At 38.7% G+C, this 72,089-nt stretch overlaps 1 protein-coding gene across 1 annotated transcript; it reads left to right on the top strand.

The window, feature by feature from the left end:
• Positions 1-33,525: 33,525 nt before the first annotated feature.
• LOC124136729 lies at positions 33,526-33,975 on the top strand. Its single transcript, XM_046502725.2, has one exon. The coding sequence runs from the start codon at positions 33,526-33,528 to the stop codon at positions 33,973-33,975; it is 450 nt and encodes a 149-aa protein (XP_046358681.1).
• The last annotated feature ends 38,114 nt before the right edge of the window (positions 33,976-72,089 follow it).

The raw sequence follows: 72,089 nt of genomic DNA, 5'->3' as shown, positions 1-72,089 counted from the left end.
TTGAACATGGCTATCAAACTTCATCTTGCTGACACTTCTCTGTTCTTTGATAAACATAGTAAATGGTGCACTTTCAGTCCAGTTGCCAGAGGCGAGTTGTCTCTGAAGAACTTGAACAATACCTGATAACCAAATCCCATGCTATACAACGTAAACGTAATTCCAGGTGCCCAAGGACAAATGGTCACTATGTTCTGTTCCGATGGCTGCTGGAGTCTTCGTATTGGTGGCTGAGGACAGATAGATCTTTCCGCCGGATGATGTCATTGTTTTTGAAGCACCCGGCATAATCGATCACAATAAACGGAAAAGTTTGTTATTTGTAATTTCTTGTTCATTCTTGTTACAGTAACGGTACGGAAATATCTATCTATCTTTTTTTCTGTCTATCTATCTATCTATCTATCTATCTATCTATCTATCTATCGAGAGAGAGAGAGAGAGAGAGAGAGAGAGAGAGAGAGAGACAGAGAGAGAGGGGGGGTATTGTTATACCTAACACTATATGACTTTTTTGTTCAGTATATAAAAAAGTTCTGTACATAGTCAATTTATTTATTGAGGTGAAATTAGAGTGTTATAACCAAAGACGAAAAACATTGTCGAACAAGAGACCGATTCCTATATCTGACATTGGTTGCACACACACACACACACGCACGCACACACACACACACACACACACACACACACACACACACACACACACACACACACACACACACACACACACACACACACACACACACACACACACACACACACATGTAAAAATGACAGTGGTTTATGTGTTACAGGGCACACACGTAGACATGCCCACAGCATATTTCACTTTGCCATTTGTTTCAAGCGAAACAAAGATTTTAAATTGGGACACTCGAAAACTATGGTGTATTATTTCCAAGTATTGAAAGCATCAGGACGGCTATAACTTCCTACGTTGTGGGGAACTCTCATAGCCATGTACTGAGCCGCGACCTGATGCGGTACCGATGATAGCTGAGCAATCGTAGAACAGGAGTGTTCCATCTACATAGTGATTCCTATCATTAACAAGCTAGTTGGAGACAAGTCATTCATTTACTGTGCTGTCTGGCTGTCTATCGCTTCAAGTTATATGGTTTCTTGTGGGATTACTTTCTTCTCATCCTGTTATTAAACAACACCAACCTCTGACAGCTCGACAAATTGACCGTCTGCTATCATCCGTCTGAACATGGCTACATTTAATATGAAACAAAGCTGTAGAGTGACATTCGCTTGTTCACTTCGGCGTGATTTCGCATTTCTAATACTATCAGTCTTTACAGAACATGACCTGCCGTCTTATAATTATTATGTCACCCTTTTCCAGTATTAGAAACATGGGTAGCGCGCACGTGTGTGTGTGTGTGTGTGTGTGTGTGTGCGTGCGTGTATGCGTGTGCGTGTGTGTGTGTGTGTGTGCGTGCGCTCGAGCGAGCGTGCGTGTGTTTGTGGGCTCATACTAGTCCGGACTAATGCCAGCCTTTCAATACTATCCAACAGAGATACAATGCCGTAGTTTAACATAGACACCCCACTAAGACACAGTATACTGACTCCCCACACACCAGTCCTTGTTTTAGTCCTTTAATGCCTGGCGCCAGGCGGCGTACGTACAAGTAGCATTTGTTAACGTCTCTTGGTATGACGCGGCCAGGGGATCGAACAACCGACCTTCCCTTCTCCAGTTAGGCGCTCTATCCACTGGATCACAGAGGCAGCTTCCTGGGTAGAAATAGTCCATAGCTACCAAAACTTGTGAGCAGTGACAAAAAAAGCATCGTGTGGTCAGGATCAGAGACCTGCTTGATTGGTGCAATCGCGCAAAGGCAATGCTGGGCCTTGTTCACAATATCGACCCCTAGTTTATCTGGTTCAAAAACGATAATTTCAGACCTACGTGATATAGCTGGAATATTGCTGACAGCAACGTCAAACATTCATTCAATCACTCATTCCAAACTGAGTGAGTATTAGCATCATATCTCGTCTAAACGTTAGTGCTGCGTTTTGACGAAATAATAATTCTTTCGGGAAATCTTTAACATTTAAACCTGGCATGTGAAAACACAGGAGTAATCTTATCCAATTTTTACTCTGAATTACTAGTTCTGACTTTGTCCTCCTGACATGAGCTGTTTTCTTGTTAAAGCACAGTGTCGCATGTATGGTGGTAAGATGAAACAAAAGTTATACGTTTTTCACAAGTATTAATACACTTCACTCAGCTGGACTGACTTCCTCTTTAAAAATATCTGCTTTTGTGCGTCTTTGGTGGATCAAAGTCGTTGATCCGATTACCCTGTTGTCTTTGAAAACATTGTTTTGGCGAGATGCAACGAGATAGGATACACCGAAGCAATATACGTCACCTATATTAGGTTCAAGTATTACAGAACACCGGGAAACATGAACGACCATTTAATCTTAAGAGAGAATGGGGATCGTAATTTCGTTCCAGACAAGTGGATTTTTCATGTTTCTGTAAAAGCATTTATTTATTTCCAGCGTGAATAAAGCACTCATTTATCTGGGATTTGGTATTTTATTCAAACCTAGAGTAAAATAGATCAGGAACTGCAGACAGGTCTATCCTCAAAACATTAAATGGACGATGTGTCATGATGGTTCAAATACACCCTATCTCACTTTAGCCTAACTTGAGTGTTCAATCAGATTGAGTCTGTGTAGGAATGTGCAGTCTCAAAGGGGTTCCTGGCATTCGCGGTACAAACCTGACATTTTAATAGTTATAATTAATTCCTTTTCTGTAGGCTATTCGAATTTTGATAGCGCGAAATCACATGGTAAGGTTTTATTTGTAATTATATGTGAAAGTGCAGCAATAGATAGTTATTTGCAGACAGCAGACGATGTTTGTTTTCTTCTCACCGTTTGTTTGAACATTACATTGCCACTTTAATGTTTTTGAAAAAAAGGACGTGTGGGTTAAAAATACCAGAACAGTCGTTGACGAAGATGCATTAACTGAAGCAATTACTCTCTGGATGAACACCTCACTCCATAATAATCCTTTTCTTCATCGCTGCGAGGAGTTTGGTTCCTCGGGCTTAAACGTTAACTGTGCTTCCTGAAGATTCTTACTGTCACTCTGATACTCAGTGGCTGAGAGTTTAAGATAAGAACTATGGTGACCTTTCTTATGCGCAAGAATGTTGAATTCACTTTCTATGACAAAAAGTATAGTTTCCCCTCACAAGGATTATAGGCAGTAAGAACGCACTGGTATGACTGATTGTCTAAGACAGATATGAAATGTTACATTCACAAAAAATAAGTTTTTCAGTGTTTTTCAGTGTTCAGGGTCTGAAAAGTACCACCTGTACCCTGTCTCAAAGATTTAACGTAATCCTTAATACATTCAAGGAATTACTTTTTGTATATTCACAGCAAGTATTTGAGAGAGGTGGATTTAATATCATGTGGATTCTCAAAAACTCTAAGGACTTTGCACAGTCTCAGAAAAAGATCAAGTTCAGTTCTATACAGTTTTTCAACTTTTTAAAACATGACAAACTTTAGAAAAAACTTTATTCCTTGATCCATGGGGATTTTGTTACAAAATTTGGTCACCATAGATACAGTTACATATCTATCTTCAGAGGTTTTGGGCAATTTGCCTGAAATGAAAGCAAATGATATCTGAAGATTATTAAAAAAAAATATATGGAATGCTGGACTTTCTCATTGATAGCAAGTATGTTAAATTTAATTACATTTAGGCAAGAAGTAGGCATTCCCATGGACACCAGTTGTGCTTCCCTTCTTGCTGACCTTTTTCTCTATGCATATGGTTCGGAATTTCTGCTCGGATTGACCAAGTCAACAGAAGGTAATCTGGCCTAGAAGTTTTACTTAAGCTCCAGGTTTATCGATGATCAGATATCGTTTAATAACAGTAAATAAGCCAATTCCCCTCCACTGATTTACCGATCTGAACTAGAAATAAAGGAGACCAGTGAGACCGTCTCATCTGTTTCATTCTTACATCTATCCATAAAGATTCAGAATGACAAAACACTCTCCACAAGACTGTATGACAAGAGTGATGACTTCAACTTTCCAATAGTCAACTTTACCTTTGTGTCGAGCAATATTCTAGCAGTTCCGGCCATTAATAGTTTACATTTCACAACTTTTGAGATACAATCGAGCATGCTCTTTCTACCAAGACTTAAATGAGGTTACAAGGTTGAAGGCCTCAGCAAAGCTTTAAAAACACGACGGCCGTTTCTGAAGAGAAGTTATTCTCTGCTGAACAGACATTATACATTCTTATATGAAGACAAAGCAAACGGTAACAAATTGAATAGCAATACTGGGTCACGACCAAATTATGTTGTGTGAGATATAAGTAACACGAAACTAGTGCCAATATGATTTCAGTCAAAGAGGAATAAACGCGTGTTAATAAAGACAAGGCTACCTCCTCCAATAATATGAGTGAGTGAGTATGGTTTTACACAGCCTTTACCAATATTCCAGCAATATCACGGCGGTGGACACCAGAAATAGGCCTCACACATTGTAACAGGCAACAAGCAATGTAGCTTCACTCCTCAACCAGAAATGTGCTCCACACATATTGGGAATCGAACCCAGGACTTCGGCGGAACTGGAAAACGCTTTAACCACGAGGCTATCCCATTGCCTCCTATAATATAAGTAAATATGTTTTTACACCGAAATGGTGTTTCAAACTGTCATTGCCCGACGCCCGTTTACAGTAATATTTAATGTCAAACAAGACAGTTCGCTTCTTGAACTTAAACGTGGCCCAACTGTCTGCAAAATGATATCAATAATAGTTTTCAAGAACACTGAGAACGAAATCTTTCTTTACCTACAAATGTCATAACGTCCACCTTTAACGTTAAGGCATTTAGTACATATTGATCTCCAAGCAGTATAAACAAACATTAATGTACGATACACAGAACCTAGGAGATTTTAAAATCATGAATGCAAGTGCCTATTGATGCAGACAAGCCAAAGGTCAGTGTACACTCGCGTTGGTTCAATATTTTTTCTAAATATGTTCAATCCGAGACCACAACTACATACATGACAGGACAACTAATTACATTCTTTGGCGTGAGGCTTAGGTCACCGGAACGTTCCTCTCATATATATTTTTTTAGGTGTCGGCAAATATAGAAGTGATACTGTAGCATCTACATATATTACGCGTATATTTTACAAATAATGATCTGGGTACCCGGGTTGGGTGATCTGAGGCCCCTTTTATGTTTGGTTAGTGCTGTGTCTTTCAACTGGTGTTTTACAGTCTCACATCCGCCTTGAAGATGAACCTTAATCTGTCAGCTCCATACTCGTGTTCAGAGGTTTTCCCAAAAGTCGCTAAAATCTTGGATATGTGTCAGGTTCCTCCACATTAAGCAGACAAAGACGTAACGGCATTCAAACCAACAATAAACATCAACTAACTCACTCACTCGTGAAGCAGGCCTCTTTGAGATGGGGCCGGGGAGCCAGGCTCCATTGTAAATTAAACGATATCCGTTTCGTTCCACAGGAACTGAACCTATTCGTAGCAAAACAGTTAGTAATGACTTTTGGTTTGGATATGGAGGGAATCACTAAAGCTAAAGTCGAAAAAGGTGCTTTTAACCAAATTGACACTCAATTCTTGTCTATCTATTTGAACAGAAACTTGCAAAGTACATTAAACTGCAATATATACGGCTGTCTCATGACAGTACGTCCACCACAATGGGTTGTGATTACAACGGGATGACGAAGAACAAGAATGTTTGACGTATACTCAGATGATTTCAATTGTGAGACCTATGGCGCGCAACTCACAACCGAGAAGGATAATAATATTAAGGTCGCTTTGTCGACCTAGCTTCATGGCAGATATATCGACCCTCATTCCTATCACATGGCCAACAGTGAGAGCTTTGGATGTATACAGAATCAGATCCATCTTGTCAAATGTTGATAAGAGATAATAAGTTTGTTATTGTTTCTATTTAACACTTTATATTCATTTATCAATTTAACATTTACCGGCTCTATTTTCGTATTACAGTCGTCGCTGAAATACTTTCTATTTGATGATTGATCTTATTTACTCGACAAAAGAGTCACAATTTAGATATTTACCTTACGAAAGATGAACCAGTTAAATATTTACACTACAAAAGAACAAGCAGTTGCATATTTACCCTCACAGGAGGAAACAGTTAAATATTTACCCTATAAAAGACTAACATGTTACATATTTACTCTTCAAAAGAGTAAACAGTTACATATTTACCCTACAAAAGGGTAACCACTTAATTATTAACTCTAGAAAAGAGTTACATCTTGTATGAAGAAGTAGCACGACACAGGTACTTAGCTAATTGGCATCCATACGTTTAGACTTACCTGACAAGTATCTCCTTTAAATCGCATCTTATATTATTGTTGGTTTTGATCATTCGAAGATTTTTTCTGCACGTGTAGCCGTATGTATTTACATCCATATGACGACAGCCAGTAAATAATCGAGTCTTGACCAGACAATCCAGTGGTTGATATTGTGAACACCGATCCACGCCGTCCAGGTACGATGACACCCCATCAACCAAGCCTGGCCATCCGATCCAATACTCCGCCGGAATCCTCACATGGATAAATAAGTAGTGTAGTGTCGCATAAGGCTATAGAAATCAGGTAGAGAAGGTAGAGTGTACATGCATTTCAACAATGATGAGATGTGACAGGTGACTACATAACTGGAATAGTTCAGTGATAATGCTGTATTTACACACATCGAATGAAATCAATATCACAAAGGGGATACTAACTATCTATACGGGGGATTTGTATTTTGAAATGGGAATTTAGCCAAGAAGCTTAACATGAGCTTCAGTTATATCGATGATCTGATATCGTTCAATAACAGCCAATGAGCCAATATCGTTGCACTGATTTACCCCCCCCCCCCTCCAAACACACACACACACACACACACACACACACACACACACACACACACACACACACACACACACACACACACACACACACACACACACACACACACTAGAAAGGAGAACCGCCTCATCTGTTTCACATTCAGATCTATGCACAACGATTCTGAGTGACACTCTACAAGACTGTATGACAAGAGGGATAAAGGGATGACTACAACTTTCCAATAGTCAACTTTCCCTTGATGATGAGCAATATTCTAGCAGCTCAATCTTATGGTGTCCACATTTCACATTTTTTAGGCATAACCGGGCATGCTCTTTCTGCAACTCTTGCTAAAAGTTGTTTGACCAATGTTCAGACCTCAGCAAAGCTTTCATAAGGTTTTACATGTGGAGGATCTATCCAAATTAGACAAATCTATAATCAGTGACCAAAATGATGTTCGATACAATTCCCTTTTGACTTCTATCATGTGTTCCCGTGTTGGTTCAAGGGAACAATTGACTTGCCATTGCATGTATTAGTGACAGGTGACACCATGGGACAGGATAGCTTACGCTCACCTCATATGCGAACAGCTGTTATCAGTTTGATAGTATTCATTCAAAAACATATGGTTCATGATGCAGTCGGAATCGTACAACGGACTCTTAGTAGAGATTACTTTTGTTCATTGCAATGGGTTTTGTCGCTTTATATCATTTGTTCTTGAAACGATTCTATTAAACCTTGATACTACGGGGGTATTTAACTGCTTAATAACATTGCTAATGTCTAATAAACACCACGGAAAGAAAGTACGTGTACCTGAAAAAGGGGACAAATAGAAGGTTAAAAAACAGTTGTCAATAAAATATTTATGAAAACATTCGTTAAGGATTACTGGTTGAAACTGCCTGTTGCTTTAATATGCATAAGTAGTATTTCAGCGTTAAAAAATGCCATTACCACAGATTTTTATCGAATCAAGTTTGTTTGAGTGAATTTGAATGCTTTACACTGAGATACTTGAGAGCATCAAGAGCAGTTTATTGGACACTAACTTGTCGATAACAATATTCCCAGGTGGCTATAGAGTATGTCTGCCCTGGCATGGCAGCATTAATGTTCTTATGAGAAGGAACCATACGCCCGTATGTTCCACAAAGAGGGACGTCGATGTGTAAGCTTTCACAAAATCATCATATGTTTGAGTCAGCTATTATAACAAGTAGCTAAATTCTCATGATAATGATAATGCAGTAATATTTATCGATGAAGCATGTGTTTTAAGGAATGGAGGTAAGTGAGAGAGTTGGATTTGACGTCGCTTTGAGCAATATTTTAGATAGAATCAGCGGTAAGCTCACCGTTGGAGAAAAGCTGTAAAGCAGGTTGTAAACCTTCACGAGTTTGGTGAAACTTTGGAACCCCAATATTATGGTGAGAGAAGCCATGAAAAGGGAGATGTTATCTTGTGACAAAAGTGCCATTCTCCTATATGTTCATGTTTAGTCATTGTGTGTTGAACGTATGTCCGGAGTGCTGATAGTTGGTGGTTCGATCCCCTTGTCGTGTCATGCCAAGAGACGTTGAACTATATATTTATATTTGTGGAAATGTATGAACTGTCTCCCAGTAATTAACCAGATTAACATATTTATTGCCTTTCTGTTCGAAAAATTACATGTTTTCCGAATCAAAACATTAAATCGAACGATCTTGTTGACCAATTTACCAGTGTTTACACATCCAAATGATATAAGTTTAGCACAGGTATTGCATTTTGTTATGTGGAAGCTTGAAAATAGGACCATGCTGTAAATTTGGGCAAGAGTTACCTCCCCTGATTCATTATTTTAGGGGTATGCTGTGTTGATTGAAAATAATTTGAATATCCTATGGTAACATGTTGTTTTTATTTTATAAAATTTTTTTACAATGAATAAACATAAGAAATAAGCCACTTTGAAAAATATCTTGATTTTGTAAAATGCTTTTTTGACTGATGAATCATTTTTTTTCGGAAAATGTGCTTTTTTAAAAGTCAAATGATGTGTGAAATTAAAAATGTTTTGATTTGAATTTTCATTTTTCTGTTTTGTGTCATATCAATACTGTAATATGTTTATTTAAAAACACTTTTTTAAAATCAAACTTTAAAAAACCCATTTTATTGGCAAAATGATTTTATCATCCGGTGCCCATAGATGGCGCCACTTATTCAACAAAAGGCCGTGGTGACTTGGTTTTTTTATTGCGTAATTTGATTCAGGACATATTTTCCTACAAAATGATACCAAATATACCAATTTCTTGAATCTTTAAAGGACACCTCACATAACCTCACCTCACAACGCCTCACCTCACCGCTCCTGATAAAAGAGAACTTAGTGCAATGAACTGGTTGAGATGAAGACTTTGTAATGGGTTCCAGTTGCAACTGTGTCGTTTGAATGTTCACTCGTCACTGGTCAGAGTGATTTCTCTCAATGACTCGATTGTATTAACCATCAAGGGAAATCATTAAAGTAACTAAAACGTGTATAATGTTAAATGATTGACTGATAGCTTACTTCTTTCCCTGGGATGTTCCTGTCGTAGCTGTGACTTACATTTTTAGACATAGTTCGACAAGATTCATTTTCGCATTGAGACAATGTATGAATTCATTTGATTAAGGAGACTTGTTGTATTGCCTTGTTTGTCAAGAAAGGTCAATCTAACCTCTGATTGGGTCATTGCTATGATATACCGGTTTGAATCCATGACAGATGTACAATCATGTAGATACATGGGTTAACATGATTATTTCAAAATAGTTACGTGGCTATGGCGTGTATAGGTGGGCGACAAGGTTTCCTGTTTTGACATTTGGTAAAGATAATTGGTTTTGGAATGATACTCGTAATGGTATTTCATAAAGGTTGCCGACGTCATAAAAACATAACACTCATTAAAGTTTAAATATTGTATTAAGGAAATGTTTTGGACAAAGGAGTTCTCTGATGTATACAGAGATCGCAGTTTTGGACTCCCAAAGTCGATATCTGTTATTCTGCTTTTCACAAGTCGAAACTAAAAAATTTGTTTGCGTGATTGGCTAACATTATGTCTGGAACTCACGTCTGGGATGTTGTTGTGATCATGTTGTCTCATTTACATTTAAACTTTCAGCTCTTCGATATAATCCGAACTCCCACATAAACATATTACATAAACACATTACATTTCAACAATTGAAACAACTGTAAAGTACAGTCTGCTCAGACTATCATATTTATTGTTAAGAAAGGCTAAGTTTAGAGCTGTTGACTTTTGCATTAGTTTAGCAAGGAATAACAACAGTTTACTGCTTAGTCCTCCTTGAAGCAGTTATCAATAAAAGTAAATTGTGAGCTGGGTTTGTACTCATTTCTAAATATAATTATTTCAGATACATCCAAGGATGTCATCTTTCTGTGGAAGAAAAGCCAGAAGTGATGCGACTTGTGTACATTTACCACTGCTGAAACACGCGAGCATCCGTGTGGCGCGTAATACATGCATGTTTCTTATTCAGCACACTACCATACAGGGCTGCGTCTAAGTGTGTTTAATCATATGTTTAACTTCATATAGTTTCATATTTTGATGTGTGCGTGTGCTAAATGGACAGAAAAAGTGTATGTGTGTTTAGAGAAGTGCATAACAAAGCTGAGAAGGGTCACAACACATCCTACCGATATTCCAGTTTGCTTCATTTTCGTGCTGGGGATGCTGCTTTATTTGATACCCCATGGGACTGAAGAAATAAGAGAAAAATACATAGACCGTATAACGGAGAGTATTTATGTATGGGTATTATTATCTCACTCTGCAGGGACACGGTCTCGTCATGATGGTTAAAAGGTTATCAGGGAGCACATTATATCTGCGGGGTATTGCTTAGTCGGAATTGTCAAATGGACAGAAAATATATATTTTTTATTATTTGTAAAGGGTTTTTCTCTTTAGATGAGACACATTGTAAGAAAGACAAAACACATTGCTATTCCATTCTTTATTAAAGATTATTCCAAATCCAAATAAGCTTCTGTGATTGCGTCATCATACTTTCTAATATATAGTTATTTTCGTTTTAGACCTCCCCCGTTGTCTAGTGGTAGAGCGTTTGCCTGGAGAACGGACGGTCGGGGGTTCGATCCCTGGCCGTGTCATCCCAAAAGACGTTACAAGATGGCACTTGTTTTTACCCAGCCTGGCGCTCGCCATTACTGTTCTAAAAGAAGGAGTCAGTATAATGTGTCTGAATGGGGTATTCATGTTAAACTGCGCCATGGCATCTCAGTGGGCTAGACCTATAAAATCGGCATCAGTCCGGACTAGTACAACAGCGGACATGCACGTCGATATATTTTTGCAATAACCTTGATCGCGACGTTAAACCCACCTATTTGGTTTTATGCATTTGTCTACTTTATGTACTGCTGATAGCTGTCCACATACCGTCCATATAAAATATGTGTTCATTACTCTGAATTGATCATTTGTATAAGAAGTATCGACATCAGCAATAGCCAGTTGTCTTTTTATTTCGCTTCCCTGTAGAACATCGGTGACTCATATCTTATTATTATTATTATTATTTTAGAATATTGGTTTCCGTTCCGCACACAAAAGGTGTATCATTATATACTTGACTCTCCTGAGTGCGTTTAAAGTGATATTGTTACTCGGCAGAAACATTGACGTCATCAAAACATGCAGCCGTTTCTTGCGGTGGGCAATTAGCCAGCTAGTTTGGTAGTTTGTTATTTCCTTAAGTCGTTTTTTATCACAAAAGTCGTCAACATAACACAAACATATACCACGTTAGGCAACAATACTGTTCTGAAGATCATCTTGTCTGTTACAAATCATCGCAAATCTTCAAGAAACATTTATCATCAAAAACACAAGAGATATCGCAAGGGTGATATCAAGCGATATCTACATTGGCTAGATATCGCTGCAATGAAACTGTATCCCAATGCTTTACAGACCATTGTGACATCATTGTAACAATGACGTCACAATCAAATGACATCCCTAATGGCTCTGTGTACTGAAGATATTAGCAGTACTTTTTACACTTAAGTGAGTGAGTGAGTTGGGTTTAACGCCGCTTTTAACATTATTCCAGTTATATCACGGCGTGTCAGCTTAATGTGGGAGGAAAGCCCGAAGTGATGCAGGTCTCAGACGTTTACCACTTCGGTGAAACCCACGAGCACGGGTATGGTGCTGACAAACCTAGAAACATAATTGGGGCGAACCGGGATTCGAACCCACAATCATAGGTTTCTGGCGTGCCCAAGGGACGCAACTCTGCACAGCGAATCGCGGCGCCTTAGACGACTGGGCCACCCGTGCCCCCTTTACACTTAAGACACTGCTAATTACTATCTACAAACTGAAAAGGTAAGCCTCGGAGTTTTTCCACTTTTATCAACTCGTGTTGATATATTTGATATCAAAAGACACTCGGGTGAGATTGTCCATATACACATGCGGATATCTACAGTTAACGTTTTTCAATAAAATATTTTTCACAAAAATGAAACTAGCCACATGTTTTCTCTTATAATATCATTGTTGTTAACAAACTTGAGCAAGTATACATTAAGAACTGTACTATATTCCTGTAAACATGTATTTTCTATTGCTTTCTACATGTAGTGTTCGTATAAAAACATATGTGACGTCGGTCTGTAAATAATCGTGTCTGGACCAGAAAATCAATGATTGAGAGCATGAGTATCGATCTATGCAATTGAGATACGGTACGTCAGTGAGACTGACCGCCCGATCCTGTCAGTCGCTTCTTACGACACGCGTGTGTTGCTGAACAATTTTGACGTTTTTCACACCAAGAACATAAAGAACATTTGATTTGACGTGTTTGTATACAGAACATTTGAGTGGACGTGTTTGTATAAAGAAATTTGATTGGACGTGTTGTATAAAGAACATTTGATTGGACGTGTTCCTATAAATAACATTTGATTGGACGTGTTGTATGAAGAACACTTGATAGGACGTGTCTGTATAAAGAACATTTGATTGGACATGTTTGTATAAAGAAATTTGATTGGACGTGTTATATAAAGAACATTTGATTTGACGTGTTTGTATAAAGAACATTTGATTGGACGTGTTTGTATAAAGACCATTTGATTGGAAGTGTTTGTATAAAGAATATTTGATTGGACGTGATATATAAAGAACATTTGATTGGACGTGTTTGTATAAAGAATACTTGATTGGACATGTTTGTATACATGTAGCTGGGAGTGGATTCATCCTGCATATGACGTCCCTACCTTGTCAGCATGCTGACGGGAATAATCTCGTTGGTCATGTGAAACAAGGTGTCCTACCTCGGATCAGAAGGTCCGTGGTTTGGATCCTTCATTGGACCCGGAAATGATGAGGCCGCTACGTGAAGAACATTTAATCGGACGTGCTTGTATAGAGAACATTACATTGGATAAAGAGCATTAAATTGGACGTTTTTGGTTCCACGTTACGCTTTTGCAGGATAGAGAAACTTTTCCCGAGCACCGTCTCATTAACATCCATTAATTACAGAGGAAAAAGCAGGTACTCTGAAACAAATGACTGACGTTCCCTTAGAAGTCCTGGCGTTCTAATAGCTGTATTTAATTCTCAGTCAATTGCTAACCCTTCATAGCATTGCTTTTATACTAAAGAACAACAATGGGTATAGTTCTTGTAAGCAAAAGACCATGTGGGATTTTTCACATAGTGTGTTTGAAAATTACATTGCAACTTGAATGTTTTACTTAAAGTACTTATCGGTAAAAAAAATAATGAAAGTCCATGTACAAGATACATTTCCCGAACCTTATTATCTTTGTGATTACCACTGTACTCCATAACAACTGTGTAACCTTTTTCTTCGCCTACCGGAAAAGCGTGAATTCGCTTCCTAAGGATTGTCACTGTCAGAGTTTAAAATAAGAATTAGGCGTGGAATGATATAACTATTCACGTGTAACAATATGATCAGTGGGGTATGTTTTATCGCGTGTGTCCACCATGTTGGGCGATATAATGCTCGACATCTTGCAGACAAACTGTCAGTTGGCGATATATTGTCCTTGGAAAGTGCTTTCCGAAGATAATCGGCGTGGGAACGACGTGGTCTGGCGTTAATGTCTTCGAATTCGGAGTTCCTGCTGACATTTTGTGCGAAGGGGACAACAGGACGTAATATGTGGTCAACATTTCGCTGGCCACTCAGTGGTTCCGTTCAGGATAATCAGATCGGTTCTACTGTTGTGTGTGACCCCTCATAATTAGGCAAGCCAGGCACCATTGTAAATTACCCGAAACCGTTTCTTTCAACAGAAACTGAACCTATTCATAGAAAACGGTTGGACCCTTAATCTGTCAGCTCCATACTTCAGTTGTGTTCACGGGTTTTCCCCAAAGTCGCTAAAATCTTGGATATGTGTCAGGTTCCTCCACATCAAGCAGACAAGGACATAACGGCATTCAAACCAACAATAAACATCAACTAACTCACTCACTCGTGAAGCAGGCCTCTTAGAGCTGGCGCCGGGGAGCCAGGCTCAATTGTAAATTAAACGATATCCGTTTCTTTCCACAGAAACTGAGCCTATTCGTAGCAAAACAGTTAGTAATGTCTTTTGGTTTGGATATGGAGGGAATCACTAAAGCTCAAGTCGAAAAAGGTGCTCTTAACCAAATCGACACTCCATTCTTGTTTATCTATTTGAACAGAAACTTGTAAGGAACATTAAACTGATATATATATGGCTAGTCACATGAAAGTACGACCACCACAATGGGTTGTTATTGCAACGGGATGACGAGGAACAAGAATGCTTGATGTATACTCAGATGATTTCAATTGTGAGAACTATGGCACGCACTTCACCAGCTGAGGATAATACTGAGATCGCTTTGCGGAACTAACCTTATGGCAGATACATGTACATTGACCCTCATTCCTGTCATATGGCCAACAGTGAGAGCTTTGGATGTATACAGAATCAGATCTATCTTGTCAAATGTTTCGTGATAACAAGTTAGTTATTGTTTATCAATTTAACATTAACCAGCTCTCTTTTCGTATGACAGTCATCATTTGATGATTGATCTCATTTACTCTACAAAAGAGTCACAGTTTAGATATTTACTCTAGAAAAGATGAACCAGTTAAATATTTACACTACAAAAGAACAAGCAGTTGCATATTCACCCTCAAAAGTGTAAACAGTAGCATATTGACTCTATTAAAGACAAACATGTTACATATTTACTCTTCAAAAGAGTGAACAGTTACATATTTACCCTACAAAAGGGTAACCACTTAATAATTAACTCTATAAAAAGGTTACATCTTGTATGAAGAAGTAGCACGACACAGGTGCTTAGCAAATTGACATTCATACGTTAAAACTCACCTGACACGTATCTCCTTTAAATGGCATCTTATATTATTGTTGGTATTAATCATTCGAAGGAGTTTTCCACGTGTAGCCGTATGTATTTCCATCCATATGACGACAGCCCGTAAATAATCGAGTCTTGACCAGACAATCCAGTGGTTGGTATTGTGAACAACGACCCACGCCATCTAGGTACGATGACCAAGCCTGGCCATCCGATCCAATACTCCGCCTCTTACGACCAGCAGAGGTTGATGCAGACCAATTTGTAGTGAGGTGTCGAGTGCGCAGAAGGCTATAGAAATCATGTAGAGAAGGTACAGTGTGCATGCATTTCAACAATGATGAGCTGTTAAATACATAACTAGAATAGTTCAGTGATAATGCCGTATTTACACACATCGAATGATATCAATATCACAAAGGGGATACTAACTATCTATACCTTCAAAATACCATGGTCAATCTGGGTGATTTGTATTTTGAAATTGGAATTTGGCCAGGAAGCTCAACATGAGCTTCAGGTATATCGATGATATGATATCGTTCAATAATTGTCAATAAGCCAAATTTCCTTCCACTGATTTACCCACCTGAACTAGAATAAAGAAAGAACACTGAAACCGCCTCATCTCTTTCACATTTAGATCTATGCATAACGATTCTGAGTGACACTCCACAAGACTGTATGACAAAAGGGATGACTATAACTTTCCAATAGTCGACTTTCCCTTGATGATGAGCAATATTCTAGCAGCTCCAGCCTTTGGTGACTATTTTTCACAACTTTTGAGGCACAACCGGGCATGCTCTTTCTACAGCTCTTGCTAAAAGCTGTTTGACCAATGTTACAACAGGCCTCAGCAAGCTTTTAAAAGGTTTTACAGTAGACATGTGGAGGACCTTTCCAAATATGACAAATCCGAAATCAGTGACCGAAATTATGTCCGAATCAATTCCCTTTTGACTTGTATCATATGTTCCCGTATTGGTTAAGGTGAACAATTGACTTGCCTTTGCATGATTTTGTGACGGGTGACACCGTTTGGGCAGGATTACGCTCACCTTTTTGCGAACAGCTGGTATCAGTTTGATAGTAATCCTTCCACAACACATGCTTCATGGTATAGTCTGAACCGTACAACGGACTCTAAGTAGAGATTTCTTTTGATCATGGAAAGGGGTTTTGTTGCTTTTTATCATTTGTCCTTGAAAAGATTCTATTAAACCTTGACACTACGGGGGTATTTAAAAGCTTAAAAACATTGCTAATTTCTAATGTACACCACGGAAAGAAAGTATGTGTACCTGATAAATGTGTATGAAAAACATTCGTTAAGGATTACTGGTTGAAACTGCCTGTTGCTTTAATATGCATAAGAACTATTTCAGCGTTGAGAAATGCCATAACCGCAGGGTTTTATCGAATCAAATATGTTTGAGTGAATTTGTATGCTTTACACTGAGATACTTGAGAGCATCAAGAGCAGTTTATTGGACACTAACTTGTCGATAACAATATTCCCAGGTGGCTATAGAGTATGTCTGCACTGGCATGGCAGCATTAATGTTCTTATGAGAAGGAACCATACGCCCGTATGTTCCACAAAGAGGGGCGTCGATGTGTAAGCTATTATAACAAGTAGCTAAATGATAATGATAATGCAGTAATATTTATCGATGAAGCATGTGTTTATAAGGAATGGAGGTAAGTGAGAGAGTTGGATTTGACGTCGCTTTGAGCAATATTTTAGATAGAATCAGCGGTCAGCTCACCGTTGGAGAAAAGCTGTAAAGCAGGTTGTAAACCTTCACGAGTTTGGTGAAACTTTGGAACCCCAATATTATGGTGAGAGAAGCAATGAAAAGGGAGATGTTATCTTGTGACAGAAGTGCCATTCTCCTATATGTTCATGTTTAGTCATTGTGTGTTGAACGTCTGTCCGGAGTGCTGATAGTTGGTGGTTCGATCCCCTTTTCGTGTCATGCCAAGAGACGTTAAACAATGGTCCTTATTGCTGGCCTACCTGACGCTTGTCATTAAGGGGAAGAAAACAATGAGTGTAATCCGTATACTGTGTTTGAGCGGTTCACATTAAACTGCGGCACAATATCTCAGTGGGCTATTTAAGCTCGCATTAGTCCGGACTTGTACAGTCAGCGACACACACACATGCATGCACGTCGATATAAGGACTATAATATTGAACGCGAAGTTAAACCCCTTTTCACCTCGCCTCACCTCACCTCACCTCACCTCACCAAAGCCGTTTGCCGTGACACAAGAGAATTGAGTGCAATAAACTGTTTCAGATGAAGACTTTGTAATGTGTTCCAGTTGCAAATGTCGTTTGAATGTTCACTCGTCACTGGTCAGATGGACTTCCCTCAATGACTAGATTATATTAACGATCAAAGGGAAATCATTACGGTAACTAAACGTGTATAATGTTAAATGATTGACTGAAAGCCTTCTTCTTTGCAAAAACCCTGGGATATTCTTGTCAGAGAAGTGACAGAGTTTTTGTGACATAGTTCGATTCATGTGCGCATTGAGACAATGTATAATTGTTAAAAGGTAATTGTTTTGGGGGTGATACTCGTAATGGTATTTCATAACGGTTGCCGACGTCATTAACAACTTAATTTCGGATAATCCTTTCCAAAAACCCTTAACACTCAGTAAAATGTAAATATCCTATTGGAAAATGTTGCGGACAAAGGCGTTCTACGGCGTATACAAAGATCGCAGTTTTGGTCTCCCAATAAGTCGATATATCGATACATTTTCTGCCTGATTGGCTAACATTATGTCTCGAACTCACGTCTTGGATGTTGTAGTGATCATGTCGTCTCATTTACATTTAAACTTTCGGCTCTTCGATATAATCCGAACTCCCACACAACATATTACATCCGAACTCAGAAAGACAAGTGCGTACTTTTGTTTTCAAGAATTGAAACAACTGTAAAGTCCAGTAAAGTCTGCTCAGACTATAGTATTTACGGGGAAAGGCTAAATTTAGAGCTGTTGACTTTTGCATTAGTTTATCAAAGCACAATAACAGTTTACTGCTTTGTCCTCCTTGAAGCAGTTATTAATGAAAGTAAATTGTGAGCTGGATTTGAACCCATTTCGAAATCTCATTATTTCCAATACATTCCAGGGTGTCATCTTGCTGTGGAAGGAAAGCCAGAAGTGATGCCACTTGTGTACTCGCACCACTGCTGAAACACGCGAGCATCCGAATGGAGCTGTTAAGACCAAAACTCGGATCAAAATAATCTCGAATTCGAACACGCAATCAACTATTTTTACAGAAAGGCCGTAACTCTTTCCCCCTCTGTATCGCCTCGATGCTACAGATGTCGTGTGTAATACATACATTCATCATACTACCATACAGGGGTGTGTTTAATGTGTTTTATTATATGTTTAACTTTATTAAGCTTCATATTTTGATGTGAGGGTGCAAAATGGATAGGTACACAGCAAATCCTAACGACACTCCAGTTTGCTTCGTGTTTGTGCTGGGGATGCTGCTTAATTTGATACACCATGGGGCTTAAGAAATAAGAGAAAAATACATAGACCATATAATGGAGAGTATTTATGTATGGATATTATGATTTCACTCTGCAGGGACACGGTCTCGCCATGATGGTTAAAAGGTTATCAGCGAGCACATTTTATCTGCGGGTGGTGGCTTAGTCGGAATTGTAAAATGGAGTCTGCCCACAGAAACAATCTATTTTTTTATTATTATGTAAAGGATGTGTCTCTTTAAATGAAACACGACGTAAGAAAGACAAAACTCATTGCTATTCCATACTTTCTTAAAGATTATTCCAAATCCAAATAAGCATTTGTGTTTGCGTCATCATACTTTCTAATATATAGTGATTTTCGTTTTAGACCTCCTCCGTTGTCTAGTGGTAGAGCGTTTGCTCGGAGAACGGATGGTCGGGGGTTCGATCCCTGGCCGCATCATACCAAAAGACGTTACAAGATGGCACTTGTTGTTATCTTGCCAGGCGCTCGCCATTACGGTTCTAAAACAAGGACTGGTCGGCTCGGAGTCCGTATACTGTGTCTGAGTGGGGTATTCATGTTAAACTGCGCCATGGCATCTCAGTGGGCTAGAACTATATAATTGGCATCACTCCGCACTAGTACAAGCGGCGTACATGCACGTCGATATATTTTTGCAATAACCTTGAACGCGACGTTAAACCCACCTATTTGGTTTTATGCATTTGAAAGGACGTCCTCTTTTTCTACTTTATATACTGCTGATAGCTGTGACCTACACATAGTGTCCATATAAAATATGTGTTCATTACTCTGAATTGATCATTTGTATAAGAAGTATCAACATCAGCAAGAGCCAGTTGTCTTTTGATTTCGCTTCCCTGTAGAACATCGGTGACTCATATCTTATTATTATTATTATTATAATAATTATTATACAGTATTTGTTTCCGTTCCGCACACAACAGGTGTATCATTATATACTTGACTCTGCTGGGTGCGTTTAAACTGATATTGTTACTCGGCAGAAACATTGACGTCATCAAAACATGCAGCCGTTTCTTGCGATGGGCAATAAGCCAGCTAGTTTTGTAGTTTGTTATTTCCTTAAGTTTGTTTTTTTTATCACAAAAGTCGTCAACATAACACCAAAATAAACCAAGTGAGGCAACAATACTGTTCTGAAGATCATCTTGTCAGTTACAAATCATCGCAAGTCTACAACAAACATTTACATCTGCAGACATCTACAATAAACTTATTTTCACTTTTTACAATATTATATGTTTTACAAATTTTTGTCGTTTCTTTAGAATCTTTGCAGCAGAAGTCATTCGCAAATATCATGTTGTGCGAGAACGTTACTCTCTTTTGGATGATCTATTGTAACGAGAGCTTATTTTTTACTGCATGTTTATGTTTTTAACAGTTTTAACTGTAACGTTCAGTAGATTTCTTTGAACAGGTCACGCGTTTTTTTTACAAAACTAATACAGCAATTAACGTACTATCCTGCTTTGTCAATGCTTGTATCGTACGTTTACTGGAACTTAAAACGGCCCCTGCCAAACATTGTCCGATGTGGAGATTTACTTTATTTTGTCTTGTCCATTGTTCATCCATGACAAACATTTGTTGTATGTAATAGCTCGGTGCCATTGGGGTGACATGAAACTGGCCAATAATGAACAATAAACATTATTTCATTTTCTCTCTATTATATTGCGATTTCCTTTGCAATGGGCTTCACATATAATGGTATGTTTGTTGACAAACTTGAGCAAGTATACATTTAGAACAATACTAAGTGTATACATGTATTTTCTATTTCTGTGTACATGTTGTATAAACAAGTATGTGACTGCCGTCCAGACAATCCAGTAATTGAGACCATGAGTATCGATCTACGCAATTGGCATACGATACGTCAGTGAGACTGACCGTCCGATCCCGTTAGTCGCCTCTTACGCCACGCATGGGTTGATGAAGACCGACGGTCTTCACGTTTTTCACATCAAGAACATCATTGACGTGTTTAATTAAAGAACCTTAGATTGGAAGTATTTGTATAAATGTAGCTGGGCGTGGAGTCATCCCACATATGACATCCTTACCTTATCATGTGAAACAAGGCGTCCGACCTCGGATCAGAATCTCATAACGGGACTCGAAAATGTTGTGGCCGCTTCATTGGCGCCGACCGTGCGTTTGAGCACGTTCATATACAGTTTGGGCAAAATTAGTTTCGGTGTCCTACGGTGCCTACTGTCGGAGTATATGTAACAGGCAGTGAAGACATCCTTACTTAGTCAGTTTGCTGACGGGTTTAACCTCTTTCGTCATGTGGACAAGCCGTCCGACCGCGGATAAGAAGGTCCGTGGTTGGAATCCTTCATGTTATGGTCGCTACACGAAGAACATTAGATCGGACGTGCTTGTATAAAGACCATTACATTGGATAAAGAACATTAATATGGACGTGTTTGGTTTCACGTTTCCGTTTTGCAGGATAAACATAATTCTGCCGGGCACCGTCTCATTAACATCCATTTATTAGAGAGAAAACAGCAGGCACTTCGAAACAAATGACCGACGTTTCCTGGCATTCTAATAGCTGGATTTAATTCTCAGTCAATTGCTAACCCTTCATGGCATTGTTTTTATAGTAAAGAACAACAATGGATAGTTCTTGTAAGCAAAAGACCATGTTTGTTTTTTCTCATCGTATGTCTTTAATGCCTTTAATCTAAAACCTGAAGACATGTCCATTCCTCTTTTGTACTGGATTCCAAAGCTGCATAAAAATCCGTACCAAGAGAGATATATTGCTTGGTCCAGCAAATGAACCACCAAACCCCTGTCTCAAAGACTAACCATAATCCCTAATACAATCAAGGCAGGATTTTCTTTATATTCAGAAAACGTATTTGAGACAAGTGGAATTAACACCTCAGTGGTTGAGAGTTTGACATACGAACTAGGTCTTCATGTCATGGAATCATAGAACTGTCTATGAATGAACAAAAGAACTAGTTCTAAGAGTACATGTATACTGCACTATAAGACTGAACGACCTTATTTACAGCGAATATGGTTATCAAAAATTGCGTGAGTGAGTTTATTTGAGTTGCTTTGGGCATTTAGTTACTACATCCATTTCTTCACACACTGTATACGTGTGGGGAGTTGAATAAGCCTTGGCTAGGATACCCATGGCTCCATCAAAAGTAAGTCCTAAAAAATTCTAATTCTGAATAAAATCGGTTAACAAGTAACTGGTAAGTATTCCCCATTAACTAAATTGTGAGTGAGTAAACATTGTAAGTCTTTAGTAAGTAAACTTCCGTATACATTGCACATATCAGAGAGAATACACAAATTGATTCCCTGCAAAAGGTGGTGAAAAGAAAAAACCGGTCTCATACATATCCACTGACTACATTCAAGTGTAACAATATGATCAATAGTCGACATCAGTCTCAGCCGACAAGAGGTTTTCCGTCTTCATTTCTTACCAATGTCAAACGCTGCTTCTCCAACTTCCTCGTGTTCTATTCTTTTTCTTTTATAAACAAGCAGTTTGGGGATACGCCTAGGACATCTATTTTGGGATCTGCATCCGATAATTTCAAGTTAAAGTGGGAAGAAAATGATCTGATTTCAAGGATCTTGTGGATCTATTTCCATACCCTGAGAAATTGCTGTTTTTCAAATTAGTTCCTGTTTATGTGAACGGACACATATAAAGGACATTTCGTCCACTAAAACTAAATTACTTCTTTGACTGAGACAGAAGCGCTGTTTACAAATCTGAAGACTCTCGGTATGTCCATAGTCCTATTTTCGCCACTGGCGTTAATTGCGGTCGATTGTTGCCAAGTATTTATATACTACCGACAAAAAAGGGAACCCATGCAGTCATGTTGATGGTTGACTGTGGATTGAAATGCTGAGGAAATATTGGGGGATGGGGGTATGTTATGTCGGGTGTGTCCACCATGTTGGGCAATATAATGCTCGACATTTTGCAGGCATACTGTGAATTAGATTGCGATATGTTGCCTTTGGAAAGTGCTCGCCATTCCCCTGGCCATCACCTGGGCCATGTTGCAATTGGCTGGTACTGTATTCCTTACGTACACGTCCGAGAACGTCCAACATTAGCTCTATGGGAGACATGTCTGGTGATTTGGCAGGCCAGTTTGAAGTCCATGTCCCATCTTGCCGCAGGTAATCGGCGATGATGTGGGTACGATGTGGACTTGCGTTATCGTCTTGGAATTGGCAATTCCTGCTAACATTCCGTGCGAAAAGGACAACATGACGTAAGATTTGGCCAACATATCACTGGCCAGTCAGGGTTCCGTTCAGGATAATGATATCGGTTCTCTTGTCGCCCGTGATTCCATTCCACTTCATTAGACTACAGACCCGTGAAGAATCCGGGGTAGAATAGGTCTTCAGCAACCCATACTTGCTGTAAAAGGTGACTATGGTTGTCGTAAAAGGCGACTAACGGGATTGGGTGGTCAGGCTCGCTGACATGGTTGATGCATGTCATCGATCTCAAGTGCGTGGATCGATGATCATGATATTAATCACTGGATTGTCTGGTCCAGACTCAGACCGCCGTCATATAGCTGGAATATTGCTGAGTGCGGCGTTAAACAACAAACCAACCAACCAAATCATTAGACTACAACTCTTATTACGATCATGGTGCAAACCGCTCGCCGACTTTTTGTGTTCATTTTCAATCCAATGTTGCATCGATTCGCTCTAATGATGTTTCTGTTTCACAAAAGTGGTAAACGTCCTGCATCTCGTCGGGGTTTCATCCCACATGAAGGTGACACGCCGTAACATAACTGAAATACTGTAAATTTCGAATGGGCACATTAAATTAATTTCACTTACTCGTGAGTACTGATATCATGTCAATCCGCTTTTTCGACCGTTGGTCAACGTTCTCTATCCAAAGGCCAAAGAACACCCCTGTGAATGTAATGCCTCGTAGATGATCGTAGACTATTCGATGTATGGTGAACTTCATCTTCACTCACGATGAGTGCTCAGGTCTGATGGAGCATGCCCCAAACCTGGTGTCATCACTGGTGTCATTTCTTTCTTAAATGGTTCTATTCCTGTTCCTATGGTAGAGTGCAAAACAATTACAACTAGCTTTACGTTCAGATATCAGTTTGTCATATACTTGAACTATAGTGGGCGGCACGGGTGACTTAGTCGTCTTAGGCGCCGCGAATCGCTGTGCAGAGTCGAGTCCATTGGGCACTCCAGAAGCTTATGATCTTGGGTTCGAATCCCGGTTCGTCTTGATTATGTTTCCAGGTTTGTAAACACCTTAGCCGTGCTCGGGGGTTTCACCGAAGTGATAAACGTCTAAGTCCTGCATCATTTCGGGCTTTCCTCCCCATCAAACTGAAACGCCGTGATATAACTGAAAGCGGCGTTAAACCCAACACAGTCATTCAGTTAGTTCTTCAAAGTGACTTTAAACTTCAACCTGTAGCAGGTGTCTCCGAAGGACCCATGAAATGACAATGGGTTAGCATCCTTATTTTCATGTATGAAATTGAGAAATAGAAAACTTACCCAAACAGTATTTGAGTAGGTGCATACATGTAGCACGATGAGCCATCACAGTCGTGCCTTTGTTGCCGCCGCTTCTGTAAAATACAAAACATTTGTTTTGCTGTCAATGAGAACTCAAAATGAACACTTTTATGTCTGTAAAAGCTCAAGCTCAAGCGAGAAGAAACCTATTTGCTTTCAAACAATTGATGCGTTCAATACTTTGTCATCTTATTTGAACAGAAATGTCAAACATTTAATAAATATAAATACCTCCATCGTTATGGGTTCATTACCATGGGCTGTTTTGGCGAAGTCTGTTTGATGTGTCCTCGCAACCTTGACATAGCAGGGCTAAGGGCAGGCCTTGGCCATGTTGTTTGGTTTGATCACAACACAAAGATATATTGCCATTTACCAACGTGCTTTTAGCAAAACGATATGGCTGAAATATTGCCGATGTGACTCAAGCACTTTTAGCATAACGATGAATACTTTCGATGCGATGATAACAATGATCTTATTTCATCAGTTTTTATTAAGAAGTAAAAAACATTTAGTTGTATACAAAACTGCCCTTCTTAAAGCGATTAAGGAAAGATGATTCAATGTACATGTTTGTAAGATAATGCGTATTAATGAGACATTATAGTGACACCTTTATAGGGATTCTGTCACACAAGCGGACATTTTATGATTTGTAATCTGCTTAAAATATAATTGTCAACGACTTGCCAAAACCTCAGATAAAGGAGGAGAAGAGAGATCAACTGTAGAAACAAATATCTTCGCTTGGTCTGTCAGTGGTCTATGTACGCCACACGTTTATAGGAGACAGTCTCAGTGAAAGCGTCTGCCCGGAGAGCGGAAGCACGGTGGTTCAATCTCTGGCTGCGTCATACCAAAAGACGGTTAAAAGATGGTATTTGGAGTTGCCCTGGATGGCGCTCGGCTTCAAGGGGATAAAATATAAAAGGACTCGGAGTCAGTATACTGTGTACTTCGTTAAACTGCGTTAGCACTGTAAAACTGGCACACACACACACACACACACACACACACACACACACACACACACACACACACACACACACACACACACACACACACACATTCCCGACATAGGTATGATGTGTGAAGGCCATTTCTGGTGTCCCCCGCTATGATATTGCTGGATTATTGCTAAAAGCAGCGGAAAACCATACTCACTCATTCTAAAACCTGAAGACATGTCCATTCCTCTATTGTCCAAAGCTCCATAAAAATCCGTACAAACGGAGATATTTTAGACTAACCACAATCCTTAATACAACCAAGAAAGATCTTTCTTTATATTCACAGAAATTATTTGAGACAAGTGGAATTAACGCCATGTGGATTCTCAAAAACGCAAATGATTTGCTTGACTTTTAACAATCTCAGAAAAAAAGAAATTCCATTCTGTCAAATCATTTGATTTTCAACTTTGTACACAACTATCTCACATGACAAACTTAAGGAAAAACTTCATTCCTTGAGCCATGTTACAGAGCGTGGTGAAAACAGATATAGTTACGTATCTATATTCAGAGGTTCATGACAATTTGTGAAAAATGAAAGCAAATGCCATGTGAACTTTACTGAGAAAATATGTGAATTCCTTATTGATAACATCAACGTAAAAGTTTGGGGTAAGACATTTAGGTAAAAAGTATACATCCCAATGGACACCAATTGTGCTCCCCTCTTCTTGCGGAGCTGTTTCTTTGTGCATCTGATTCGGAATTTCTGTTTAGATTGGCAAAATCAAAACAAGGTAATTTGACCAAGAAGTTTAGCTTAAGCTTCAGGTATATCGATGATCTTATATCGTTTAATACCATCAAAGAACCAATTCCCGTCCACTGATTTACCCATCTGAACTAGGAATAAAGGAGACCAGTGAGACCGCCTCATATGTCTCATATTTAGATCTATGCATAAATGTTCAGAGTGACAAGACACTTTCCACAAGAGTGTGTTCCAATCGTCAACTTTCCCTTCATGTCGAGCAATATTCGAGCAGCTCGAAACTTTGGTGTTTACATTTCGCAACTTTGGAGATACAATCGAGCAAGCTCTTTCTACCAAGATTTCAAAGTGCGTCATGCGACTCTTGCTCAGAAGTTGATTGAATACGGTTATGTGGAGGACATGTACAAATTTGACGCATCAATGACAAAAATGCTGTCCAGTGCAATTCCCTATTTTGACTTGTACAATCTGTTCCCATGTTTTTTTTCAGGTGAAAAATTGACTTGCCTCTGCATGTGTTTGTGACGGGTGCCATCGGTGGGACCAGATACGCTCACCTTTTCGCGAACATCTGGTATCATTACTATTTGATAGTGATTCATAAACACATGCTCGTGATATAGTAGGAATCGTACAATCGACTCTGCTTCATGAAGAGATTTCTATTGGTTATGGAAAGTGTTTTATTTATATATAATTATTAAATCGATCACGGTGTTTGCCATATGTAATGTAAGACCAGCTTGATAATCTCCCAACGGTAAATTTGTAGGGTGTTTCCAGTGATAGACTGGATGATTATGTGAACGGCTGATTAGCTGGTAAGCACTGTATTAAGACCAAGCAGCTAGTCCTCACCATTTTAGAGTTATACTAAATACCAACGGCGAAGTCTGTACCTGTGGTACCCACCCCTTGAAGATCAGGATAAGAATTGGTCTTCACCAACCAATGCTTGTCGGAAGAGGCGACTAACGGGATCGGGTGGTCAGGGGCGCTTATTTGGTTGATGCATGTAATCGTATCCCAATTGCGATGTTCATGGTGTCAATCATTTGATTGTCTGGTCCTGCCAAATTATTTACAGACCGCCTCATATAACTTGGAAATTGCTGAGTGCGGCACAACAACAGACAACAAAGAAACAAAATACAGTTGGTACCCATAGAAAAACTGAATCATTGACGTCAAAGCTCAGGTAACATCGAAGTGGAATCGTGGCTTCTTCATCTTACAACATGTGAGAAAGACATTAATTTGCTTCTCACGATAAAAGTTATACTTCACTTCGTTCTCTTATGCGTGGGTAATAAACATGATACCTGTATTCTTGAGCCTCTTCAAAGTTATCGTCTAAGAAAACAATTTCATGATTTGTTTATTACTACATTTAAATGCCAAAGAATTTATACCATTAACTGACGATAACACAGATCATTTTATCTGACAAGCTTTGAAACATAATCAGGACGAACCGGGATTCGAACCCATGATCATAGGTTTCAGGCGTTCCTAAGGTACGCAACTCTGCATAGCGTCTAGCGTTTCATCGCGATTTGTTTCTCATAGGATGCAATAATACGCACAATAACGATTGTCAACTAAGGAACGAATATATCTGTGATGCAATAAACCACAAGTAAAATAGACCATTAGTCCCTAAGTATAAGAAGATATGTTTGTTCTACCATCCGTCAGATCAAGATGAATCAGATCAAATGCGACAGAGGCGACCGCTAAAATGAACATAAAAGCGACAAAAACGTTTCTTTAATAATGATAACGTCATCATAAGAAACATAAGATATTTGTCACTTTTGTTCATTTGCATACTGCTTTTGGTAAGCTTATTTCAGACACAAAGAACGGTATCTGCAATATTATTACAATGTTGTTGATATTTCTCAAAGATAGCTAACAGAGCATGCTCGATCTGGTATGTTTCATTTTAAAGTGCTTAAAATAATCATAGAAATTAATGCACGCGCTTAATAATGGTGTTTAATATCATATTTGATAGTGACAATATGTCTCTTCTGACAAGAAGAAGAGACACCAATGCTTGAAAAATGCTGACGGAGAAATAACAAGATGAGAATGCTAATTGTGTGAGATAAAGAAACTCAATGCAAATGTTTGCTTTTATCACCTACTTTTGATCCTCTGAAGCGCATGCCCCATGCCTAATCGATAAGTTTCTTCTGGAAGATTCCAACGGGCTGATACTCGATAGTTAGGTTTTTCACAAGAACTATGTATATATTCTTTGATCGATACTAAAGGAAGTCACATCAGGTTTGTTTGGACTTGTGTGGACGTGTCCCTGGTTATAATAGTAGCAGTGAACTGGCAAGCTCATACAACATAACGTTATGTCACCGAATGTCAGGAAGAGCATGCAGGAATCGAGACAATTACTACGGTAGTGAACTTTAAATCTACTTTCATTCTTATCTATTTAGTCTCTCTTGCCGATTTGACGTCAAATCGAATATACCGAAATTAAAGAGATCCGTTCGTTTTACCCGACCTGGGTGCCGTTGTACAAAGCGATCTTAGCGCTAAGGGGATCGTAACTCCCACACCTTAACATAGACTTACGACAGTTGTAGCGCTAAGGTTGTTTTGTACAAAGGCGCCCTTGGATATTAACAATAAAGTTGATTATCTCTCGCATATAAATTAATTTTTGTTCGACGATCTTTGTTTCATCAATTGATTGATTTGCGAACTACCTTCACGAAATTTAAGTTAACGATGTACAGAAGTAAAGTAGTCCGGCATCTAGCTAGCTATTACTCTAAAGGTACATTATAGTATCAAATCGGGTGCTACTACATCGGAGTGCACGATGTATTGTGGACACACATTGCCCATGAGTCGGACGAAGGTATTTGGCTGGGCTGTTTCCGTAACATCTTTGCATCATTTCATCAAAATGTGAATGACGTCAAATTTTTCTAAAAATTAAATGTTTTGGTTGCCACTTTTTTCCAGTGCGTCTAACAGTGTTATGACAAAAAGCCGTGCACACCATGTAAAACATTATGATATACACTTAAGTGAAGGGTTCTATTTGTTTAAGCGATGCTGTAGATATATCGATAAGCGTTGTTAATGAAAAAACTGATATCTGTTTAAACATTTCTGGGAACAAGGCACATATTTCTCGTGTCAGAGAGTGTGTAAAAATGTTGGAGGGTGTGTTTGTATTGTAAGTGAACACTTCTTACTCTGCATTGTGGAGAATGTATCCTTGGTGCGCAAACACTGGAAAGCTTACATTATACTCGAATGTCATGAAACTTTATCTAACAGGCCATACGGAGTGAGTGAATGTTGTATCACACCATACACAATATTCAATATTCATCAGCCTGTAAATAAGTGAGTCTTGGACATCTTTATTGTAGTTGGCTCTAAAACCACGTATGAGACACAGGGGACCAAATACCGTGAAGTAGAATATGACGATTAAAATAAGTGAGTGAGTAAAAATCTAACGTCACATCGGCAATATTTCAGCCATATCGAGAGAAAGTAATACTTTCAAAACAGATATATTTAGTCTCTATAAGAAAGTGTCGGCGAGGGACATTAAAATAACCAGACTTATTAAGATTTTGTTTAAAACTAGTATAGAACCTTAAAAATATATCACCATACGTAACAGAACATGATAAGAACGAAGCTACAGATCGCAAGCCACTGAAGGTAGATCACCAGACCGTTGGGACTTACAATACCTTCGCTACATGCAAGGACCCCCAGCAGGATTGAGAACCTTCCCTTCAGTCGATGGCGATTGTACGTGATTTTAGCCACAACTAAAATGACAGATATCCTACGTTTAAAAGCGTAGTAGATGTAATTATTCTTTGGATGACATTGACTTACGATATCCTCTCAGGAGGACAATAATTTTACTTTAATTCCCTTCGAGGATACAGTCACTAACAATCTCAGATATAAATTCGTTCTAACAATTTATAAAAAAAGCCATTTATTTTATACATTACATATTAACAAAATTTGTTATACAATTTTAGTTCTTTTGAAAAGCCAATATTAAATGGGAACTCATAGTATTAAAAAGATCCTTTTTAGATGAAACCTTGAAATAGTTATCCCTTGTGATGAAAAAACTAACACTGTCAATACAGATGGTGTGTGTGTGTGTGTGTGTGTGTGTGTGTGTGTGTGTGTGTGTGTGTGTGTGTGTGTGTGTGTGTGTGTGTGTGTGTGTGCCGGTTTTACAGTGCTAACGCAGTGAGTAACCATGCCGAAGTTTAACGAAGAAAACAGTATACTGACTCCGAGTCCTTTTATAGTTTATCCCCTTGAAGCCGAGCGCCATCCAGGGCAACTCCAAATACCATCTTTTAACCGTCTTTTGGTATGACGCAGCCAGAGATTGAACCACCGTGCTTCCGCTCTCCCCGGGCAGACGCTTTCACTGAGACTGTCTCCTATATACGTGTGGCGTACATAGACCACTGACAGACCAAGCGAATGATATTTGATTCTACAGTTGATCTCCCTTCTCCTCCTTTATCTGAGGTTTTGGCAAGTCGTTGACAATTATATTTAAAGCAGATGACAAATCGTAAAATGTCCGCTTGTGTGACAGAATCCCTATAAAGGTGTCACTATAATGTCTCATTAATACGCATAATCTTACAAACATGTACATTGAATAATCTTTCCTTAATCGCTTTAAGAAGGGCAGTTTTGTATACAACTAAATGTATTTTACTTCTTAATAAAAACTGATGAAATAAGATCATTGTTATCATCGCATCGAAAGTATTTCAGCCGTTATGCTAAAAGTGCTTGAGTCACATCGGCAATATTTCAGCCATATCGTTTTGCTAAAAGCACGTTGGTAAATGGCAATATATCTTTGTGTTGTGATCAAACCAAACAACATGGCCAAGGCCTGCCCTTAGCCCTGCTATGTCAAGGTTGCGAGGACACATCAAACAGTCTTCGCCAAAACAGCCCATGGTAATGAACCCATAACGATGGAGGTATTTATATTTATTAAATGTTTGACATTTCTGTTCAAATAAGATGACAAAGTATTGAACGTAAGTAGTGTGTGTGTGTTACAGTGGGTGACTGACTGTCTGCCATCGTGACTCACGCCGTCGATATTGTCTCGTAGTGTCTCGATATTGGCAACAGTATTTTAATACCATTCAAGGTCTCAATTAGCCCATCACAACTTCTTTAGACATACAATCATTTTACGCGAAGCCTCATCTCAAATACAAAAGGCATGGTATTTAAAGGTACCATTCCTATACATGACGCTGTATATACTGCTGTATCACACACACGCACGTACGCACGCACGCATGCAAGCACGCACACACGCACACATACATACATAAATACACGCATATACACGCACACATACATAAACACGCACGCGTCTACGCAACACGCATGCACAAAAACAGACACATTTCATATTCTTTACCCTGCCGTCATTTAAAGGATTGGTCTTAGTCATGTAACACACGAGTTCAGGTGAAGGTCCGCACATGAACTACCTTAATTCATTTACAGCTTCTGACCTGTGAAGTCTTTTAGCCTAAACATTGCTGAGTGCAATTCGATAAAATCCTGGTACGGACAAGAAGATAAATATGTTGGCTTGTCACGCCGTGTTGAAATAGATACCAAGCCATGAATAAAATCATGAAAGACATGCTTGAAATTAGGAAAAATCATGAAGCCCCTAAATCTCCGAGACTCTAAATCTCCAGCAAGCATGAGGAGCTGTGGCACCTGTCTGTCACGGTGTCCAACAAGCACGATAAGCTGGAATACAAGTCTGTCACGGTGTCCAACAAGTACGATGAGCTGGGGTACAAGTCTATCACGGTGTCTAACAAGCACGATTAGTTGGGGTACAAGTCCCTTACGGTGTCCAACAAGCACGATGAGTTGGGGTACAAGTCTGTCACGGTGTCCAACAAGTACGATGAGTTGGGGTACAAGTCTGTCATGGTGTCCAACAAGCACGATGAGTTGGGGTACAAGTCTGTCACGGTGTCCAACAAGTACGATGAGCTGGGGTACAAGTCTGTCACGCTGTCCAACAAGCACGATGAGTTGGGGTACAAGTCTGTCATGGTGTCCAACAAGCATGGTGAGTTGGGGTACAAGTCTGTCACGGTGTCCAACAAGCACGATGAGTTGGGGTACAAGTCTGTCACGGTGTCCAACAAGTACGATGAGTTGGGGTACAAGTCTGTCACGGTGTCCAACAAGTACGATGAGTTGGGGTACAAGTCTGTCATGGTGTCCAACAAGCATGGTGAGTTGGGGTACAAGTCTGTCACGGTGTCCAACAAGCACGATGAGTTGGGGTACAAGTCTGTCATGGTGTCCAACAAGCACGATGAGTTGGGGTACAAGTCTGTCACGGTGTCCAACAAGTACGATGAGCTGGGGTACAAGTCTGTCACGCTGTCCAACAAGCACGATGAGATGGGGTACAAGTCTGTCACGGTGTCCAACAAGCACGATGAGTTGGGGTACAAGTCTGTCACGGTGTCCAACAAGCACGATGAGTGGGGGTAAGAGTCCCTTACGGTGTCCAGCAAGCACGATGAGTTGGGGTACAAGTCTGTCACGGTGTCCAACAAGTACGATGAGTTGGGGTACAAGTCTGTCACGGTGTCCAACAAGCATGATGAGTTGGGGTACAAGTCTGTCACGGTGTCCAGCAAGCACGATGAGTTGGGGTACAAGTCTGTCACGGAGTCCAACAAGTACGATGAGTTGGGGTACAAGTCTGTCACGGTGTCCAGCAAGCACGATGAGTTGGGGTACAAGTCTGTCACGGTGTCCAGCAAGCACGATGAGTTGGGGTTAGAGTCCCTTACGGTGTCCAACAAGCACGATGAGTGGGGGTAAGAGTCCCTTACGGTGTCCAACAAGCACGATGAGTTGGGGTACAAGTCTGTCACGGTGTCCAACAAGTACGATGAGTTGGGGTACAAGTCTGTCACGCTGTCCAACAAGCACGATGAGTTGGGGTAAGAGTCCCTTACGGTGTCCAACAAACACGATGAGTTGGGGTACAAGTCTGTCACGGTGTCCAACAAGCACGATGAGTTGGGGTACAAGTCTGTCACGGTGTCCAACAAGCACGATGAGTTGGGGTACAAGTCTGTCACGATGTCCAGCAAGCACGATGAGCTGGGGTACAAGTCTGTCACGGTGTCCAGCAAACACGATGAGTTGGGGTACAAGTCTGTCACGATGTCCAGCAAGTACGATGAGTTGGGGTACAAGTCTGTCACGCTGTCCAACAAGCACGATGAGTTGGGGTTAGAGTCCCTTACGGTGTCCAACAAGCACGATGAGTTGGGGTACAAGTCTGTCACGGTGTCCAACAAGTACGATGAGTTGGGGTACAAGTCTGTCACGGTGTCCAGCAAGCACGATGAGTTGGGGTACAAGTCTGTCACGGTGTCCAACAAGCACGATGAGTTGGGGTACAAGTCTGTCACGGTGTCCAACAAGCACGATGAGTTGGGGTTAGAGTCCCTTACGGTGTCCAGCAAGCACGATGAGTTGGGGTACAAGTCTGTCACGGTGTCCAACAAGCATGATGAGCTTGGGTAAGAGTCTGTCAGCAAACATGAGGAGCTCGGGCACCAGTGTGTTATGGCGTCCAACACGCACGTCGACCTAGGTACCAGTGTGTTAGGTATCTAACAAACACAAGGAGCTGAGATTCCATTCAGTCACGGTGTCCAACAAACACGGGGAGCTGAGATTCCAGCCAGTCACGGTGTCCAACAAGCATGGTGAGGTATTAGAATAAGAAGTGGGTGTACTAGAATGAGCAGTAAAAGGTTGAATTGTCAGTTGTCACTTCACATGCACCATTAACTTGCACAGTTAAGTTTTAAATTTTGAAGTTATAAATACCCATTTTCTTGTTTTAGAGCACTTGAATGCTTTACCCTGACATACTTTGCACATCAAGATCATGTTACGTGACTTTCGACAATAATATATCCATAACATTATTCACAGTTGTTCACATGCCAGAATCAATGCAATTTAGCCCAACGCATCAGTGATAATTGCTGGGTGGTTCTCGTAAAATGCTATAATATGCAAGTTTTCATCACAAGTGAAACACATCTGGGCTGTTGCCAAAACACCGCGAAGCAATGATGGGCTTTGCAGATATATCCTAAGCGATTTAGTAAACAACATTCATTGATAAAGAGATAGCATGCCTTGGTATCTTACATGAATAAATACAGAAATGCATTTTCACCTTCCTGTACTCTTGATACAAGTCGGGATAAACACTGTTTAATTATCATGTTTCAGATGCAGCTGACTCGTGTAATGATCTCTCTCGCCAGTGAGACAGTGCGCTCTGTCTTCATTGATGACTCGATGCAATCATGGGAATTCATTAAACGAGCTGATCAGAATGAAATGTGAAATAATTGGCTGATAGATATTCTCTACGGGTACATCTGAGGAGGTGCCTGTCAATACTATGACTCCTGGTTGTGTCACTTACTTGGAATGGATTCAATCAATGAGTGAGTGACTTGGGGTATAAAGCTTTATCAGACACAGCCGAACGTGAGAGGAAAGCTCAGAGTGACCTCCATGTATACTGCACGTAGCTTCTAAGCATGGTACTTAAATGTCACTGAACTTCCTGAGTACTTTCATCAGCTCTTTGAACATGTTGACGTTGTATGCGCCTTTGCTGTTGAAAGTACGGCTGAAATGATGATGCGACGTTAATTGTTTTAACTCACACACGCTAATTCGCCAAGATGTAGGTTAATAAATTTCACATAAATGTGTTTGAAAATAGAATAGTTGTTTCTCCTTCATACAGCGATTTCAGTAAAATCTTGCACATAAAACGTAAAGAAGACTTCGTGTACTAAAGAATACAATCGAACAGCTACCGATTTCTTGCTATTTCTCCTATCGATTAGGCGTAAGATCTATTAATTTATCAATCCAGTCTGAGAAAAGCGTGTTTCTAAGTGTTAAGTATATCAATACTACTTTCAAACGTTAAAACCAATGGTCCTGTATGGGACGTATAACAGTTGTCGGATGTGATGCATTTATCAAATCCACTTGCCTGTTTCGACTGTTGCTCCATATGTACTTGAAATAGAAGGCTGATCTTTTGTACTGACAATATTAAGGAATTGGGTAGAAGCCATCTGATATGTGATAGTTCCGGTAGATTGCAAAACAAAAACATAGATGATGTACACAACCGGCACTGACGCTAATCACCACTCTTCTTATCTTGGTCAGTAGAGCCACGACGACAGCCTCATCTGTCATTACTCTGGTGATAGTTGATTCTCAGCCAACAATAATAACATGTAAGGTTTCATTAACTTTCTTACATGGCGTTTTGTAGCGAAGAAATAACACAGAATGTAAGGTTCCATAAACAGATTCAACTTGCAATTACTTATAAAACTCAATTCATTTGGAACCACCCGTGAAGATCCGGGTTAGAATAGATCTTCAGCAACCAATGCTTGCGTAAGAGGCGACTAACAGAATCGGGTGGTATGGATCGCTGACTTGGTTGATGTCGTCGTATCCCAAATGCGTGGATCGATGCTCATGATATCAATCCCTGGATTGTCTGATCCAGATTCGTTTATTTACAGACCGCCTTCACAAAGCTGGAATATTGGCGAGTGCGGCGTTAAACAACAAACAAACATTTGGAAACGATAAACACTGAAAATACCTAACTGGTTTTAAATACAAACATTTACGAAGCAATATATTCAATAACATCATAAGCCTTAACAGTTTCAAATAAAATGTGTTTACAAGAAATGAAAGCCATGTGGAATATACATGAATATCGTATAATAACTGTGTCTCGAAGGGAAATCGGATCACTATAATGAATATATAACGTCTTTCCGTATCTCTTCATCCTTTCAATTTCCTCGTTATCGTTATTTTCATCCACAATGTATTCATAAGCTGTTGTTATTAGTAATGACAATTGCAGACTTTTTGACAAGATCAACTACATTCAAAGCCACATGATGTGCTTTAACACCATATATTTCGTTCATATATTACTCTGTTTATCTTGTTAACCGAATATCCCTTTTCGGTCATTCACGTCTTCCTAAATGAGTAAACGATCTGCTTCCGATCACAGCTCCGCTCATGCTTGAACTTATTTCCCCCATTGGTCTCATACAGAGATTTGCAAGTTCAGTTTCTGCAATCTGACAAACTGAACATTTTTTACAAGAAACTGGATATCTATGGGAGGATTCACGTGGTAAAGCTAACGTGTAAATGGTATGTTATATTTTACTGCACTCTTGTCGGATGCAATGAACTTTTTTTCTAGTTTCCTTCTAATCGTTACTGTACGTTTGTTTCAGGAATTCTGGGTGCTGAGCCAAATAACATGGCTGAAATCCTATTTAGTCTGACTATGATTACATACTCATAGCTAAATGCCGTAACATCAAACACTATCTTCAAACACCGAGAGGAATGTAAGCTCTCATATACATGTAGATCATATAATTATATCTGACGATAGATCTTACAAGCCTAGATTTGTTGTCAGTTGAATTTCTTGAGTTGCAATGTTAATGTGCTTCATTTCTAATGAGTGAGCGAGCTCGTGAGTTGGATTTGAAGCCGCTTTGAACAGTGTTCCGGATATATCACGGCGTGTCAGCTTATCATAATAATCTGGGAAGAAAGCATGACGTCCCGAAGGTCTCAGACATTTACCACTTTGGTGAAACCCACGAACACTGGTAAACGAGTTGACAAACCCAGAAACATAATTGTGGCGAATCCGGATTCGAGCCCACGATCATAGGTTTCTGACAAACTCTTCACAGCAAACTGCGGCACCTCAGACGAATTGGCCACGTTCATTTCTTATGATATAAAACACACAAAACATCAGTGCAAGATAACGTTAACACCAAAAGGCGGCATGTGGTTTCTTTATACAACAACAGCAGAGGATTTATAAGATTGACTTTGGTAAAATTATGCTTAGCTCCATTTGTGATAGACATACAAGAAAAAACCTGACGAAATCATGTATGCTTTAGATGTTAAAGGAGGTAAGTATACTCCTTGTGCGTAAACACTTACTTACTGGAGGCATAATAATGTGTCTCAATCGAAAATCGTCTCAACTTTAACAGAGGAATAATGTATAGTATGTCAAGGAAGAGAATTCACGACACACAATCACGAACAAGCGTTCTCGCAATGGCAGCGGAAATGTGACTACTCTTCACTTCTGGTTAAAACCAGCTAGTTGGTCAGACAGCCTCTCTGACAGCTTGGAAAGGACCTTATCGTTCTGTAAGAAGGTCCATTCTGTTCAGACATCACCGCCGGACACTTCTTCGTTGGCCAGTACTTTAGACGGACCAGACTGCAAAGGTATGCCATCAGATTCCACCGTTAGGGCATAATACGCTAGTCACCTTTTCGCAAACACCGGGTACCATAACTTTTTAGTGATTCACAAACGCATGCTTGTGTTATAGTCGGAATCGCACATTCGACTTTGCTTTTTGTAGACATTTCTTATGATTATGGAAATATGTTTCGTTGCTTTTATAGCGATTCAATCTGAATGTCGATGATGACCTGCTCACAGACACAGCGTCGACGACACATGTAAGGATTTCTGCGTCATGGAAATGCATAGTTTTGAGAAAGAAAGCATCACAATTCGACCATATTCGGATATAGGGGCCGAATCGACTATCGCATCGTAAAGGAGAACTTGACAGTAATCAGCTATCGAGAAGAAATCCCGGAGCGTGCAGTCATTCCTTTTCTTGCAAAATGTCCATGATATTAAAGGACGACAGCGCACTTCTACGCGTTCCGCGAGCATGTACCGACTCCCATGCAGAATAATGTTAATATGTTCATCTGACCTGAGTTTCTGAGGTGAGGTGAGGTGAGTTGAGGTGAACTGAGGTGAACTGAGGTGAGGTGAAATTGGGTTTAACGTCCCGTTCAAGATTATTGCACTAATATAGCGACGTACATGCACGTGTGTGTGGTTGCTTGTACTAACCCGTACTAATGCCGGTTTGATAGTGCCAGCCTGGGATATCATGCCGAAGTTTAACATGGATACCCCACTCAAACACATTATACTGACTTCGAGACGACCAGTCCTTGTTTTATCTCCCCAAAGCCGAGCGCCATGCAGAGGAACAAGCGGAATGAAACGGCCAGTGGATCGAACACCAACCTTCCTCTCTCTGGTCAGACGCTCCATCCATATGGCCATGGGGGCAGTTTCAGTCCCTGATAAGCACTGGGGACGACGTGTGTAACAACGACTTGAAACACGCAACCCCTGGCAGCTTGAGCACAGGGTCGTAGACGAAGGGAACAATTATGACTTTGTTTCATGGCTGTTTCATCCTGCAGATAACTGTACTTTGACGCATGGTTTGTGAACTATTCATTGTTATGCATTTGTTTATCCCTTGAATAATTTTTACTCTTAAGTATACTTTTATATCATTTATGCTTTTTTAGTACATTTGACCTCAAGAGTATTTATTTACTTATTTATACATTATATTTATTTAGTATTTATTTGATTTGATTGTTATAACATAATTATGTTACTGAAACTGTTCTAAAATAATAATCATATATATTGGACGATATGCACATATGCCTGAATTTGAACTTAGTTGCTATCTGTTATATATTCAAATTTATTTTCATATTCAAATACATTGGATACATAAATGAATACTTAATGATATGAAACTTGTTATTTATTAATAAACTCTTGTAAGTACATAGGTCAGTTTGAACCTAAAATGGTAGGGGCAAAAACACAGAAACATGAATTCTATCCTATCGGAGTTCATTATTAAAGTATTTTGACCAATTAACTTTGACAACCAATGCGGGTTATCTTTACATTGATTAATGGGAAATTTATTTCTTGTTTAACACTGCATGCAGCAATATTCCAGCTAAAAGACGTCGATCTGTAAATAATCAAGTTTGAATGAGACAATCCAATAATTGACAATAGGATTATCGATCTACGCAATTGGGATACGATGACATGCAATCAGCCGAATCAGCGATCCTGACCACCATGTTAATTGTTAATTGGATTGCTGAACACCAATTCTTACCCGGATCTTCACGGGGGCTCTACTTTCAACCCCCGTTACAGATGTTGTAACAAGATACATTTTGTGCGAATGTAAATTGTATTAGTATGACCAGTACGTAGTTTCTTGTAGGATCATACTGTCCGACAGATGGCCGTACTGACTGACAATATCCCTTTGAACATTTCACATCGCCTTTGTCGTGGAGAAGGAGTAACTTATGTAAATGTTGAATCTCCGTTTTGGCAAGGTAGCAATGAACGAAATGTGGATTGTTTTATGGCGCCTTTTACAAACTTGTACCCTCAACCTTGTAGTGACACTTTCATGACTTCTTTCATCGCCTTGTTACGTTACCATGTATGATTATATGTGTCTTCACCGTTGGACTCCAGTAACGAACATCACATGCTTAGGCTACCGTAGTGGCTGTAATATGTAATAGTCATATAAAAACTGCTACCTTAGACAAGGTAAATATCATACTTCGCATTGAGCCAATTTTTTAGTCATTTCGTTTTCCGATTTATCTTTGCTAACCTCATACATGTTCCAGCTGCCATCCTTGTGATGTTTGAACATCAACCGCTCAGACAAACGATTGATTAGTGGTATACCAGGAATACAAAGCGGTTGCGTTGAAACGTATTTCCTTTTGTTTTTATTTATACATCATTACGTTTAACACGCCATCTGATGAAAGCATTTGTTCGGAGCAATTACACCCTGTTGCAAGCAGCCAGCCATGATATTCTTGAGGGTCACGAACACCCGCTGTGTTGTATTTTATGATATTGGAACATTAGCATATCATTGTAACACATTCCGTTCTTCAAAAGTAATCACAGGTCAGCCTTGATCATGAATAATTATTCGTGTGTCGCGTGTATCAGTTTCCCTACCGCTTCTTCGTCTTCTACGTTCATGATTGATGGGAATGAAGTTAATCGGTTGGAGTAATAATCAAATACATGAAAATTATTGTTAGTTCCCCATTATCATATATTTAGTTATTAATTTGACATTTGGAATTTGTAGATCATTCAGGAAAAAGTCAGGTTTGTTTCTGCTGACATAGCATTTGATATCATCCCATATTAATCAAATTAGACGTCACGCTGTATGCTGGAAATCTTATAAGAAGTAATCTTGTAGAAAGCTTGGTACCTTGTTGACATCATCGTCACGAAATACGAAAAAGCACAAACGACGCCACAACATGTATGGATGCAGCTTGTTTTCTGTTACAAATTATTCATGTGAGATGATTAATGAATACAAAATGACACTGATAGGTTTTTCCCAATGACTGAAATCGAATTGTTCGGATTCCTGAAAGCCCTTGGCATTTGAAATAGAAGGTCAAACAGCGAGTCTTGTGTTTCGGACTGAAGAATAAAGTTAATAAGACATCATTACTTATACAGCTTGAGTTTGTTTGAATGCGTGCACTTTTCTGAATTAATGTTGAACTGAAAATGAAAGACAAGTATGTACATGGAAAACAATAGGTTTTTAAAGATCATCATGATCGTTAATATTTGTCCCAGGCAAACATGTATCTTACTTGAGATATTCCACCACGTCAATATGGTCTAAATATCGCTGCCGTTTTAATCAACTAATTCCTTAATTGTGAATTAGAAATCGGTTGAGTAAAATGACTGACTAAATTAGGAAAATGAAGAGTACCCCGGTTTCTGATTCATTTTGGGTCAAATTAAAAAAGAAATTGTGGGATTTCCTGGATAGAATTGGTCCACAGCAATCTTTGATGGTTAGATACGAATTGTTTGATAAACATTTTTTAGAAGTTGACGGATGACAAAGTAGACATAATTTATAACAACTGTAATTTTACTGCAATGACGACGTTTAGGTGTAGACCCGTCTACCGTTGCCAAGCAAGGCTGAATTATTAACATGGCACAGAGTATATATAGTAGGTGGAGTATTAACAATTGCATACATGGGGGATCTGAACATCTGAAGTAGGTTATATAATAAAATAAAAAGGATAATACTGTCACAGCATGATGGACAGGGAATGCATGACGTGGAAGCAAATAAACAGGATTAAGTATACATAGGTAGGGTGGTTATTGTTGAATGTGTTCATAGTAGGCGGATGGGATGAACCAGCCTTGATCTCTGTTGATTGATGGCTTGTGGCGGCGAATGTAGACTGCTTCTTTTAGGTTTCTTTTAGTGAAGTCATGGAGATTGTTGGAGAGGATTTGGACGTTTTCCCAGTTGATGCTGTGATATGGGCAGTTTGAGATGGTTGATTGGATGGTAGGTGAAACATCCCGTCCCATCAACACAAGAATCAAAGAACACAAAACTTCAACCATGAAATCGAATAGTTGAGTGTTGTGTTAAACCGCAATCAAATAAACAAATGTAAAATGTATTTCAACATCATACATTATGTAGGATAAAATGTTGCAGATTGGTATTTATTAAATCCATATTATATAAAAAATAGTTTACTGTATGCAGATATTCTTGTTTCAAATTGTACACATGAAATAACTCATCATCTCACACAAAGATTGTGACAAGGGCATGGAATACAGTTTGTTTAAGAAGAGTGAATGAGTGAGTTATGTTTAACGCCGCTTTTAACAGTATTTCAGTTATATCACGGCGTTTCAGCTTAATGTGGGAGGAAAGCCCGAAGTGATGCAGGTCTTAGACGTTTCCCACTTCGGTGAAACCAACGAGCACGGGTATGGTGCTGACAAACTCTAAAACATAATCGGGGCGAACCGGGATTCGAACCCACAATGTTAGGTTTCTGGCGTGCCCAAGGGACGCAACTCTGAACAGCGAATTGCGGCGCATTAGACGACTGGGGTACCCGTTTCCCCGGTTTCAGAAACGCGCAGGCTGATATCAGGTGTACTTGAATAAGAAAACCTCCCAGACTCACCTGAAGAAAGACGTTTGTTAAGTTAATCTTGAAATGTTTCTTTCCATAATTTCAACATATTTTTATTTCAGCTGAACTTTGGAATCGGTAGGCAAGACAGCGCTTCCTTTATTACCCCTCCCAATATAGAAGATAGTCAAGGTGTGGACACGCTATTTACACAAAAATACCTTGTGGTCAGTTATCAAGGATTATCAGCAGTGTCCGGTTTTGACAGTCAGAATGATGGAATTATACGTAATATTAAGTACTCCATGATGTACACAACATACATATATATTATGTGTGAGGGTTTAGTGTAATAATTAAGTTTAATCTTTCAAAATATGTGATGAAAGTATGGACAGATAGAAGAATTTCTTGATTTGTTTCACATGATACGCCTTCACATCCGTAAAGTTCTGTATTAATATCATATCCTTTTATGTAATATAATATTTTGCTTCTAATTTGATCATAATTGCAACAACCAAAGAAATAGTGTAGCGGGTCTTCATGATCATAGTAGTGAACTACAATCTGGGATGTTTAGGTATATCGAAACCTATTAAAGAATTGTTTGTAATTAATTTGAGGATAAATTTCTTCAGAATGATAGAGTTCTTTCTTTTATGGTTCAGCTGCAATAAATTTAGAGTTGGAACCACAGATGGTCTAATTCGTTATCAAACACAGCGTCTACACATTTGGTTATTTTGCAAAAAAAACATTCTACGAATTCACAAATGAATTGTTGCTAATGTTCAGTGAAATATCACTGAAAACTATTCCGATTTTATTCACATTATTGGGGTTAGGCAGGGTTTACAGTAGAAATACAGTGCCATTTTCCACAGAATGATGTATTACAATTCTCATTCTGTCCTTACAAGATACATGTACGTATTGTTAATATCGCTTACGTTCCCGTGTTTGTTCACCTGAACACTTGATTTATACATTGGTTGCATGTGTTGGGACGGACGCCAACGGTGTTTTTTCGAACACCTGGTTTCATCACTATTTGATAGCGATTGATGGTTGTGATATCGTCGGTGTCGATCAGTGGACTCTGGATTATGATTATGATTATGATTTCTTATGATTATGGAAAGGGTGTGATTCTATTTACATGTTATGCTGCTTTGAATAACACAGCACTGCGAGCTCATTGCATTTTGTCTGTGTCAAGCATCTCAGAGGAATAGACTACGTTAGACTCTATTATCTGAGAATATATTATCTTATAAACAAAAGATGATCAATATTCCAGAAATATTAAAGGACTAATCGCAAAACGCACCTTTGATGTACGAATATTCATTTGAATGAATAAAAAGCCGAAGGGTAAGGGTCACGAGTACTGAATGTTGATGGTTTTGAGATGTGTTTTGTCACTCATGTTTGTTCACCTAGAATAAATACTTCAGCGCACGATTTTTGACAGTGGACACTGACGTCCAGACACTGAGACTGACGGCCAACCTTTTCTTTCTTGCTTGCTGAGTGAATCCTTTGAAGTCAATTGGTATTGGTTTCTATGTCTTTGTTGACAGGCTTCTCTTTATTTGCAGACGATGTTTGTCCCTGGTCTTGTAGCAATATTCATCCTTTTCATCTATGTCTGTAATATAGGATGTGTTTTGGTGACAGATTAACATTGGAACATACGGATACACACATACGAATTGCAATGACCTGTTGATAACCGGTAGATGTTGAACTGCCGTTTCGGTTATGACGTACTTTTTACAAGGTTTAACATTTGACTTCCTCAAATTCATTGAACCAAAATACACATGTTAATATCTTTGGATATATTTAGAACATTAAGAATCAAATATTTTACTTTCAGCTTCATATACATTGTAGTACTGACATACGAATACCTTGTAAACTGAGTGGCAAAAGAAAGTATATCGAGATTATTTTTATGTTATTGGAAATTGAAAGAACTGAATTTTCAACCACATGACCCCTACTATTTTTTAAATGTAAATTTGTGCCGAATAAAGTGAATTTAGATGTGAAGATAAGATGTCGAGGATACCAGTCAACAGTTGTGTATTATAAGATTTTATTGTTTAATTTTTACAAGTTTTGAATGAAATTATATTTAAAAAAATTAAAACCATGGTGAAGAATTCTTTGAGTGCTGACTAAGTGCCAGTACAGTTAATGTTTTGATATAAAATAGCTTACTTAAGATATTTTTAATTGAAAATCAAACACATGATAAAATCAACTAAGAGGTATAATTTCTTTTGCTCCTCTGTTTATATTCAAATTATCAAAGGACGTATTTTAAAAGTGTCTTTATATGTAAACCTTATGTCGGCAACATATATAGTTTCAATGTAGACTGTTATATTAAAGTCTCCTCTGGAATAGCAAGATCATGGTTAATTGAAGCTCATATACATATAAAATATACCCCAATGATAATAACAACTATATATGTTTTAATTTTATAAACCAGTATTATATAATAGACAAATAATGCCAAATTAACAATATCCATGGTCACAGCTGTCTTTGTTTCTGCTATAAACTACCGGGGAAAAGGAAAGTATACACACTTGTTGATGGCTGCTAAAACGGAAACAAACACGAAATGGTTATTCGATGGTAATGTATTTGATACGGGTATCATACACGTAGCTGCGGTTTGCAGTGTTTCAGTGACGTTTTGATAACATTTATAATTTTTTGGTCAAATCCAATGTGCAAGTGCAAATTTTCTTTTGTCTGGCAATTGAGTTCACGCTGGACGGATAGATAGAGGAACACGATACGCATAGCAATGTGGCCTTTCTCTGCCATGTTTGAACACCAAGCAAATGACGGCGAATTTTGATTATGCACCCATGTCACATACACGTAAATATTTTCAGACAAAATCCTTATTCATAAGAAATAATATGACCAGAGTGGTCAGAAAGACATGTTTTTCACAACTGTATACTTATTCACGTAAATAAATTTCTGTTCACTCCTTTACGAACAAGTTTTTTTACACGCTTTGTATATTTTTATCGACTGTCGGTAATGGCGGAATGGTCGGTACACATGAGAAAACGACAGTGTATAATTCGATTACATTTATGACGTTCATTGAATGAAATTATGACCATCATCACCCTAATCATCTCAGCGTTAATATCGTGTAACTCATATTTTATGCAGTGCTACGGATTGCGAAATCTGGCGAGATTAGTAAAGTGGTAACCGCGCTTCTCGATCTTTTTCTGCCATGTTGAACTTCATGCGAATGAAGGCAATTTTTTTATTATGCACCCGTGTCACATACACTTAAGTTACTATTATTATATCAGAAAGCCAATTTGAAAAAGATATCTGATCGGACTGGTCAGAAAGATTTACTTGTCCCCACTGTACAGTTAGTGGCGTAACAGTACTAACGTTTCGTCGGCCACGGAAGTTTTTTGTTCAAGTATTGCATATGTTTATCGACTGTGTGTCATGGCGATTTAGCACGGCGCTAGAGACGAAACGACAGGGCAGATTGTCTTTTTGTTTATAATGTTGATTTACAGAAAATATTCAAATAAAAGATATTGAAAGAAAGCTATAATCGTTAATATTAAGGTGGTATAGTGTATATTTATGGGCAGGAAGTTCATGATCAAAACCTAAACATTGAATGGCCAAGCCCGAAGTGATCGACAGGGCACGTTCGCATCATATCTGTGCCGCGATTTCTTGTCTACCGGTTGTCCTACATGCTCGCCCGTTCAGACAAATAACTGCTACTTTTTTCATATGAAATGACTAAGAGTCATGTGTGATTGGTCAAACTACCTGACCGCGTGAGTGACTTGCCCTAACTATTTCACATTTTGTCGCAAATGGAGATTTCAAAAGTGTGGTCACGACATCTAACGTGAGTCGACGCCATATTGTAAACAAATTGTGTCAAGGTCGGTTCAACATGTGACAGCTCGGCCCCGTTTCTGTCGATGGTACATGCGATACAAACATAATACAACTATTGAAAACATAAACATAACTTCTACAATGATGACAGCAATACCTTTTTTGTATTTGGGTTAACCGCTTATGGATACGCTGTGCTGTTAAGTTCGATTTGGTTTTGTTTTTCCTTTTATTGAAACTGTTATAATGGCGCTGTGATTGGTTTGCAGAAATAGTATGTCCGTGTGTCTAATGCACATGGTACACGCTGTGGTTGTACAAGATAATTGATAACCAATTGTGTATGCATATATATCATCAAATACACATTACTTATCTCTTCAGAAAATGGAATATATTATCAGCTCGTATTTCCAACATTCTGCCATGGATATTAGATCTAATATTAATATTAGATTTACAAATTATTGATGTACACTGTACTCTCGATTAACATATGATAATCTTTTGCAAATCTTGAACACTTATTTGATATGTCATCTGAAATGTCAGCAATGAGTTAACTTAATTTTATTTCGTTACAATCTGCAATTTTATTCGAATAGGCTTATAGACGGTCGGTGATTTCCCGCCGCTGTGAATTTGTCGTCTGGACAGGTGCGCGTGATTTGACCTCGCGTGTAGTGACGTGGATGACGTCATGAAACAGCTGATCTAATGTTGTGGTAGTATAATGGAAACACGTGGTTTCATTTTCCAAATAACAATTTTCTCTTTGACTGAACTAGAAAGCATATCTAGTACATCACGATTGCAAAATGTCTACGGCGACTGACGAGTGAATGGGACCGCTTATCATTTGACTAAAAGTATTGGAATATTTGGCGCAGTTTTCTAATTTTAGTATGTTGACGTGTGCTTTTCATATCTGTTTGAAGGCTTGATATTCCAAAAATAATGCGCATTTAGTTGAGTAAGAAATGTATTTTTTTACAGTGAGAAAGCTGTCAAAATGGATCCAATATTAAACAACCTAGATTTTTAATATTTTAGCTTCATCTATTAGAATCTCGAATGGTTCAATTAATAACATCAACAGTAAAAGTAATTAGATCTACTCACAATATATTGATAATCGATTTCTAAAAGACAAAATGTTTTCAGTGTAAATGTGATTTCGTTTTGATGTTTTATATAGTTTTATTTATGTCTTTTTTTCATTCTGCATTATCTAATTTACCAAATACTTCGATCAGTGACATAGTAGTAATTACTTTGTTTTGTATCCTTAGTATGAACTAAATAAATAAATAAATATTTGTCTAAGAGCAAAATCAAAGCATTCTTGTGGTTCTTTTTTCACCATTTTAATTTGTAATATCTTCCCTCCAAGCTGTAGTTTAGCTAGATTCTAGGCCAAAATTTAAAAAAAAGGAAGGACATAGTAACTGAAAACCATTGATATTAAAGATTTGGCTGGTTAAATTTTCGAAGTTCAATACCAAGAATATATTTTTCCTTTTATGACAAATAATTCCATTACTTTCATTGACCTACGATCATTATCTATTTCAAACTTTTCCTTTAGTAGAAAGAGATGGAATGGGAAACTACTGGAAATAAACTATCACGTATGTCCTTAAATGTACATGTACATACCTATAGCTAGGTGTAAATGTACTTCTAAAGTCGTATTTATAAATCAAATGCATAAATGAAAGAAAAAGTGGTATTTCATGGACTGGCCACACAAGTATATTATGAGCAAAGGTCTAAGTAAGGCAGCCAAGTGCAAAATACTAGCTGAGACGAGGATGTATGTTTTCTGGTGGTCATAGTGAAACAATGACATATGGCGCCCGAGTTGCCAGTGATCGAAAATAGGTTTGTTGAATAGATTTGCTGCCAATGATAAAGGTTTCAACAATTTTGATTGAATCTACATGTACTTACTCTTGGGTGGTATTACGTTTGTATAATCTTGTTAATTATTAAGAAATAATAATGATGCCCGATATTGAGCGATGTCAATTTGAGTATTTGTTAGGGCTGTTTAGCGATCTTTCACATTTTTCCCCATGAAAATGTACGATGTCAATTACCCCGAAGTTGTTTTTAACACTAATAAAAGAGCACGGTCATTGAAACATACACGGACGTAGCCCGGATTTCTTCAAGATATACATTCAAAACTGTCATTCGTTTTGTGACATAATCTTTTAAATAGTCTGCGTATGAATTAATCACGACCACTTCCGTCAATTTTGTTTTGACGTCAAAAACACGCACAATTTCATCGGGAGTTTTTATCGGTAAATATAACTCCCGGAAAATTCTCAGTGAATGTGTACTTCAACATAATTGTCATATGTCTTTCACTGTTAGGACATGTACTTGCCAATGATATGAATTATTGGACATTTAGATTTCAAACAAGGGCGCTTACTTGACTTTGCTTGCCATATTCGGGTGCGTTCATATACGATTAATGTAGAAAAGTAAAAAACTTATAATACCAGCACTTTTATCGATGGCTAGGCAGACTGAGTGCATAGATCTTTTGGATTTGGTGACTTGAGTTACTGATGGAAAGACAATCAACTCTTGTTGCATGTTATACAATTTGGTTACACTGTGTGAAGAAATAAAGACGTTGTAACACTTTTGATACAATGTATACGTTTTTGAAACAGAGACGTCATCACAGTTCGGCGGTATGCAGGCTGGCTGACGTCCAGGCACCATGAGGGTTAAGTTACTGAGAAAACAATATGTGAAATGCTGGACTTCCTCATTGATAACATCTAAGGACATTTTGGGGTAAGACATTTAGGTAAGAAGTAGACATCCTCATGGGCACCAATTGCGCTCCCCTTCTTGCTGATCTTTTTTTTATGCATATGAATCAGAATTTCTGCTCGCATTGGCAAAGTCAAAACAAGGTAATTTGGCAAAGAGGTTTGACTTAAGCTTCAGGTATATCGATTATCTTATATCGTTCAATAACCTGTCCATCAAATAGCCAATTCCCTTCCACTGGTTTACCCACCTGAACTAGAAATAAAGGAGACGACTGAGTGACATCATTCAATGTCTCAGTAGAGGTTTAAAAAAGTTAAATGGTAGACACTTGGAGGTCATTTCTAAATTTGACGCATCAGTGACAAAACTTATGTCCGATGCAATTTTGACATGTATCATATGTCGGGTGAACAGTGATCAGGGAAAACGTTTGCCGCTTTTGTTTTCAAGTCAAATCCATTCCATATTGATAGTTCACTCAATAAATTCAGTTGAAGCACATGACCAATATCTCCACAAAGGGATATTGTGCCATTCGAAATACGTAGATCCATAATTGAGAAATTGTAGTGAAGTGTAAATAACTTGTCCACTGACAATGACTCGTCGATAGCAATATTTCACAGTTGGCGTCAGACCAACTCATTGTACGCGAGTCTGTCCTTAGCATCACCTATAATTACACCACGGTTCTCATGGGATGGTAAATGCTGCTGTCCTCTTCTGAAAGGGAGAGGTATGTCTGGCGAACTACTTAAACCTTTCTAGTTTCCCGCAACCTGAGAGTTGCGGAATTATTAAACAGGATTGTCACGAGCGTCTCCCCACGCGCGTCCTGTCAATCTATCTACACTGTATCTCTCACGCAGTAGTAATGACATTTGTGTGTGCCTTTTGACAGCGTGACCTACAACTTTGAAGTCTACAGAAATTCAAATTAATACATATGACAACAATAATAGCACATGCAATGTAAATTGCAGGATAAATATTATTTAAAACACGAAACTGTAACGTGAGTGTTTGTTGTTTTCAACAGAAGTATCACATCAACTTGAATGACGCTTCGTGCTTCCAGGCCTTTAAAGAGCGTCAAACGACTCTTGCTCTAACGTTGTTTGATCATGGTTACTCTATTCAAGTCAGGCGGAAAGCTTCAAAAGGTTTAGTGGTAGATAAGTGAAGGATATTTCCAAATTGACGCATCATTGACCAAACTGATGTCCGATGCAATTCCCTATTTTCATTTGTACCAGAAAATTATGTTCCCGTGTTTGTCCAGGTGTACAATTGCCTTGCTTTTGCATGTGTTTGTGACTGATGAGATCGGTGGGGCAGGATACCGTCACCTTTTTGCAAACACCTGGTATCATCACTATTTGGTAGTGATTAAAAACATTCTTATGATATAGTTGGAATCGTACAATGGATATTAAGATTTCTTATGATTATGGAAACATTGGGATCACATTGTTATTACTTATTTTAAAATATGTTGTTTAAAAAGCTATACAACTAATTTTGACACAGTGTAACACCGTTAATCAGGACTGATCTTACTGAATTCGTCCGGATAAACATTACCCTCAAGAAGGGCAGATGAATATATGTGAACGTACGTAACAGAATCGTCCGGAGAGCAGGGATTCCGGATTTCAGGGTCTGGGCTAACGAGGTTGTACTCTATCATAATCATATGATATAACGTTACCCGAAGATTTAACAGCGCTAAACAGAATTTGGAGCCATGACGAAATTGAACGCGAACTAGATGGTGTTGGCCACGATATTGAGTGATGCGGCAAGGGTTCAGTCCAATGTTTTGAATGGGTTGTCAGGTTAAACTACGATACTAGCCTTGTAATAAAGGTATGTGCCGTATATGCTCAAACATTTTTTATCCTCATTATTACTTACAATCATATAAAAAAGGCATTGGAAGGTTTAGTTTTACGCTGCACGTCACTATATTGTGCGCACAAAATATGGCGTCAAAATCGGCTATCATGTGTAAAACAGCCCCCAAAATACACGATATCCATCGTGTTTTCCGCCCAAAAAATATTGCCTCACACATTGAATATTTAAGAAACCGCTAATTGCCTCGCACTTTGAATATTGTAGAAACCGCCTTTTTACATTTTTTAACTTATAACTGCACATACTATTAATTTCATGGCCCCATTGACTATGACTGAAACAGGAGTACTTTTCTATAATACATATCAGCTTGCCACAGTCAAATCGGCAGTTTAGAAGTGGTAATTGTGATCAGATACCTCTAATTGACCATTCAGAATCGCGTAATTTCCAAATTCATGGTAGAATAGTATAATTATATCTTCATTTACCATCTTTCAGTTCCAACATGTCAACAGTTCCAACCGTGCCAGATCAGATCAGATGTTTCATTCGCACCACTATATGATCGATACTCCCTCACCAAATAAGGAGGAAGATGTGCAACGAAATAAACAAAGTAATCATTAGCTGCAGCTACAGTAAAAATATTCATTATGGCATGTCTCAAAATAAATAATTGGCTGAATGGCATTGTCCACAAAAAGCGTTCTAACTGGTTCTCTTGCAACATTTCCAGGGATAACATAAAGACCTTTTAATCATCTTCCTTTGGTTGCATCACTCACTAACTTGCTGACATGCTTTACGAAGCTTATAATCACGAGCCAACAAACTTCCTTAGTCCTTATCAATTGTTTACCATTTCACGAAATGAAGGTTCTCATCCCTCGAGGTTCGTTTATCGCTGAGCGCCCGTCTCGTGTCCTTGGGCTGGCTTCTATTTTAGCATATCCGTCTCCATGCAGCTGATCAGCCCTCCGAGTGAATGTGGCATGTATTTTGCTGTGCATAACGAAGAGCATGTGAGGCAGTGGATGGGAGGAGAATAATAAGTGGGTGGAAGTCTGCGCCACATAAACTTTTCTTGTGTTGCACCAATCCCCCCAGATACAGACACGGAAATCCATGCATAAAGATATGTGTTGTCATCTTGAAACTGAGATTACATGCACACAAGTGGTACACGACAAGTTGAGACTGCTAGATGATCTGTTGCATTGATTTAAGAATGCTATTTTGCCTTGTGGATATCCAACGGTCCCTAGAAAGGTGGCCTACGTTTGGTTCCTGCCGCGCTATAGCCTCAATTTGGCATTTGTCGTTTAATAATAAGATTTTAGCATTGTTTCCACACTATTTCCAAATACAAATATGTGATATGAACTGGTTACTATCATTTGATGACAGCTTTGAGACAATAGAAATGTCTTGTAACGTTTATTAATTGCATATTGATTGCGTGAGTTTGGTTCAAGATTATTTGAGATTTCAAGGCGTGCCAGCTGATGTGTGAGGAGAGCCTCTTTACTATTGTGGTGAAACCGACAAGCATGAGTATGGTGCTGAGAAACCTAGAAACATATTAGGAAGAACTGACAACCATTGGAGTTCTGGCGCCTGTGACGGGTGCAATTCTGCTCAGCGAATTACGGCCGGTACACACTGTAGGTTACACACAACCAAATGTTTTCCCATAGACTTCTATAGTAACGTTATATTTTAAAAAAAAATATTCAACAGCTATTACCTGTACGTGTGTGCACAGTTTTGCCTTAGAGCTGCAGTAAACAAATAAAAAATGACTAGCTTAGCCAGCTCCTTTTCCGAGTACAGGAGGCTAAACACACACACACACACACACACACACACACACCAAATGTCACTCACTTGAAAATAGCTGTGGTCACATTCAGCATAAGTCATCATGTTGAAAAAGACAGTACTAAATAAAGAAAACCATGGTCAGTTTTAATAACTTGATAGATGTACATTTGTACATAAAAATCTTACCGAATATCCTCCAATCACAGCCTGCAGATATCTCTCGATTTGCACTGAAGGCTCCCTACGAAAACCGCACTGTCCAAACTGGTTCTGATTTAGTGTAGTAGAACCTGTAGCAGAGTTGCAACAGCCCTTCGCAGCGTACCGAGTGACGACGTTTTTTTAACCCACATTCAGGCAGCATCAGAGCAATAGTTAAAAAAATTGAAAAGAATACAAGGCATAACAATTTAAACTGGAAATTTAATTCGTATATTTAGTTAATCAGTAAAACCACTGAGAAACTTGCAAAAACATGATGGATAAGAAAATGTGCAAAGGACGAATGCAATAATAATGATGTATCTCTATCGGATAAGAAAATTGAAAAAGAAAGTAAAACGAAGAATCCGGCGTATCAAGGCATCAGGCAGAAAAAATAACTTTTTGAGCGATCGATGTTTTTTTATGTCTACACGCATCTAGTTTACAATTGAAAAAAACCCACCTGAGGTGATCATTTTCATGCAGCTCTGCTTCAGTGTGTGTGTGTGTGTGTGTGTGTGTGTGTGTGTGTGTGTGTGTGTGTGTGTGTGTGTGTGTGTGTGTGTGTGTGTTTGTGTGTGTGTTTGTGTGTGTGTGTGTGTGTGAATGTAGATGGTACAGACAAAGCTTAAATTCTGGCAATATGTCAAAATGTGAATGTATTTACATATTACTTGGTTAACTCATTCACATTGCCAATTGTGTCAAACTAACATTGATATATACTCTTTAAGAATGTAGGGGTCACATGGTCTAATTGTTGATACGAAGTATTAGAACAAAGACGTCTTGACGACAAACAACCTTTGCAAGAGCGTTTATGTTTATAAAACTGAATACCAAAACACATCCTATAGTTTGCAAGTGCCACACGCAGTAGCGTCACACATCGTGGGTTGTGTGTCATTCCTGATTTTGACACTTTCAAGGAAGGTCGATTGCACTCTGTAGGCTATTATCTCTGTCAATCTTATTGATTCTGCTTATCATACAGTTGTGATTTACTTTATTCCATTCATGGTTTGTGTATGAACTAGCGATGAGGCGTCTGCAACGCACGGAGCGTCATCAGGCGATTGGTAAGCAGTATGTTATTAGCAGACTATGAAACAGGTACCAGCAAACCCAAAATGTCGACGATCGACCCAGTTCAGGGCGTCCGAAATGAACGAAAAGACGACGAATATATATTTGCTGTAAATTTTCATCAGGCGTACGAGTTACAGGGCAGACGATTAGAATTCGTCTGGGTATAGTTCAACCCCATGCACGACGGCCATTTGTTATGCCGCCCCTTACAAATCATCACATTGCTAACAGACGTTAATGTTTTACACAACGTCGAAGCTTAGAAATCGTCGCTGGTCCCGTTTTATGTTTTCAGATTAGTCCCGATTCACTTTGCACTTCCTTGATAGGCGCGGTCCTGTCTGTTGACGTCGAAATGAACATCAAGGCAATGTCAGCCTGTCAGAATTAGCGGTGGGTCGGTCATGTATTCGGGTGGCATCACTATGACTGGCCGAACACCACTCCACATTGTGTAAGGAAGGGTCACTGGGCAACACTAAAGGCACAACATACTCACCCTCTCTGTTGGTCCGTTTGCAAGGCGTGTGGGTCGACGTTTTGTCTTTCAAATCACCATTGGGAGACTCATGAGCAGTATGCCTCGTCGAGTGAATGGATGTTGGACAATCGTGGCGGCATTACGCACAACGTATCCCAAAACGTCAACTTTGAAATGCCCCATGCTACTTATGTCATCCTTCAAGATCTTTGGTGGTCATAACATCTACTGTCATACTCCACTTCCGGTTGTAATGAGTCCCTAATTCGTTCATTATTATTATACAACTATTTCAAGAAACTAACAATTGTTTTTTAAAATTCTAAAGGATTCTAAGTTATTTCCGAATATCCCCTACTTTTGGTGAAGAGTATATATGACAGATTGGCTGGTTCTACTTTGGTAAATTGGGTTTAAATATTGACCTCATCCTAGTTGTTGTTTTGGTTTAGAATAGGTCTCCATCAACTTATCTTGGTCGTGGGATAAAAGCGATAAAACCCTTTAAGAATTCAGTGATGATGGAATCCCGTCTTGCTACAGTACCACGATGATCGTCTCCAGACCTCTTCCAAGCTAGTATGTGCAGTGCTAAAAACTGTGAACCAATACCATTTCTTCAATGGGGATAAGCACACTTTGAAACTAGAATCAAAGCATTACTACAGCGTTTCATCTTGTACCAGTCACGGCCATGTGACGTGTCGGGATTCCATTATTCTCGCCCCATCCTTGGATTGGGTTTGTCTTCAGTGACACAGATCCAACATAATGATTATTTAGTGCTTGTAACATTCATAAGTCGTTTACACACATTTTATGTAGGTTATATAAATATTGTTCATCTAAAATGGTAATACATCATCGAATAATCGATAACAATGTCACGAGTTGAAGTAAATAATTTCTTCGTCAAACCTAAAAGCACTCATTAAACCATGTAAGAACGCCTGTAGAAGTACGGTGTCGGATAACCAAAACACGCGTAACGAACTGGTCGTAGGATAAATGTGACAAAACCCTTTAATTTTAATTGCCAAAAAACCCTACACGGTTCCGACTTTGTCATAAGCATGTAGTTTTGAGTCACTGTCAAATAAAGAGGCTACTAGGTGTTCGAGAAAAGAGAAGCGTATCTTGCCCCACATGTGACTTCTGTCAAAAACACATGCAACGTCGACTCAATTGTACACCAATAAAAAAAACTTAAGAAAGGAAATTGCATCGGACATCATGTTTGTCACTAATGCGTCAAATTTGGATATGTCTTCCTATAAATCATTTGGGATGAAGCGTGAAGGTATTCGATAAACGGGTCAGCATTTTCTGATCTACCGGTGTGACTCATTACTGATGGCAACATGTACAAAACCAATTCAGAAGGCTATGAATAATAATCACAGCCATCGCTGTCAAATATATTATTGGATTCAAGTCAATCGTCTATGGACAAGTGGGCAATTTATGTATTACACTGATCTTTTGAAACAAAACTGGTTGTTACTAGGATTTGTCAAATCAAAGAAAGTTTTGTGAGGTGTCGTATAATTGAGGTTGGTTTTAGAACTCTGGTTGTGTCTAAGACACCCAGATAACATTAAATAGCTCCTTTGACAAGTAGGTCAGAAATAATGTCACTCAAAGTGATCTAACAAAGCACTCTAACTTCAGTAATTAAGTATAGGATCAAAAGAATTTCAAATCCGCTTTCACAAAGAAAGATAATACGGTGCATCGAAAAGATTAGGCGTGAGACACGTTGAAAGGTATTCTGACTTAAATGAGTAATTTGAAGAATCGACCCATAGGCTCGCAGATGACCACCGATTAGATAAAAAAAGAACGTGAACATAAATTTCTAATGAGACTTTTTGTACTGTGATAAGTGGACAACCGTCCTCGCAATGAGACTGTAGCCATGCAAGATGTCGTGTTCTTATATCTCTTCACTATTGAAACAGTCCAAGAGATGCTGTTCAGACATCCAGTATTTACTCGACCTGATTGATAACAGTGATTTATTAATGTCAGCTTCCATTTCATCTCCTTGAGTCTTTCAGTAAAATCAGTGATGATAGAATCCCGCGTTGCTACAGTACCACGATGATCTTCTCCAGACCTATTCCAAGCTAGTATGTGCAGTGCTGAATGCTGTGATGCCAAAACCATTTCCTCAAATGGGGATAAGCACACTTTGAAACTAGAATCAAAGCATTACTAAAGGGTTGCATCTTGGATCAATCAGGGCCATGTGACGTGTCGGTATTCCATTATTCTCGCCCCATCCTGGGATTGGGTTTGTCTTCAGTGACACATATCCAACATAATGATTATTTAGTGCATGTAACATTCATAAGTCATTTACAACACATTTTATAGGTTATATAAACATTGTTCATCTATAATGGTAATACATCATCGAATAATCGATAACAATGTCACGAGTTGAAGTAAATAATTTCTTCGTCAAACCTAAATGCACTCTTTAAACCATGTGAGAACGTCAGTAGAAGGACGGTGTCTGAAAACCAAAACGCGCGTACTTTGGTAATGGTAATACACAATCGAGTTATCGATAACAATGTCACGTGTTGAAAGAAGTAGATTCACCGTCTAACCAAATGCACACATTAAAAATTATAAGAACGCCTATAGAAGTACGAGTCTGATAACCAATTTATCAATTTATGTCAATTTCAAATAGACAATGCCTTAAAATTATTCTCATATACGTGCCGAAAAGAAATATTTCAGGGTTTAAGCACACTCAGATGAAGCAAAAATTCAGGTAATGTTATGTTACAATGGTAACGTCTTATGTGCAGCACAATGTCTCACGAGTTGACTCTTGACTGTGTAGTAAGAATCTAGGTTACGTTATATGCACGGTCACATTTTTGCTGAATATCATCCATTAGCCTTTCACGACTATTTTACATTTCTGATCCATCCTATAAACCTTACATTACAACAACATCACTTTATCTCAACAAAGTAATAACTTTTTGTGAAAGCACTGACTTCGTAAGCCCTGTTAACAAACTTGTGTAGTCTTTAGTCTTTGAATGGTTTAAGTATCACGATGCAGACCTTCTTTTGTAAATGTTGGTCTGTGGAATGTTCAGTTGGGGCTGAAAAGGTTCCAATATCATTAAATGCATTTGAAGCTATAATGATTGGAATACATTATAAATTATTAGTATGAAGGAAAAAGTTACCTAAACGTAAGAATGTTCAGAGTCGACTCAATATCAAGTGTGACATTTGTTAACAAGGAGGGATATTTTAGTATGTCTTTACAGAAATTCTTTCAGAAAATCAGCAGACTCAAGTATGATTTGGGTGTGGAATCAGTAGAGCTGAATCTCCATGTCCTACAGCGAGTCTCGATGACAGGAATGAAATTCTAGATGTGTACGTGACACTGTATGCTTGTGCAATCGGACCGGACTCCATTCTCATAGACGATAACGCATGAACACATCGTGCCAGGGTCGTTGATTCGTCCTTACAGCAGGAGACCATTGTCCGCATGGTGTGGCCCGCCCTCTCACCATGCCTCAATGTCCTCTCACGACGCCCTGTCCTTCCGGCAAATCTACAGGAATTTGGCAGTGCTCTTACTGAAGATTGGACATATTCTCTTGACAACCATAGAGACTTTTTGGGAGCATGAGACGACGGTGCCAGGCTGTGATCGCATCACGTGGATCACATACGCGTTACGGAGAATTGCTCTTTTGTGAATTTGTTTTCGTTTGTTTTTACGTTTCAGTTTTGATCAGGTACCCCCATTTTAACGAGTGATCTGTCTGATTATTGGTCACATGTTGTTTGTTGGCATTGTCTGGCACATGACAACGGACTTTTGTTCATTGAACATGTCTTCACGCAATACTGTCTTTGGCTATTTCAACGGATAGACACAATTTGACGTATTACCTGTTAAAGTGGTGATCCTTGGCACCTGAGTAGTATATCAGCACATTTATTATGTTATGCACTTTACTACAAATACACAGTTGCTACTAACACAGAGACAGTGCCTGACGTCACACAAAGATATAGCACATTTATTATGTTATGCACTTGTACAAATACACAGTTGCTACTAACTCTCAGACAGGGCCTAACATCACACAAAGATATATACTAAATTAGCTTTCCCAAGTACCTATCCGTAGAAGATTAGTCTCTCACAGGATTCGGTCTCAGACTGACAGAAATGAGGAAAGTTCAATTAGGTTTGCTCCACAGTAAGCTTTAGCTGCATCCAGAAACTGTGAAGACTAATTGTGAACTCTGGTCTTTCAATAATAGTTTTAGGCCTGTTTTAAATCCTCTATGTGAAATTTAGGGATATGACATTTAGGCAGGGGGGTTGGAGGGGCAGTTGTGCTGCCCTTCTTGCTGACCTGTTTATTGATGTATATGAATAAGAAGTTCGCAAAGTTAAAACAGGGACATTTGGCCCAAAAGTTTAACTTCAGCTTCAGGTATGTTGATGATCTGATATAGTTCAATAATGATCAAATCGCCGTCTCCCTTCCATAAATCTACACATCTGAACTCGAAAAAAGGGACCAGTGACTCATCTGTTTCATAAAGATTCTGAGTGACCAAAAATAGCCATACGTATGTCAGAAGGGATAACCTCAACTATCAACCAATCAACGTTCCCTTTGTGTCTTCATATCACAACGTTTGATGAGACATGGAACATGCTCTTTCTACGACGGTTTCAAAGGGCGCCATACTAATTTTGCTCAAAAGTTGCTTGATCAGGGTTACAAAATCCAAGATCTCAGTAAACCTTTCAAAACGTTTAATGATAGACATGTGGATGACACTTCCAAAGGTGACGCATCATGGACCAAAATGGTGTCTGCAGCAATTCCCCATTTAGACTCATGCTCCAGTGTTTTTTTTTCGAAATGAGCACTAGCTTTTACACGTATGCGTGACGGGTGCCACCGGTGGGGCAGGATACGCTGACCTTTTCGCGAACACCTGGTGTCATCACTATTTGATTGTGATTCATAAATGATGCTTATGATAACATCGGTACCGAATAACGGTGTGTGATTTTCTTACAGATGTCTAAAGATTGCGGCAATGTTTTTTAGACGCGTTTATTTGCACACAAAAGAAAACAGAGGTTTCTGTTTTTAATGGGGATCATTCAGGTCACAATGTCTTGGCTGAGATTTGTGCAAGTTAAACTATTGACATTTTATAAGGTAGTGTTAACATGGTGTTCAGTCTTGTTCAGTTAAGAAATGGCTTTATACTTGAAGATCAGACATTACCCTCCTCGGATTATACTCTCTCGCGACTCTTTTTACAGCTTATCTCTTGGACACTTCACTCAATCTATACAGGTTATTGCAGTCTAAAGAATAATGTCCTTTTGTTAATTACCTATGGTCTTCGCGTATATGTTTTACTGTGTAGCTGGGTTTTACTGTTCTCATTGTGAGCGCCTGTTACAAAACGTAAGTACAAGCACACAGGGATTTGGTGTCTGAAGTACATCTGCCAGTATGTTCTTTCCACCTGTGGGATTAGTACGTGTGATTAGAGTTTTATTTTTTAATAGTTTTTGTACATACAAGAAGACGCTGTAAACCTTGATCCTGTTGTGTATCTTCTCCGGGTACAGTAACACAAGTAAGACAAAATACGCGACTATTATCACGGTATTTAACGTTCGGTTACGCCGCCTACGCTATAGTAACGTCTCACCCACAGAAAAGCAGACTCGTAATTGCCAAACAGGTATAAATAGCAAGCAGACACACGCAAGACGTCGCAACGTGAATATGTATGGACAGACTGATTGCATTGAGAGTCTTTGACAAAGATAAGCAACTGAAGTTTAAGGATTTATTAGCACTAAGAAATGAACCAAACCCAACCCAACCATGAATGCTTTAAGTAAGCAGATACAGTGTGAGATAAAGTTTATCAGGCGAATAAATTTAGCAAACACTGAATAGTAAATAGTCAGTACCAAATATACACGTGTCCTGATCTAAATATTAAATCTGACAGCTATTATATACAGATACACCAAACTCTGTTTCACGTACATCGGCTCAACCACCTGTCATGTAACCAGCTTCTGTCTTCGCCGCGAGATAGCGACCTGGACGTTTGATATAGCTTTGGTAAACGACTATATGACACGCTGATCTTCAACTTGGGAGAGACTCTCCGAGCATGTTTTGCAGCAGGCAAATAGATAGCCCATTAGTCCAAGTGTTTGATTGCTATGCATTCTATCCGGGGTTCTAAGGGTGAAGATACAATGTGTCCCGATACCTGCGTTGTCTTCCGATTTTCTTCCTGGATTGCGGTGCGATATTTAATTCGAGGGCAGATACAGTGCTTTCCGCTATACTTTCTGGTTGTGTGACAATTTCATTATCAAGTCTGAGATACAAACGTAGGACTTTAGAAGTGCAAGGCTATTCCAGCAACCACGATTTTACCCCCCCCCCCCCCCCCCACCACCACCACCACCACACACACACACTTCACACCGTGATAAAATGTACTTACCATATTCCACAATGGTTGGTTCTGTCTGATACTTTGATAGTACTTTTCGCAACCCCAAGTGTCTTTACTGATTTCCAGTGATCCATTCATATCATTCTCATCACTATTTTGTATTTTATACGCTATTGAATCTATTTCGGCAGATAATTGCGACTGATCATATCTGGCGTTGACGTTTTAAATTATACGACGCCACACTGGCCAAATCGGGATATACAGCGTATTGTGTAAGTAACATACTTAGTCCCTTTGCCGCCTTGTTGAATATACAACTGATTAGGCCCTGACTAGAATGCTTCCTGGAAAGCATGCTGCTATTTTGTCAGCTGCCCGCCATGAAATAGTACTGGGCACTGAACTAATAGACCTTCTCTTGAAACATCTCAACGCTCGCAATATCACTTAATTGAACATTGTTGCTCCACAAAACTGATGTAAATCAAAGCGATAAGACCCTTCCCATAATCATAGAGAGCCCATTGTACGATTCCGATTATAGCATAAGCATGGGTTTATAAATCACGATCAAATGGTGATGATACCAGGTGTTTGAGAAGAGGTGAATGTACCCTGCCGCACTGGTGGTACCCATCACACACACATGCAAATGCAAGTCAATAGTTCACCTGAAATACACCTGGCCACTGATGCGTCACATTTTAAAATGTCCTTCGGTAAAACGTGCTGAAACTTTACCCAGGCCTTAAATGTTCTAACATTATTCAAATAACTTTTGATCAAGAGTTGTATGGCGCTCTTTGAAATCTTCGAAGTAAGAGCATACTGCTGCACATAAAGGGAAAGATGAAGTCATCCCTCTTGTCATATAGTCTTGTGGGTAGTTGCATGTTACTTTGAATTCTTATGCACTGATCTAAATATGAAACAGATGAGTCGCTTTAAGGGTCTCTCTTATTTCTAGCTCCGGTGGTTAAAACAGTGGAAGGGAATTGGTTATTTGATCGATATTGACAAGGAGATTTCTCACAAGGTACATCAAACGTTTTGCAATTACACACTGACAATAAAGAAATACGAAGAGTAAAGTCTATTGTTCGTGAAAAAGACTTGTAGCACCCAGATAAATACAGTCATCGCGCGCGTGATCACAGCCACGGGTAACTGACATCCAAACTATTAGGACCGGAATCGATATGGGGAAAATGCTACTGGGTCAGAAGGAACGCTGTACTTCATATATGGATATTGCCCTGTCTCAGAATGAGATATTGCCTTGCAGTAACTCGTAAGCCGGGAAACAGTTAAAGTCGATAAGTATATTATATCTCAATTAATTATTCCACATTCTACCTCTGAACACTCTATATAGTCTGCTGTATAAAGTAATTCTGAGCGTTGTCTGTCCTGTTTCTACGAATGTATTCTTCCTGGAATACTCTGTCGAAAATATGAAAAGATGGTAAAAACTTAAAGGGAAAGCTGTTCGTTTTAAAATGATAAATGAACTGTTATAATTAGGGTACGTGTCTTGAAATTTGATCATGATACTATTCTGTGAAATGTTGTATTGGTGGCTTCGCAGATCATATTAGATTGAATTTCTTCGTCATACAGTACATATTCACGTTGTATAGGGTATATTTAGTTTCATATCTAAATACTCGCTGCCATACTCTTCATACATCATCCGCCATACATCAAACACATATTCTTATTTCATTATTTCTGTAACTTCAAACTGTCATCATGAATATTATTTGTCCTTCTTCATTCCAAACTTGGCAATTAGAGCCTTAATGTGTATGGAGTTTCCTGAGGGCCATGGAATTGCTGAAATATCAATTATAAAACGTAAGCACGGAAACGACTACGATTTTATTATAAATGACATCTTGTAAAAAGTGTTTTGGTAATAAAATATCCTTGTCGTAAGCATGAGTTTTAAAAACAGTAAGGGAAAAACTAGAAGTGTTAATTATAAAGGTTGAGAGAAATGAACCTTTCTGTATTAATGTATAATTAATTTTACATAAGTCATATCTTCTCGTAGGCGGACGCCTTCAAACGCCCTCAAGAATGAAGATAGGGTTAGTTATTTAACTTTCTGGTGTGAAGTGTGAGGCACAGCATTGAGAATGTTGTTTTCAAAATGTCAGAAGTGACATCATTCATTACGATCAGTGGATCAGGAAATTATTAAGCCAAATGTAATTCAGAAACCTGTTGTGTTGCATATCTTTCTCATCTTGTTCGGAGAAATATATCAACATCAATAGTGCACGTAACAGCTCTTTTATCGTCAGTGTTATTTTTTTGTTAGTGTGGGAAGGTTAAAGTAGCAATGTGCGTGTCACAAGCCTTAAAGCATAGTAAGTAGCATTATTGATTCTTATCAGACGTCACTAACAAGAGGGGGGACTCTGTTACTGGCTGCAGGACAGGGAATTAAAGCACAGAATGACAGTAATTGTGGACCAGCATGGAACTTATGTTATCTAGGACAACGAAGTGTTACATATATGATTGCAGACTCAGTACATTTACACACAATCGGGTGTGAGGAACGACCTTTCTCTAAAACTGTCGGCTTAAAAATGCAATGCTTTTTTCAATGACAACAATCAATCAGAACACGTTATCCATCAGTGAATTAAACGAATCACAGGTGCAATCTAACCCAAAGCCCATGGAAGACTAGAAACACTTGAATTCAATGTTGCATGTGGTGAGTGTAAGTAAGAGTGAGTATGAATTTCTATGTTAGTTTGTGAGTATGCAAGTTCGTCGTCATACCAGACCCAAAGATTGCCCATTGAGTGTAAGTAAGAGTGAGTATGAATTTCTATGTTAGTTTGGTGGAATCGGATGTACTCTTCTGGGGGTAGTTTACTTTTAAACCTACTTGAACACTGGTGGATACTGTGATGTCAAAACACTATTTATTAGTGATATGAAAAATTTATTGGTGATAATGCTGAATGTTCATGTGGTGTTTCAATGAAAGTGCTTTACACCATTTACCTGTCCAGATAATACCGTGATCAGATCTAAAAGTTATTTCATGTTAATGGACATAATCTTCGAAGCGTCTTGTCTGGAAACGTCCACCTAGATACAAAAGTTCTTCTTAATATCATTGATTGTGTACATAATTTCTTCACAAGGGGCAAAAGATTTCTAAAAATATGTACTCCTTTACATAATCATAAGAAATCTCTGTTAAAGTCCCTTGCACGATTCCGACTGTATCAAAAGCATGTGATATATATCACTATCAAAGAACATTATCGGACACTTTCATTTGTCCACCTTTCTCTTCAGTAACATCGGCCCGAAATACTGGTACCGCTTATAAATGTTTATTACCACTATACGTCCAATGTTTATCGATAACAATGTCGGGGAAGTAGCATACTTATTTAATCAAGAGCATTATTTAATTGATTATCAATATTGTTAAGATGCAAAGTGCTTGGCATTCAGTAAATCAGGTTCATAAGACATAATAATATACTGTTTCTGGCCATAATGGATCAATTGGAATTTACCATTTGCCGAGATTCGTGAAGATTAAATTGGAGTTCTCAATCTGGAGTTACATTGCATGAAGGACACTGAAATGTTAATGACTCATTTGGGGTTGGTGTGTGTGTGAGCGCGCGCGCGCGCGTGCGTGTGAATGTAGTGATCGAAATAGTTTACAACTATTAGTCACTGACTTATCAAGTCCATAGTCCAAATTCAGCTACTGGGGCCATTAGAGTTGTATTACTTTTATCAGATTACGTCAATGATTGCCTTATTTTTAGTGTTCGAAGCAATACGCCAATCGAGCTGCAAAACTTGAAATTTGGCCGTTTGCCCTGGTAATAGACAATACTATTATAATCTGGTATATTTCACATTTCTATCGTGATTATATTTAGAACAGGTCAAATTAGATAATATGCCCTTTGAAACTGACGTTACATTCGTGATTATTGATTCAATAGGTATTAATTACGAGGTAGTGATTTTATCTTTACAATGTGGTATACATGTACCTGTAGGGAACACGGGTGGCCTAGTTACCAAGTGCTTGTCGCACTAGGATCTGATGGTTCATGTTCTAACTTCAAAGTATCCTCATGATTAGGATAACTGATATGTGAGAACAATACCCTCGCAACTAGGTTTCACCGAAGTAGTTTGTCTAAGACATATATGGCATTTGGGTTTCCCCTGGCAGTATGCGACATACCGTGAAAAGTTACATCTTTACCAGATTGAAAGTCATGTCGTATGTGTAATGAGTGACCCTCATGTTTCAGAATCTGCAATGGTAATCTATTCATTATGTGGATAAACATTACCCTGATTAAATTGTGTATATCCAATATGTTTTATCTTAAAGTCACATTAAAAATAACATTGAACATTAACAAGGATCATAACTTAGTCCCAGCCTGCATGTCCATACGAGTTTTTAACTACAAATACATGACATCGTGAATTCAAATGCTATGAGTACGCGAAATATGATGAAAAGTTTGCACAAGGACAGATTATTATTTAAAGACAAACATATTCCTATCAACCATGTAATTATGGCAAGAAAAGTAATCCAGGGGCTCTGTTCAAAGTTACGAGTTTTGAAAAACGAATGGTACAAATAGACTTTATTGTAATTTACAGGACTGAGGTCAGGTGAGATGTAAATGGTGTCATGAATTAATAATGCGAATTGGTTTCAACTGTAAAAATGCAACTAATCACAGTGAATTGAATGATAATGTTACAATATGAAGAAAATTAATTCAGCTTCTGATAAATTGTATTGTCACATTGTTTAATATTTCATGGAATAAGAACTTGATTTTCTCTAAAATCATATTAAAAACATCCCTGTTTATGAAATATTCATTTTGCTGTCAAAACGTCTCATTTATGATATTTGTCATCAATGTCATATGCCCATGCCAGAGGGGCAAAGGCAGTTTCTTTTAAGACACTGTGGTGCTTTGAGTTGTAAACTGTGATATGCGGTCGTCGATCTATATATGCACGGCCTGTTGAAAAAGGGCAGAGCCTTCTGACCCAAGAACTTGATGTCTTTAATGGAAAATGGGGGAAAAAAGATTTTCGTAAGTAGTTTGAGATCTGTTCTTGTCTTATGGATGATATACAATCAATACCCACAGGAGATTGATATTTGAATTTGCCACACTAGGGTTCAAAACAATCCTCCCGTCGATGTTCCATACCGCTGGTCCATAGCACGCGTTCAATCCACTCAATACATTTTACTAGTTACATCTTAGTTTCAATATTTACTTGTTTATAGGATACGTACATGTCAACTACGAGGCACAATGAATATGACAGCACATGCAGTATACGGCATATAGCGGTTTTACAATACCGTAACACCTTTTGACGGTCAACCAGTAAAGCCTTCATCTTTATCGGTAACGTTCAAGCTCGGGTATTGGTGATACACATGTTTATCTTTTATCCTCAACAATGATATATTTATTGTCATGTCACGTAATATATGTTCCGTGATCCAGAGATACATTATGGATGACAATGGCTGCTAACATAGAAAAGTAAACCTCTTGATGATCGGACGAAGTGAGGAGCTGACGTCATCAGATTGTTCATTCCAGGTCACTTTGTTGACGTTTTGTAGTTGGTATTTCACGTGTGTGACGTGTTGATTCCAAAACAAAATAATATGTTAATCCAGAAAAGAGTTTAGTGTGAAACCAACAAACAACAAAGAAATGGTATACAATCAACAATCGTATTACACAAACTAGGTTTCCAAATCAATACAAATCAACGCTCAGCAATTACAATTTCAGTATGCAATAGAGTGGTGGTACTATATTCAATGACAGTATCAAATACAAATATGATGGTAGTGGTGTTGTCCGTGATAATAACATTCACCTGTCCGCAATGGTGGTCAAGCTTCCGAGACAGGCCTAGGCTTGGAATCGGGGGTGACAAGTGAACTTCACACCAAAACTGGTCTTGATGTAATGTCAGATGATATTTGAGATGAACTGTGAGATGAGACAGGCACGCGCCCGCTCCACTTATATGGTCAAACTAGCTTTCAGTACTTTCCGCACGATGCTTGGCCAGTCCAGTGTCACTAGAACATCACAGAATATTCCACATATTTCTATATCACTTGACATGTACACCCATACTTATTCTGGAAGTTTACAGATAATTCAAGCATCTAACCATAATAACTTCCTCATCACTGCTTACATTAAATAGTACTGCATTTCTGACAACTAATGATATTCCAAATACAATGCGATGAACTTCTTCTGAAAATCAACAGAAACAATGTAATACAGTTACAATCATTGTCCTAACAATAAATTACACTGCCATATAACACATGTTATTCTTGATGTTCGAATTCCATACTTTTAAATCTGAAATATATTTTAGTAATGTACGTATCCATATGTCAGCCGCATTATTGCCGATTAGGCTATATGCATACATTTCAGTACAGCGGCTAGGTAATGGTCTTATGCAGTATTGAAAGTTGGTCAGAAAATGGTGAATTCCGATACCGAACGGTATTTAGTAGGATTATCACTGAAATATAAGTGGGACAATAATGTTCACGAAAATGTGAAAAAAAACAGGTACAAAGAAATTATGTCATCAACTACATATCATAACTTAGTGTTAAAAAAGAGATGGAAATCACTGAAATCCTTTTTGTATTTGATACAGATGATTGGTGTATAAAATTGCATGGATCATTGATGGCAGTTTGTTGCCAATTGCCATGTTTACATCTCAGTTATGATAAGGAAAATAGAAATTTTCTGTGGCACATTTTCAATTTTAATATTTGTAAAATATTTTTTCAAAAACAGAATAGAGAGCCTATTTAAAAAAATGTTTTTCCTCTCATAAATTAAAGAAAATATTTATTCTAATGTTCATTCTACATAATGATTATGTATTGTCCTTGATTGGTTTATATTTTTTTGACAATCATCACAGGTAAGTTTCAATTTCATTTGACCTTCACCTTTTATGTGTTCTAACATCCACGACCTGGATCGTTGTCCACAATTCCAGTCACTGTATTATCTCACCCTGATAATATACAGCTGAAATATTGCTTAGTGTGGGAAGACAAATCGGACAAATCAGAAAACAAATTCTTGCTGGAGAATTGAGATTATTCGATTTTGATCTGTTTGGTGTTTTCAAAATACAACGCCCTTTCTCTGATTAAAATAATGCTTCATGTTGAATAGTAGTATAATTGGTGCATACATTTTGTCATCAATCTTTCCCAAAATTCCAACTAACCACAGAAATCAATCATCTTTTATTTCCTTCTTGGCAGACTCTTCGCCCGATACTGCACCCTTAATGTTCAGCAAATGTGCAGGATAACCACATCCTTGTCACAGATACCCTGGGCGTGAAAGTTATTGCAGGTATGCAAACCAAAGGCTAATTACGGTTGTAACTATATCACCCACAGGTCAACAACCCGCGCAAAGCCTGAGTCACTAGCTCATGGGCCGGAGGCCACATACGTCATCCCTCCTTTGTTTTATCCTTTGCTCCATCGTCTCTAGTGGGTCATTTGCAACCCATTCTCTTCGAGTGCAAACAGGTTTCATGTAATCTAATCGCTACCCCCACCCCCGCCCAGTTTGTCACCCCCTTCCCTTTCCATATATTATCCTGCATTTATGCATTTTTTTCAGGGAGCATTAGATAGGTTTGTATATAGTAAATAATCCTGTTTTGATGAAAATATGGTTTCAGTAATGCGTGTATATATGTAAATGTCTATGTCTAAACGATGCTCGTATATATGTAAATAGGAATGTCTTAACAATACCTGTATATACGTAAAAGCCTGTCTCAACAATAAACACTGTTGAGGCATGCGTGGTTCATGTGGGCAACCTGTGCTAGTAACAAATTGACTTACTTCCAAACTACTACTTGCATTAAAGGCCACAATCTACCTGCTCTTGAAATGGGAACCTTTCCGGGGTAACCTGCTTCACAGTGGGCACCTGGTCTTCCCCGACTTTTCAGCCATGGAATCGTTAAATAGCTTACGTTGCGCAAACAATTGCCACGTCTATTGGCCGGGCAGCGGTAGTTGTCGTGTCAGCTGTAGTTCAAATTTGGCCTGGGGCAGAGGTAAATGCCACCTTTGCTCTCTGGGCCGGGCAGCGGTAGTTGACTTTGGCCATCAACGGTCTCTACTAACTGCCTTTGTGTGGTAGTTGCCAAGCAATGGTAGCTTTTCGTATAATAATGTATGCTACCAGGGCTGGCATATGTTATTTTGTCTTCAATGACAACTTATGTCAAAACTATTACTTTTGGATAAGTGTACTTAATAAGTTTGTGACGGGCATTTGAAGACTCTGAATGTATTCACTCATGTTTTGATATTCAAGTATTGGATCGATAATGCCTCTGATAACTTCAACTGTCGGACCAGCCGTCATCAATTGGAGTGATTAAAATTTTGATTCTATTACTCCGTCTGACAGTCTTGGAGCTGGGTTCGAACTCTGCCATATCCTCTAATGATCTCGGGTGTCTGCCCAGGTAGCAGAAGGCCAGTGGTTCGATCCCGGGCCGGGTCATACCGAAAGACGTTAGAAGCTGGTACTTGTTGTCATCCAGCCTGGCGGTCGCCATTAATGTGTCTGAATAAGGCATCCCACTTAAATTATTACTGATTGTTAATAGGCAATGGACAATGGGCAAACGGGAGAATCCTGTTCACCATTGAGACCGAAACCAATCAACACCTTCCCTTTCTAGACGTGTCCATTGTCTATTGCTATTAGCAATCAGTGAGAATTTAAGTCCTTGCTCCCAGTTGTCCATCGCTGTCACCAATTAATTAACTGTTAAGTGTTGCCTTCCATTTGTCCCTTGCTGATCACCTATCAGCGTCAGTTAACTGTTGTGCTTCCTTTTTTAAGTTTCCACCTTTGTTATCTTAGTACTTATGTTGTTCTTATAGTATATATATACGATTGAAATGACAAATGTATTTGTTACTAGAATGTCAAGACCATGCCCCAGCCCGGGCTAGGTTAAAACAAGAATTGCAGTTAGATCCGCTATCTGTAATAAATCTCCTAAAGCCAAGAGATGCAATAGCGAAGGCCAAACTAACTCTATTTCTGAGAGATGGACAGCTGCTCGAACGTATATAAACAGAGCTGCCAAGGATAAAAATGAAATCATATCAATATATGAAAATAGAAATCATATCAATGCAAAAACAGAAATTATGTGTACACCGAACTCACAATAGATATGTGAACCCTTCTCACACACAGGAGTCCCAAAGAGGGACAGGTCAGCCGAAATTGCCTAGGCAGAAGGCGACCTCTTAAACACCTAATGCAACAACAACAACAACAAATGTATTAATACATTCTAGAGTTCAATTCGATATCATCAATTGCATAAACATTTGTTCTTTTTCCAGTCTCTGCTGCTTGTTACTGGTTTACAATTTATAAAAAGGAAAAATACTAAATTTCCCGTTTCCGCAGTCATCTTTGTGTTTGCTGACACTTAAGCATCGAACATTGGGGTCTCTAATCTGCTGTTTGTGTACAGTGACTCTATCTTTTAATTCCATGCCGGTTTCACCGATATAGTTTTCGCCGCATCCCGAACATCTCATACACCACATCTTTGCTGCGGCAGTTCATGTCGGCTTTCACAATGAAACTCTTGCCATTTGCGAAAGGAAAGTAGTACCTTCACTTATCTTGGTGTGTTACATCTACATACACATGATACACTCTCTGTACAAGAATATTTGGACTGACAAAGAATTTACTTGAGATTTTTTAGGTTGCTTGGTACTTTTTATAATTTTAAATTAAGAGAGATGTTCTCTGCTTCGTAGCAGTTATTCACCTGATGAGGGAGTATATACTCCGAAATGTTGTGTTCCGCATAATAAAGGAGTTGATATCCTTATGTGTATCACTTCTAAATGCCATTCAAGACACCATGTTAAACTAAAATTCACCGCACCTGTAACTGGTTGTATTTCATAACATCATACAAGGGAGCTGCGAACATCACGCTTTCTTTACCTTATTTGTGAACTGTACACATCACACAAAACTGGAAGTGTAAATACAACATCACAATATACTCTTTTATGGATGCAACGTTAATCCGGTGTGATATGACGTTAGTTCTTTGGATTTCCTACAAAGCAACTAACCGCATCACTCAACTAATGATTATGTTTTGTTCTAAGACTTTCAAGAAAATGACTTAATGAAAGTATCGACTGTCTTTGTATAGTTCTATTAGTAGTAGTAGTACGTACCAGTTGGTCTGAAGTTCTGTATTGATCGATTAGTTGACAAAAAAAGGAAAAGGTAAACATAGATGAGGTAAGATTTCAGGAACAAAAGAAAATCACAAGTAAACAGCCAAACATCAAACTAACTTTCACAGCATTTCATGACTCATTGATGCATTGAGAAGTCTGACATCTGACCGTTTTCACCACGACTGTCATTGTCTTTAAGTAGTGTCCCGAGCAGTTAAAGACGTGAGAATAAGAACAAATTGACTACGTTGCCAACAAACTATGGTAGTAGTCGCTCGATTGAGTACACCCGATTGCAATAACTGGTAACTTCTGGTTGCAATTATTAGCCATTGAATAAAACTTACTTTGGAACTTGTGTCGTCCTTCTGATCTGAATTCAGAAGTTTGGGGGGCGTGTTAGTGTCTACATTCCCCAGATTACAATCCTTTGTACACTAGTCCCTAACACGTATATAAGGTTTCAGTCTTGCCAACTCCAAGGGGGATGTTTTTTCTCAACCTCAAGCTTCACACTGTCGCCTGAATCACTAAGCAAAAACTAATTCAGAAATATGGCTTTTTCAGGAAGAAGTTTTAAGC

This window comes from Haliotis rufescens, unplaced genomic scaffold (genome assembly GCF_023055435.1).
Source record: "Haliotis rufescens isolate VD_foot unplaced genomic scaffold, xgHalRufe1.0.p SCAF_1, whole genome shotgun sequence".
Taxonomy (NCBI): Eukaryota; Metazoa; Mollusca; class Gastropoda; order Lepetellida; family Haliotidae; genus Haliotis; species Haliotis rufescens.
This window is presented reverse-complemented; position numbering and strand designations above follow the sequence as displayed.

Excerpts from the sequence above, each read along its gene's own strand:
- LOC124136729 (XM_046502725.2), top strand. The coding sequence starts at position 33,526 with ATGTCCAGCAAGCACGATGAGCTGGGGTACAAGTCTGTCACGGTGTCC.